Raw genomic sequence first — 72089 nt, 5'->3', positions numbered from 1 at the left:
AACCAATTTTTGTAAGTTTTTAGTAAGTTTTGGATAATGAAATACACAATGTGAGCTAACAATGCTCACTTCTCTCCTTCTCGTGCTTCCTACTCCCTCTCTGGTTGTTGTCACATTGTAGTCAAGTTTGTTGCATTGCAACCTCAAGTAAGAGCTCTACACATTGACATAAACACATCATAGTATTTTGTAGCTTTTGGCATCACCAACCCGCGATCTAATTTCATCTTACACTTCAAAATAAAAAACTAAGCATAGGTGGGGTATTGGGGCATCATTGCTAAGCATTTAGGTGCATTCTGGATCGAAAACGACTAGGTCAAAAATCCACTGCTGCTGTTAATAATCACAATTTTGGCACTTGACCTAAAGTGGGGTTTAAGACCATAGGCATGTGTGCTTAGGTCTTATAAACATGTCCTAAAAGTTTTGCTGCGTTTGGATGTCATTTGATGCTGTAACGGATGTGATTTATTTGCCGATGAGCGATTGGCTTTTGGTGATTTCAATCACTTGAGTGTAGCTTGAGTTAGATGCGAGTTGTTTATTGTTTTTTGAAAGATTGACAACCTCTTGTAGTCTCTATGCACTAGTCGAGTCAGGTTCGTCCCATGGATTGACAATTTAATCATGGTTCTTGCTAAATATGCAATAAGATAGGATAGTGAGGTTAGACACACATCCCACACTCTCTTAAGGAAATCAAAATCTAATGTTGTGATTTGGCTCAAGTCTCAGTCATTTGTGCAAGAAAAGAAATTGCCTTCACCCTAATCACTAGAAAAGCATGAGCTTCAAGGTTTAATGCAGTCCATTAAAAAAAAATCAATTTCAATGAATAATGAATACATATGATTGATTCTCTCATGTAGAAGGTAGGTTAATCATAAATTAAAGAAAGGAGTGAGAGAGAATGTGAGCTCATCAGAGTAGCCAATCAAAACCAGCATAGCTTTGAATTGATTTTGACAAATACTAGCCATGACAATGTTTTGGTTTGGCATAGCCAAACATTGCATCTCCCTTTCCGTTAATCAATAAAAGTTCACCCCTGCCAATCAATAGCTCAACATTAAGTGCATTAAAGAATTCCATCATTGAAATCACGAAGTAATCAAAGATTTGGTTGGGTTTTAGTGTTGGGGGGCATGTTTGTTTCCCCACATAATTCCCATGATCGTTAATTATCACCTTTGAGCTTAAGAAATAATTTCTCTTTCTTCTCTGATCGTATAAAAGAAACCAACACTTTTTTTTTCGTTTTTTTATGTTCCCCTCTATTGGTTCTACGTGTCATAGGCTAGGTGCTCACTGGTTAAAATCGATACCCCATTTCGATTCTTACTAAGACAAGATGAGAACCTCTGCTTAACTTAATTAGTAGTGTCCTCAAAATTTTTAATTAAAAAATCATCAATTTCTTTCACAATTACTGCGAACAGTTGGGCTACTGCAAACCCTTGGACTGATCTACTGATGGCGGGAGTATGTCAGGTGCAAGCCGAGAGTACTGAGGAGGGTGAGAGTACTGGCCGAGGTCAGAGAGGGAGGGATTCTGTAACCAAGCTGCGGGATCAACGAAAAAACTACATGAATATGAAAGCGGGGCCAACCCATGCGTGCGTGCGTGCGTGTGTGTGTGTGTGTGTGTTGGTACTTGAAGCTGCACCATATTCGGCAGGGGCCAGGGCTGACATCGCGCGCGCGCGTGTGTGTGTGTGTGTGTTTGTCTTTGCTTGCAATATGGCATGGTAGGAGCTGCAGGACCAGGGTCAGCAAGAAAACGAGCCAATGTGTGTTTATGGCAACACAAACTATGGAAAAAGGTGCGGGTCCATGCACGTGCGGCCAGAGCAAGGCTCGACAAGGCAAGTGGTTGGCGGTATGCAGCAAAAAACAAGGGCGCCTTGTTCTCACAAGCATTGAAGGCAGGCGGCCCCTGTGGGGCTTGTTTCCACGGTCAACAAGAGAAGGACCTGAAGTATGTGTTTATGAGGTGTTCCTTCAAAGAGCCATAAATGGCACCATGCCAATGCTACATACTTGTCTAGCAATTAATAATGTTCATGCAAAAAATTGAAGTGTCAAACATTAGTGACTTTCTTTGATCAAAAACATGTTCGATGCTTTTAATCATGCACCAAGGCATCCACAATTCGACTTGAATTTGATAATTTTAAACTCTAGCCTATCTTGGTTTCTCATGACATGCCAACATGATGATTTTCATTAGTGCACATGCATGGTGTAAGATTTTGCAAAAATTGATCAATATATCATCCATTAATCAAATAAACCTTCACCACAACTATGCTCAATTAGGCATACCAATCAAACCATGCACATTTGAAAATTGTTAAATATTTTACACATTATCTCGCAAACCTGATTCATTTTGCTTCAATTTGATGCATCTTCTAGAACACATGTATTGGAAATCCAAAAATGCATTAAAAAAATTCAAAATTGAGATGTTGGAAGATGCACACATGATTTTTTATGAATACACTAATTTCCTCATTAACCTAGATTCAATTTGTAATCAAATCTTCCATTGACCATTTTTCTCCTCTCAAATCATTTAAATCCAATCGGACTTGTCATTTTGGTTTGTGAGGCTTCACATGCTTGATTTTGGCATTGGCAAATGCACATATCATTGAAATTCTTACCATTTTCAATCAATTAAACATACACGACAATGGTATTACACAAAATCATCCCCAATTGCATATCAATTGAGTCATCAATGACACCAATATTTTGTTGGTCTACCAATCATCATAATTGGTAATTGCTACCAATTATTCATCCCTTGAATACCGAATGCCATTGAGTAGGCACACACACCCAAATTTATACCTAAATCATATGCACAAAATCCATCAATTTCTCATTGCAATGCTCAAATTGCAAGCTCGATCAAGCATAATTGAATGCATGCATGCTCAATTTCAAACAATTAACAATATTTTGACCCAATCAAGCAATGCACACACTCAAAAATTAAGCACAAAAGATCAAATTTGGCTCAATTGGCGCTTACACCTAATGATTGCACACACTTTTCATGATCATTTCACAATAAAAAATCATTTGGGTGCCCCAATTGACCATCAATCAAGTGGTCTTGGAAAGGCATACCGAATGCCATTGAGTAGGCACACACACCCAAATTTATACCTAAATCATATGCACAAAATCCATCAATTTCTCATTGCAATGCTCAAATTGCAAGCTCGATCAAGCATAATTGAATGCATGCATGCTCAATTTCAAACAATTAACACTATTTTGACCCAATCAAGCAATGCACACACTCAAAAATTAAGCACAAAAGATCAAATTTGGCTCAATTGGCGCTTACACCTAATGATTGCACACACTTTTCATGATCATTTCACAATAAAAAATCATTTGGGTGCCCCAATTGACCATCAATCAAGTGGTCTTGGAAAGGCACACACACTCAATTTTTGCCCATTTTTTTTGCACAATTAGCTTATCCAATTATTGAATTAGCATAGCATACACATCAATTACATGATTGCTTACTCATGTATCATCAATTTTATCAATTTCTATGCATGCACACACTCAAGATTAAGTGCACACACACTTGAAATTTTTGACAAATTTTTCTCCCTCTTTGGTGCACTAGATACAATGATTTTTATGCACACACATGATTTCTTGTTGCAAATCAAGTTTAATCTTGATACACACATCATTCATTAGTCAAAATTGACCATCAATTTCATTCCAAAACAATCAAATTAGGCATTCGTAGTATGTCAATTTATTTACACACCTAATTTTAGCAATAAATTAGCAACACATTGGAATGAAATTAACCACTCAAAAATTGAATGGAGTAGGTCAATGCACTTACAATCGATTGCATCCAAGATAATCCTTGCTCCACGTGATGATTTCATCATGCACACACGTGTGGCTCTTCCAAATCAACCCAAAAATTGACCGTTGTAGGCCAAAATCAAACACTCAAATCATCAAATTAGGCATGGATTAACACAATTAACTTGATAAAAGTGTTGATTCCACCTCTTGCAAATGAATTTAACATACATTATACTTCAATGTTAGCGGTTAGGTTAGCAAAGCTAGTCAAAATTTAGTAAAAATTAGCATGGAACTAGTACAATTAGCATGGAAACGAAGCGAAATTAGCAATGGTTAGTGAGAAGTTAGTGAAATTGGGGGTGGATTGGGAAATTGGGGTATTCATCATCAAATCAAACCAAAATTGAGTTACACACACTCAAAAACCAATGAAAATTGTAGGGAAATTACTCTATTCTAAACATCCTATACTCACTAGCTTAGGTTATTGATCCCCGGCATTAGCAATTAGCTTCAATTTCTTGCACAACATCATCAAATTAAACCAAAATTGAGTTACACACACTCAAAAACCAATGAAATTAGTAGGGAAATTACTCTATTCTAAACATCCTATACTCACTAGCTTAGGTTATTGATCCCTGGTAGCAGCACCAAATGTAGGGAGATGTTGCAGCACAACCGCAACCCACACAAAATCATCAAATCTGTGGATCGGCAACCTGGCTAGGGCATGGAAGCACGAGCATCAGATGAATAGAAATAGAGAATTCAAGGGAATATGTCACCAATGTAAGTAGAGATTAGCCATGGCAAGACTAACTCTAAACATACTCTAATCACTAATCAATCAACTCCTACATACATCAAGTCAACCGAAGTTCGACTTACCATAGGCTAAGAGCTCCAAGCACACTAATGATAAGCACGCACCAATTACATTGGTGTTGGCCTCTCCAATCACCATGTTGGTGTTGGCCTCTCCAATCACCACATGCCAATTATGGCACTTCATCAATAGCTACATACATGAGGTGAATGGTGCTAGAGTTTTATAAAACCTATCCAAACACAAGCACACTATAGGGCACTCCCACTAATTACAAGATTAAGACCCAACTTAATCAACCTAACTAATGATGCTAAATATCGCAAATCGAATGCTCATAGAAGGATAAGAGTGGTTAATAGCAATAAGTACATACCTCTCTCAAATCTAAAATAATGAGGGTGTAATACTACTCCATGACATAATGAAATGTAGGGAAGATAAGACAAATGAGTAAAACAGGAATTAGATTAATCAAGCTTCTCTAATTATAATGGATTAGTCCTAGCCTCTTAAGCATGGGCATTAAGCTCAAGGCTAGACCATCCATAGAGTAAGCACTCAAGAGAGAGAGAGAGAGCTCTCAAAAGTGGATCCTCAAGAGTGGATACTCAAGAATGAAGCCTCCTTGCATAAAGGCTTCCTTTTAAAGGTTTTCACCACAATCCCTTCTACTATGGGTTTAAGCTTGAGCCCTCTAGCTAGAATATACAACTTTGGAACTCCAAGTGAGCCCAAGACTTAAACATAGTGAGTTGGAAATATTATGCACAACCATAGATATATCCCGCTTGTGATGCATATTCGGTGTAGCCTGTGTTAGCCACTGCTAACAGGTGTGTAATACTATAATCAATGGGAACCACATGGATGTTAGTTGCAACAAACATACTTCCAACTTCATATCCTATAAACACATGTCCCCATGTGTCCTTTGGGTACAAAACAACTTGATTTCAGCCACTTGAATAGGGATAAAGTAGGTCTGCAATCTCTAATAGTATCTATCTTGATTATATTTGGTGATTTTAAAGTCCAAATGAATTCAAACCTTGTAGATCATTATAGAAAATGTTTTTTTGGGTTACAAATTTGTTCATTATGTTGAAATACACCCTTGTGAGAGGTCGGACCAATATGGCTCACTAAATTTGAATATAGCCTAAATATTTAATGTTTGCACTTTTGCTTGGTTGATCGGGTTTTGATGATCCAAATGGGATGAGATTTCTTTTACTAGCTTATAAGAGCATAAGAAACAACCACGTGATTCCAAGACATATGAGTATGCATAGATGTTAATAATTACAATTATTAATATTTCTTTCAAATTCACATTTAGCTATTTCCACGCATTTCACAAACAACCTAAAACATTCCTATGTACACAAAAGTATATTTTGAAAAGGTAATGTACCCTTGTATAGTAAATTTTTCTTTAAGGATTTCAACTTCTTGTAAAGGGGTCCTGGATGGAGATTCTTGATCCAAATTTCTCCATGGTGACATAGACTCTCAAATGATACCTTGAGGTAGCCTAAAATTCAGAAAAACCCCACAACTATTTCCAAAGTTAATAAATGTGATTATTATCTTTAATGATTCTTTTATCCTTGTGATTTTGAAGGTTCTCTGATGTTTTTTAGGTTGTGTGGTCACATCTTGCACTTATCTCAATATTCCTATCACCTGTATAAGCTCTATTCCAAACTTAAGCCTTTGAAATCAAGTTTCCATACTTGGGGATGATAGGATGATCCAATCCTAACTCTCGCCATTTCTCAAGCTTTATCATAGTGTGATGCCACTACTAAGCTAGCTTTCCTCTAGTGCTACAATGTTTTGGTAACTTATGGGCCTTAGAGATCTTTAAACATGGTGCAAAAAAGAATACTTTGTGAACATTTAGGCTTAAAGTAGTGGGTTTTCTCCTTCTACAACACACATTAAGTGATCCAACCATATATTCTTGATTTGAAAGATATATGAAGCTATTAGCGGAGTTGGATATCCGTTTAGAGATGATTCTTACGATAGTGCTATAAACATATACCTTATCAAAGTTAATATATTCCACATTTTGGCCCGAGAGACTTGCTATCAACTTGATTATGAACCCATTAACCCATATTGGTAAGATTTGGAGCCCTACATTGCTCCCATATTACTTGCTTTCTATCCTGGATCATGTGTGTGTGTGTGTGTGTGTGAACACACTTCCCAAGATTTTGTGTGGTCATCTTTGCAAGATGAAAGTATCACCTAAAAGTTTCAATGATAGTCACTGTATTTGGTCGAAAAATGTGTAAAAGCTCGTTCTCTCTAGGTGCCAAAAGCTTTCACTCACTCTCTATTTTTCACAAGGTCAAAATAAAAATGAGCTTCCTAAATTCCTAAGTGATAATATGACCTATGATGTCCTAACTCATAAAATTTTCATTGTCACCCATTGATTGTATCAAATATTCTAATACCAAAAAGACCAAAAAATCATTGAATTTGGACATCATTCGGCCCATCTACCTCTTGTTTTAAATCTGGATTATCTTACCTTTCTTGTGCTTTGAAGACAACAATTATGCCACCACCTAAAAGCTCTCTTGGCCATGTTATGCCCTCATCTCTTACTGTTGATGCTCAAGCATCCGTGGAAAATAATACAAAGAGAGGTTTCAATGTTTGTATTGATATTGTATCTCTGGGTGGAGTTAGTCAAAGTGAATATCTCTTCCAAAGTTATTAAGCTCCAAAGGACAAGCCTCGAGGCTCTTCAGAAGGCTTAGTCCTTTGTGAGACATATGTATAAATTTTATTATTTTGTAATCTATTATTTTCGGTTGTATCACCATATGATTCACTTCCTTGTGCCTCTTGGGAAAGATTTATGCAAGGACAAAAGAGATGAAAGTTTCTCTCTACTAGTGACTAACATTTCTCTCCTAAGTTGAGTTAAAGGGTGCCTCTATCGTAGATACTTTTAGCTTCCATCTTGGTCTGAGTTTTTTAAAAATTGAATTTCTCGTTTTTCTTTAGGGAAAAGTGTTATGGGAAAAACACCTACTCTACGGTTCTCAAATATGATTTTGTTGATAAATAGAGAATCCAAGCACACAATCTTTTTTTTTTTTGGTTTGAAGCCTATGTTTTTCAATTTCTTGAGTTGTCTGAGGTAGATGATTTCTTGCACTTAGGGATGTCTTTGTGAAGAGAGGAGTGCACAATGATGGGGGTACTTGCATGCTAATGTGACCACTCTCATACTTAAACATGAATCCTTTCATATAGTTTGGTTCTCTATCCTTGTACAATTCCCAATCTAGTGATTGAGGTGGCTTGATAGTTGGCCTTACTTTATTCTTAATTCCCATTGATGACACCTTACTCCAATTTAGGGAAGCAAGGATGTGAGAAATAGAAGAAGAGAGGGAGGCCTTTGTTGTTCACTATCATGGATCTAAGGGTCTTACACCACAAGCTATGTTAATAATCCAACGCTTATGATGGGAGCTCATATCCTTATTCACTAGACTAAAATCTCAACATACTTAGGATTTACAAACGATGCCTTTTTCCCATGTTTCAGAGGCACATCTACGATCCACAAAATCCTAGATATGATATGAGACTTATCCTTAACTAATATCTAGATTTGTAAAAAGTATTGGACTAATCAAGTCCACCCATATATAGGTGTGTAATATAATCAATGGGAACCGCATGGATGTTATAGTTGCAACAAAAATACTTCCAACTTTATATCCTATACACACATGTTCCCATGTGTCCTTTGGGTATAATACCACTTGATTTCAACCCATAAAAGTTGTTGAGTAGGTATAAAATAGGTCTGCTATCTTTAATAGTGTCTATCTAGATTATAGTTGGCAATTTTAAAGTGCAAATGAATTCAAACATTGTAGATAGACATAATACATCATAGGAAATGTTTTCTTGGTTACAAATCCATTCATCATGTTGAAATACACCCTTGTCATATGTGGGACCAATATGGATCACTAAATTTGAATATAGCCCAAATATTTGATGTTTGCACTTTTGCTTGGTTGATCGGGTTTTTATTATCCAAATGGGATGAGATTTCTTTTACTAGCATGTAAGAGCATAAGAAACAACCATGCGATCCCAAGACATATCAGTATGCATAGATGTTAATAATTGTAATTATTAATACTTCTTGCAAATTCACATTTAGCTATTTCCACGCGTTGCACAGACAACATTAAACATTCCTATGTACACAAAAGTATAATTGGAAAAGATATTGTAGCTTTGTATAGTTAATTGTTCTTAAAGGATTTCAACTTCTTGTAAAGGGGTCATGGATGGAAGTTCTTGATCCAAATTTCTCCATGGTGACATAGACTCTCAAATAATACCTTGAGGTAGCCTAAAATACAATAAAAATCCCACAACTATTTGCAAAGTTAATAAATGTGATTATTATCTATTGATGAAGTTTTGTTTTTCCTTGTAATGTTGAAGGTTCCTTGATGTTTTTTAGATTGTGTGGTACATCTTGGACTTATCTCAATATCCCCATCACATGTATAAGCTCTTTTCCAAACCAAAGCCTTTGAAATCAAGTTTCCATACTTGGTGATGATAGGATGATCCAATCTTGACTGTGGCTTGACTGTGGCCCTTTCCCACGCTTTGTCATAATATGATGCCACTACTAAGCTAGCTTTCCTCTAGTGCTACAATGTTTTGGTAACTTATGGACCTTAGAGATCTTATCAATGGTGCAAAAAAGAATACTTTGTGGACACTTAGGTCTAAACTAGTGGTTTAGTCTCCTTCTACAACACACATTATGTGATCCAACCACATATTCTTGATTTGAAAGACCATAAGCTATTAGTGGAGTTGGATATCCGTTTAGAGCTGATTCTCATGACAGTGCTATATACATTTGCCTCATGGAAATTAATATATTCCACATTCTGGCCCAAGAGACTTGTTGCCCACTTGATTATGAACCCATTAATCCATTTTGGTAAGATTTGGGGCACTACATTGCTCCCATATTACTTGCTTTCTACCCTAGATCCTGTGTGTGTGTACACGTGTGTGTGTGTGTGTGTGTGTGTGTGCGCACACACAAACACGCTTCCCAAGATTTTGTGTGGTCATCTTTATGACATGAAACGATCACCCAAAAGTTTCAATGATAAGTCACAGTATGTGGTGGCAAAACGTGTAAAAGCTTGTTCTCTCTAGGTGCCAAAAGCTTTCACTCACTCTCTTTTTCTCACAAGGTTAAAGTCAAAATAAGCTTCCTAAAGTCCTAAGTGACAATATGACCTATGATGTCCTAACTCATAAAATTTTCATTGTCACCCATTGATCGTATCAAAGATTCTAATAACAAAATGACCAAAAAATCATTGAATTTTGATCGTATCAAAGATTCTAATACCAAAAATACCAAAAAATCATTGAATTTGGACATCATTTGGCCCATCTACCTCTTGTTTTGAATCTGGATTAATTTATCTTTCTTGTGCTTTGAAGACAACAATTATGCCACCACCTTAAAGCTCTCTTGGACATGTTATGCCCTCATCTCATACTGTTGATTCTCAAGCATGCGTGAAAAATCATGCAAAGAGAGGTTTCAATGCTCGTATTGATATTGTATCTTTTGAAGGAGTTAGTCAAAGTGAATATTTCTTCCAAAGCTATTAAGCTCCAAAGCACTAGCCTCAAGGCTCTTAAGAAGGCTTAGTCCTTTGTGAGACATATGTCTAAATTTCATTAATTTTGTAATCTATTATTTTTTTATTGTATTGTCATATGATTCACTTCCTTGTGCCGCTTGGGAAAGCTTTATGCAAGGACAAAAGAGATGAAAGTTTATCTCTACTACTAAGTAATATTTCTCTCAAAAGTTGAGTTAAAGGGTGACCCTATCGTAGATACTTTTAGTTCCCATCTTGCTCTTGCCCCAAAAAGCCTTGCCTCTCTTCCTATCTCTGAAATTTTGAAAACTTGAATTTCTAGTTCATTTTTAGGGAAAAGTGTTATGGGGAAAACACCTACTCTACGGTTCTCAAATATGACTTTATTCATAGATAGAGAATCCAAGCACACAATCTTTTTTGTTGTTTGAAGCCTATGTTTTTCAATTTCTTTAGTTGTTTGAGGTAGATGATTTCTTGCACTTAGGGGATGTCTTTGTGAAGAGAGGAGTGCACAATGATGGGGGTACTTGCATGCTAATGCGATCACTCTCATACTAGAACATGAATCCTTTCATATAGTTTGGTTCTCTATCCTTGTACAATTCCCAATCTAGAGATTGAGGGGGCTTGATAGTTGGCCTTCCTTTATTCTTAATTCCCATTGATGACACCTTACTCCAAGTTAGGGAAGCAAGGATTTGATAAATAGAAGAGAGGGAGGTCTTTGTTCTTCACTATCATGGATTTAAGGGTCCTACACCACAAGCTAGGTTGATAACCCAATGCTTGATGGGAGCTCATATCCTTATTCTCTAGACTAAAATCTCAACATACTTAGGATTTACAAACGATGCCTTTTTCCATTTTAATAGGTAAATTTACGATCCACAAAATCCTAGATATGATATGAGACGTATCCTTAACTAATATAACTAGATTTGTAAAAAGTATTCGACTAATCAAGTCCACCCATACAGAGACATAGTTCCAATTGGAGACTAATCTCCTACTTTCCACATTTCACTAACATTTCTCTTGTTTTAGTTACTATCACATTGTTTACAAATACAATTAAGGTTCTTTCTTTTAATTCCAATCACGATTTTTTTCATATAGCCCTTCAAACATCACCAAAAAAATTCTTTCTCAAACAAGGTTAAAAAAGAAAGATCAAATATCATGATTTGCCAATACATGATTTTCTCTTTGTGATAATAATCACATTCTCGGTCTATTTTGGAATATCCTAGGCTTTCTTTACTAAGATCAACGTATATATAAACAATGCATAAAATGAAAATTTGACTTACCAAGATAGGAGTGTACAACCTACAACTGAGAACATCGTCTTCAACAACAACTTCATTCATTGGTCCCATAGATTGAATTGTTTAAGCTTTAGACACGACACTAAAACTTTGTATTGTCTACCTTGGTGGAACCATCTCATAGGTAGTGCATGAAAGGAAAAAAGGTGTAATACTATAATCAAAAGGAACCGCATGGATGTTAGTTGCAACAAGGAGGTATACAAAAATATGGCTATGGTGCAAAGTTTATGCATCTATATTAGTAGAAACATATCCTACTACATACACAACCATAAGTAGCAAGGAAACTATTTCTCATATTCCACTTTTGAGTGATCAAGAGAGGGAAAATTAGAGAGGAATATTAACAACATGATGGGTGATTAAGGTGAACAAAATCACACAAAAACAATCGATATTATTCTCTAATTATGCGTGCATGCATCCATAATACACCCACATTTATGTATATTTAACTAATCCTTGATATTGTTTATTATACACATGATTTAGATTAGGTAAAAGGAAAATTCACGCTTAACCCCACATTATTGTGAGGATATAGACAACAAAGAGGTTTGACTCAGTGGTTAGCTACTTTGTGGTTAAGCGCTTCCCAATCAAAATAATACCTCTCGAGAAGTTTTGAGTTTTAGCAAACCGTTGTCCCTCATGTATAACCGACGGTGCCAACAAGTCCTGCCTCACTGTGAAGAGTGTGTGAATGAATGCCTGCGTGCTTCACGTGTTGTGCAAGGAAGGAGAGTGCAAAGAAATTAGGTGGGGCTCTCAACGAGGATTTGGATACCTCACTACTCATTTTTCTATATAATTAGAGAATGGGATAAGGTTAATATGGTCAACATGATTGAGACCTGGCCAATTGGTTTGAATCCTAAAAATCTCCCCCTCAAAGACCAATGTGGCCCAAATGGTCTATATGTATGCACATTTGTACAAACATGAAGCAATATTGTGGCTTCAACCTACACCCATCATCTCCATGCAATGTGCAAACTGCTTGGAGGGTAGGCTCTTTATGAGAGCATCTGTAGGGTTGTCATACATATGAAACTTGACTAGCTCAATAGATTTGTTAGCCCAATGCAATCCCAGTCTGGCTATCACAATACAACACCAGAGTCTAGGAAATTTCAAGATCTCCCACTAGGCGAGCTAACTATTTAGTTTCCTTGCTAGCATCACATTTTGCTACATACTCTACCTCTGTGGTGGAAGATGATGTACAAGAGGTAGACCCACACCTTGCAGAGTAGAGTCGCATATGAAATTTAGGAAATATAAATTCCCCCTCCTTGAGACTTATGTGGAATATGCCAACATAGATCACTATGAACCAAATCAAGAGGATTTGATTCATAGGGAGTAGAGTGATCTATGAAAGTCAAGAAATACAATGGCCCCCCGCCCTTGCAATGCTTATGTGGTATAGTCTCAAATAGATCATTCTAATCAAATGAATAGGATTCTTGACCTTTCGATCTAATAGCAAAGTGGTAAGTTACCTTTCGTCAAAGCAAGTTTTTTTGTTTCTTAATCGGTACTGTCTCAAGTGCGTTACGATTGTGATGCAACAATTTTGAGTCGTGTACCTCGCAAAAGAACCGTAAGAAGGGTTAGAATTTATATGAAGTGATACGGATCGTTTAAAATATGTTCATTTTTAGATGTTGTCCCCTTTTTATGTTTGGAAGAAAAAGAAAACATGCAAATCTCCTTGCATGAGGGAGTTTGCACAGTCCTCCCCAATTTTAATAATACGAGGGAACGTGCCATTCCCACAGCAGCGTGCAAAGGTTAGAGCTTTCTTAGTAAGATGGAGCTAGGCATCAAACTTCTATATGAGCACTCCAAGAGTTTTTGCCTAGTGAGAAACCATCAAGACCAAAAAAAGTTCAGAGCTTTCTTAGTAAGATCGAGCTAGGATCAAGCTAGGATCAAACATCTATATGAGCATAGGTAATTGCATCTAGAGAGATGCCCTCGCTTTGCATCTGTTGGAAACAGCCCAGCCCAGGGCTCCATGGCCCTGCCACATTTGGCATAGATGTCGACCAAGGCAATGCCAAGCATTACGTTTCGTAAAAGGGAACCACAATATTTATCAAACCACCGCCAAGCATGACATCGTAATCCCAACATCCCCCAACTAGCAATCACATCGTCGATTCTGATACTGTCAAGATAGGCATATTGGGCATATCTTGCAACCAACATATTGCAAGTGATGACATTCTGGAGAGAAATCCCATCACAACATTTCATGCTTTCGTGACAGTACCACATTTGGCATACATGTCAACCAAAGAATTTCCAAGCATGACATCCTTCACCAAGCGTGGTGGTCAAGTATATTCTCGTTAATACACTCACCCATGTCAACGGCTCGTGTAAGGCCACTGGCCTTCAAGGCACAAGCATATGCATTCAGATTGAATTTGAAGAGATGAATCCATGAAAACGGCATAGAGCTTTCTGGCCTTGCTCCTATCGTGCGTATCCCACAATCAATGCATTCTAAGACTCGACATTTTGGATAGGAAGCTCCTTAAGCACTTTTTGTGCTTTCTGAAGAGCACCACATTTGGCATAAATATCGACCACGCAGGCACGACATCTTTTTTCAACATCAGCATCTTTGTGATTTTTTGTACCCACATGCCTTCAAGATGCATGCATAGGTGATTGCCAGCTGGAGAGATACACTTGCTTTGCATCTGTTGAAAACCGCTTAGAGCTTTTCGGCCCTGCTGTTGTCATGTGTATCCCACTATCAGTGCAATCGAAGAGCGGCATTCCGGACAGGAAGCTCCTAAAGCATTTTTTGTGATTTCTTAAGCACACCACATTTGTCATACATATCGACCAAGATAGTGGCAAGCACGACAGCCTTTTACACGAGCCTCTGACTAACAATATAATTGTGAATTTTTGTACCCATATAGCATCTTGCAAAGAGCCACATGCCTTCAAGATGCATGTATAGGTGATTGCATTTGGACAGAGGCCCCCGCTTCGCATCTGCTAGAGAATTTTGGCCCTGCCGACAGGAAGCTCTTCGAGCACTTGCATAGAGCCACATGCCTTCAAAATGTAAGCATAGCCAAGACCAAAGTACAACTGACTAAATTTGGAGAGATACAGTTGCTTTGCATCCACTGAAAACATCCAAGAGCTTTCGATCCCTACTCTTGTTGCACACATCCCGCAATCAGTGCATTCCAAGAAACGACATTCTGGACAGGAAGCTCCTCAAGCACTTTTTGTTATTTCTCAAAAGCACCACATTTGGCATACATCCAAGATAGTGCCAAGCACAATATCTTTTTACAACATCCTTTGACTAACAATATAATTGTGAATTTTTGTGCCCATATCAACATCTTGCGTAGAGCCACATGCCTTCAAGATGCATGCGTAGGTCATTGCATCTAGAGAGAGGCGCTTTCTCCAGTAGGGCAAATCCTGCAATAATGCATTCTAAGAGTCCACACTCTAGATAGGAAGCTAAAAATAGCCTAGAGATTTGGTCGTGCTCCTGTGGTACATATCTCGCGACCAGTGGATTCCAAGAGATGCCATTCCCATCATTCAATGTATCTGACATGCAACATTACGGGTAAAATGGTCATCAAGAACATGACAAGGTTGTATAGAAGCACTCCAAGAGACTTTGTATGTTGAGAAACCCTCAATTTTCATGTGGTTAAAATAGCCTAGATCTGCCTTGCCACAGCCATGTCAATCAACATGCTCCAAAAGGCGACAATTCATAGAAAAAACTCATCTAGAACTTTTTGTAGTTGTGTGAGGGCACCACATTCAGCATACATATTGATCAATTCACCGTTAAGCAATGGCCGTGACTAGCAATTACATCATGGATTCTCAAACCCATGTGAAGGTCTTGCATAAGGTGACCAGCCTTCAAGGTGCAAGCATGGGTGAACGCAGTTGGAATTGATTTGTGTTATGAGTATTGCTCTTCCCTAGAGTTGTTAGTGAATTTTTTGCCTCTCTATGGAGATGGCCTTTGAAGATGGCCTCATTAAAGGCGTGGTTCAATGTGGACATGGCGTTGTTATGTTTTGAAAGAGCTATGTGCCGTTTGTTGGCATGTTATGATGGATGGAGCAGCGGAGAACAGGGATATGAATGGGATACGGTGCAAGATGCTATGCAGGCTTTGACTCAAACACGCTCCAGAATCATGGAGATGTACCATCGGGATGTAGATGCGATGCAGATGGAGGGTAAAAGAATGAGAAAGGTACTCGAAGGAAAGAAAACAAACATGGAGGACGAACTCCATCGGCAAGAGCAGGTGATGACCAGGTTTTTTGAGAATGTGTCTCTTATGCATGATAAGCTGGCCAAAGAAGCAGCACAAGCAAAAGAAGAGGTGAATACGAATGCATCATGTGGGGATGAAATGAGAGGAGATGATGATCAGTTTTTTGAGGTTGAAATGGAGGAACAGTATTTGGCCCAGAAATTGAATGCAATGTTCCCGAGTGAAGGGGTTATTCTTGATGACGGCGGTAATATGGATGTGGATACTTGTGGTAACTTTTATGCTTCCCGGGATGAGGAATTGATGTCTTGCAAGACATATGTGCTAGGTGAAGATTGCTCGAGTGAGAGCCATGTTGATGAGCGCCCGACGGACCCTGTTCCCCTTCTTTACCCTTGTGTTTGGGGAGTGCAAGAATGCATGGGGACGTTGAATTCGAAGAAGGCTGACACGCCTTGTATAGTGGAATCGAATGAGGAAGTTTTAGAGGAGCGCCAGGTGGGCCCTGACGACTCCCACCCCTCACATGATTGGGGGACGCAAGCGTATGCAGAAATGTGTGATTCAAAAACCAACGACTGGCTGGTGTCTGGTGAGAAAATATCAGGTGTGCTGGAATTGTGGGAAGATATGGCTGAGCAGGATGTAAGGTCAGAGATGGGGGATGCCCTTCTAGGCCATGGAACAGGGTCGCTCTACTTGGAGAGAGGGATACTCCCTGAGTCGGTTGAGAGACTTGAAACTTCGATGAAGAGGTCCAAACCAGGTGTGAGACCAGACGCAAGCAAAGAAGTGGGGATTCGGGTCAAGTCACCTGATCCTAATCAAAGCAATAAGGAGCAATTGGAATTGCTAGGCAAGATGCCTGACATTTATGGTACTCGGGATGAGCAAGAGGCTGAACCCTGTTCAGCCCCAGACTTGATGAAGGAACAACAAGAAACTCGTGAATTTCTTTTATACTGCATGGGGAGTTCAGCTCGAGGTAAAGCGCGACCAGATAGAGTATGTGTGGGATTAACGAACATGGTATTGAGGGCATTGATGCGAGTGGTCGCGAATGGAAGTAAGACAGCGGAGTACAGCTGGGAATGTGGCCAGTCAAGTATGTGTATTGAGGTTGATGAAATATACCAGAATCGAGGTCTTGCGAAGATCCGTTCTGTGGGGTTGATGTGGATGCAACAAGTGTTGGTACGCGCCTATGTAACCAGTAGCAGCTGGTCCTCAGTGGAGACACACATAAGTAAGCCAAGGTGAGCTTTTTGGAGAGACCGTGCTTGCCAGTGGGCGATTGAAAAGTTCTTCAAAGATGTGTGGTTATGCGGGTTTTGGGAAATAGAACCCGGAGGCCCAGGGAGCCTTGTGCCATCGCAATGGAATCGGTTGCGTTGTGGAAGCACGCTTGAAGATGAAGCCGAGATGTGTGGTGCTAAAGAATGGGGGTTGCAGACCTAAATTGGTGGTTATGGTAAGGGGACAAAGCCCCTATTTGAGTCCCGAGTAAAGTACTCGTGGTATGTATCCAGATTGAGTGCTCTTGGGTTTGCGGATGGCACCCAGGGAGGTTATCCCTTTTGGTGAGTAAAACCAGCGAACAGGCAAAGACTGGGACTGAGACAACCTTGTTGAGGATCGATGTATGCAAGGGTGTATTGACGTTTGACAAAGGAAGTCTTGGGGTTGGAACGGTAACCCCTCAAGGACAATTATGTGGGAAGGACAAAGGGCAAGGTAGCCTCGTATGGGACCCAGGAGAAGGTACCCAACGCCGGGATGCTTTTGAATATGGAATGACCCACATGTGCGGAGGTGCAGAGTTAACAACACAGTGGAACACGCTTGGTCGATGCGAGGCTACGCCAAAGGAGTTAGAGCCGTTGGCTGATTTTAGTAGGCTGATTGTGGGAAGACGTATGTTACACCTAATGGATAAGCGGGGGCTGATTCAAATGCATGCCTCAGATGGCCATTGGATTCCCCCACGATGGGGCGGATTACAAGAGGATGAAAGATGGGTAAAGTGTGCTCGATACAAGACCAGGCCTACCAGGAAACAAGGAACACAATTGGATGGTCAGCGATGTACCGGGGACCCAGCGAGCAACTAAGATATGTGGTGAGATATGTGGGCATGAGTGGGACAGCATGTTGGGACAGGAAAAGGATGGCCGATGGATTCCCCCTCGTCAAAGAGGGCTGAGCAACGAGTGGAGCACTACATGAGTGCGCGTGGAAATAACTAGTGTGGTAGAGGGCAGATCACGATGATCAGGCGATGTACAAAAAGGTATGGAAATTTTTTTGGCGATTATTGCGAACCAAGCATGATGTCGCTCAAGGACACACGGGAGGAAGAGATTGCTGATGTAATGCAAGAACCATATTACAAGAGGGCAAGCTCCGGTGAGCACCAACCCGCGTTTCATTCGAGTTGTTTTGTTTGGCGAGTGAATTGGGCTAGATCACGATAGCAAGATGCGAGGCCGATGATGATAATGGGTATGCTTGGTAAGTGATGTTGCACTTGTTTCTGCTCATTCGGTGGTGCTCACTTTGTATCCACTGAAAAAAGCCTAGAGCTTTCTGTCCCTACTCGTGTTGTGTGTATCCCACAATCAGTTGACGTTGCTCCAAACAGTAAGCTCCTCAAGCACATTTTGTGCTTGCTCAAGTATCCCACATTTGGCATACATATCGACAAGGCTCGGGGGATTCACTATGTGTAAAACTACCATATCACGTGCGTTCAAGACATGTTTATATAACCCCTTATCTGTGAATTTTGTTATGAATATAATGTACCCTTTTCTTTTAAAATCTGTAAGTTTTTTTCAAATTTGAAAAAATAATATCCTTTTGTATATGTATTTCTGTAAGTTTCAAGAACTTTAAATACCCTTATGTTGAACTCACGTGATAGGTTACATTTTTATTAAGTGACCTCCCCGGGGACTAAGGTAGTGCCAAGCACGCCATCTCTTTTCAAGGGCATCTTGCATAGAGCCACATTCTTGCAAGCTACACACATAGGTGATAGCGTCTGGAGAAAGGCCCTTCCTTCACACCTGGTGAAAACAACCCACAACTTTCTGGCCCTTCTGGAGAAAGGCCCTTCCTTCACACCTGGTGAAAACAGCCCACAGCTTTCTGGCCCACCAGCCCTTGTTGGGAACCTGCGAACTGCTTGTGGAGAAGATCGAGTTGCTGCTAAGAGCCTTCTCTCTCTCTCTCTCTCTCTCTCTCTCTCTCTCTCTCTCTCTCTCTCTCTCCCTCTCTCTCTCTCTCTCTCTCTCTCTCTCTCTCTCTCTCTCTCTCTCTCTCTCTCTCTCTCTCTCTCTCTCTCTCTCTCTCTCTCAAACAGTGGCCAGAGACAAACCTGCAACAGACAAATCTCCGAGCTGCTTTTGAAAACCTGCGAACTGCTTGTGGAGAAGATCGAATTGTTGCGCTTTTGACGTTGTAGATTTTTTTTAGAGCGCAGTGGTTTTTTTTTCAGAAGAAATCAGCCACGACACGTGGGTTAATGAGAGGGCAGGGATTTGATTTTGGCTCCTACGCTAAAGTGGCCAGAGACAAACCTGCAGACAAATCTCCGAGCTGCTTTTGAAAACCTATGAACTGCTTGTGGAGAAGATCGAATTGTTGCGCTTTTGACGTCGTAGTTTTTTTTAGAGCGCAGTGGTTTTTTTTCAGAAGAAAGCAGCCACGCCACGTGGGTTAACGAGAGGGCAGGGATTTGATTTTGGCTTCTACGCTAACAAAGTAACCAAGGTGAAAAGTGTAGCAAGGTTTTACACTAGCCTATCATATTTAATTTTAGAGTACCCTTATCTATCGGTCTTACCTTAAGTAATGCTTGGTGATATAGTAATAGTAAAGAAATGAGAGTAAGAGTTTACAAAGTAAGGGGGGGGGGGAGAGAGAGAGAGAGAGAGAGAGAGAGAGAGAGAGAGAGAGAGAGAGAGAGAGAGAGAGAGAGAGAGAGAGAGAGAGAGAGGGATAACAAAAAAATCTCACTCCAAAAGCTTAAGAAAATAGAGTGAAAAAGATTTCTCCAAGAGGAAAAGACCTTGCTCCAAACCCTTACTCATGACACACATATCAGATAGCCTACATTGATGTGGTATGAGGCTACAACCACAACACCAATTGCCAATTTGTTAGTCTTGCTCACCCACATTGACTGACAACATACTACAGATTTGTTAGTCTTGCTCACCCACATTGACCGACAACATACTACAGATTCAATGCCTAACATGACCAATATGTTGAGAAGAGCCCATAATAGATGCATGTATAGTCCAATTGTGCATATAACTCCCTCACATCCTCATGGATGCAATTACTACATAATTAATATTCCTTCATTTTATTACTCTTATGGTGTTTCCATCACAAGACATGTATGTTGTTGTCCTTACATCATGGCAGTTATTAAGACCTTGATGATACAAAGTATCAAGCATGCCTGAAACCGGTGTAAGTGCGTGTATGCATCTGCAAAGAAGAATCAAGGACCCTTACCTTCATCAATTGGGTCAGCATGCCAAAAAGATCTTCATACTTGTGACAATCACAACATAGCTAAAATTATGGGAATCGACAACAAGTAAATCATGGAGGCAAGTGAGCCAAAGTGGGGGAGACAGAACACAAGAGAGTTATAAGACAACCACATCATGAAGTTACCAATGAAGGAGATGGCTTTCGCATAGGCAAGGATGACCCAAAGTGGGGTAGAAGTGGCAGATGAAGTCAAAATGATACCTACATTGATGCCAATGTCCTTCAAAATGCTAATTGAGTTGAGGGCTTATTAGGTCAATTTCAGCCTATCTCTAATATGTTGTGAGTAGATGCTGAATTTGTAGCTACCACCGGTGAAGAATTGTACCCACACACCCATAGAAATGGCCATACATGGGTTTTGAAGCACAATAGAAAGCCTTGGTGCAGATTTCCTTCTTCTCTCATTGCCAGGAAGCTTCATTATCATTTTTGTGCTTTGCTCAGTATTTTCCATGAATCCTCTTCTAAAGACATCCATAAAAAGAGGATCATGGAGCCTTTCCTAATCCTTTTAGAGCATCTTCATGCCACCATGCTAAAGAAACTACGCGCCCAATGTATTAGATTTTTGCTCTCTCTAATATAATTTTAATTGAAAAAGAAAAGTGCTACTATCGGGAGAGCAAGGGGAAGGAACAAAATCTTAAGAAAAGTAGATATTTTGCACAAATTTGTCCTTGTCAAGTTGCTAGTTCTTCAAGCTAAGCAAAAATAAGATTGAATAGAGAGGAAGGGCATGACATGAACACTAACGTATACAAAATGCAATGCATGTGAAAATGACCACCATTAAACTCTACTCGAAATAAAAAGCCCAGTTTTCCTCCCTCCCAGACTCCGAGTTACTTTGGGTGTTGTCACTTGTGTTCGACCCCTTGGCACCACAATTATTTTGGATAATTGAGTATTACAATAAATATAAATACTCTCTTTCTTGGACCTTATTATACAAGGATTAGAGCCAATGAACCCCTCTTGCCTTGTCATATTTAGATGCATTTAACAATATGTTTTGAAAGATTAATTTCATTTACATATAACATGGGTTGTGTTTTGCAAGGATCAAAGCTCTGGCCTCAAAAATAAGAGCAGGTCTAGGTTTGCTTGCTCTACATATCAACATGTAGCTTGCTATCACAAGATGGAAATTACAAATGCCTCCTTTAATCTTTGCTTGATACATTTTGCACCCACTAAGTCCTACGTTGTGACTAATCCTTTACACCTTGATATGTGAGTAGAGAAGCCATTGTCTAAGACAAACATTTCACTGCTTTGGCACCACTAACAATCAATTTGTCTATCAAGCTAACTTGACGTGTTAGTCGGGATTGACAATGAAACTCATCTTGTGACTAAATTTGCTTACAAATGGATTGCAAATGTGCTCTCAGGTGACCTCAAGGCAATTGCTTTTGTGATCGACTCTGATCTTCAAGCCCAACTCTAGGGGTCCCAGCTAGCATGCTTACACTAAGATCCGTATCAAGAGTGCTACTAAGCGTAGCCATCTTGTATTCAGAGACTCGGCCCGCCAGGTCCTTATCCATTAGCACATTGCTAGATTTCACGTCCTTGTGAATGATGTGAGCTATGCAATTTTCATGCAAAAATGCAAGACCCCTTGACGCCCCTTTTGCAATCTTCTTTTGTGTCTCCTAATTCAGCATGTCCCTCCCCTGGCTACTTCCATGTAGGACCTCTTCCAAGTTGCCACCGTGCATGTACTCATACACAAGTACGCTCTCTTACACCTCACCAATGGAACCAGATTCGTGTGCTTTATCTTCCCCAGTGTCTCCATTTCTGCCATGAACTCTCTATCTCCTAATTGGAGTATATTTTTTTAATTGCTACGACCATGCCATCCCTCAACTTCGCTTTGTACACCTCTCCAAACCCTCATGTTCCCACTAAATTCTCTGTGCTAAACCCATTTGTTGCTTCAATTAGCTAAGAGAATGTAAGTTTTCATGATGGTCTTTCATACATTGCAATATTGATGCTTAGAGGCTCTCTTTCTCCAATCAAGTTCTAGCTATTGCTTCCATTGAAGAAGATTGCTATAAGGTGTTCAAAAGAGCATTCCCTTTTCTTGTGGTTTCTATTTTTCATAACAATCAATTTAGAGTTAATCAAACACAATTACATCCCAAATCCACAAGAGATCTCCCTTCAAGAAAATCTTTCTGATATCTTAAATTTATAGGCCTTCTAAGTATCTTCATTGCATGTACATATACTAGAGCACACTATTAAAACAAAGGTCTATGCATTGAGTTCCTCTCATGGCACTAGAGGTGCTAAGGTAGACCCACCCATAATGAAGCCTAGCATGATGTGACATACCACTTCCCAAAACCTATTGTTCTTACAAAACTATTTGAGACGTCTATTCACATGACCCTCCCAATTCAAATGGTGGTTTTGCAAAATTTATCTAGGAAACCTTTTATGAATATATAGCTTTCTGCTTTTGAAGCTTTTGTAAGCAATAAAACTACCTTCCAAATGAAGGGTCACCTTTTGAGGTTAGCTTAAGTCTCACTTGTCTTTCTTGAGTGCCACCTTCAAAATAGGCCTTTGGCTGTGTACTAAAATTCTTACATCACATTCTAGATGGTTGTTTGGACGACAAATAATTTTTCTACAGACATATGAGTCCTTTGTAGACAATGGAATACACCAACAATCTTACATGGTCACAACATTGAAGATTTTGTATACATGTGAAAAACTTCCAAAGGAGTGGCTTTTGTGTCAGTTTCACCAAACTCCTGCAAAATGAAAAACCAACAAAACAAGGTGATGTACAATCATGCTCAACTATCAAATAGGCAAAATTGTCTCATTTTGCATCTTCAATAAACATACAAAGTAAGAACGTGCTATTGAATTGAGAGAAATCAGCTATGCTACAACTAGGAAGTACATGTTGTATCAACAACCAACTAAAGAATTGCATGGGCATTGGACTTAATGCAACTATGATCCCATTGTACTTTTCATTATTTCCAACTCTCAGGAGCTGTGAGGCCGAGCATCCTCAACACACTGCTTGCCGCCTATTGAAATATTTATCTGGTTTTCTCCACGCCTAATTTACGATCCAAATCCAAGTCCTACTTTTGATTTATTTGTTCTTTAATTTCCACAACACTGCTATCTATCTCATTGGCCCCCAAGGTGAAATGATAGCTCTTCTCAACAATTGAAATCATGACCTTTGCAAAAGAAACTAAATGATGCATAAATTCGCAGAGTGCTCTAGCTCGCTTGATCATCGGTAGCAACTCCTCCATGACTACCTCAATATGTTTTAAGATGCATGTCACAAGACATGCACATGTGTTCAATTGAGAGCAAGCCCTACTTGCTTCGAGCATGTGTTTTTGACTAGACATGAAAGAGATATAGAAAATATCAAACATGGAATATACATGTATAATCTAAGCTACTGCAACTCTCAATGTAAGCAATAATCAAAACTACGTACTTGTGAGATGCAACATGACCAGCCTAGGCTAAGATGCAACACCAGAAATCTAGTTTTCACCATCACAAAGGCTCAAACTAGACAAAAACATGCAGTAGAAAAAATTCAAAGACACCATGTAACTAGACATGGTCCAAAAGGAAAGAGCTCACAATCGTAAGCAGTCCTAACAAGCTAGCGCCCCTACAATGAGACAAATAAGTTTCTCATAAGCTGCATACTTGTGCTTTGGAGAACATCAAACAACAAGTTTTGTCTCCTGTCACTTGACTTTTCTTCCTGATTCACAGGAGCTCGATGCTATTGACACTAATGCTTGCGGGCCATAAAAAAGGTGTAGATTAAAAGAAAAGGTCCAGAATTTTTGCCTTGAAACTTAGCAAGAATGATACTCCCAAGTGTGATGCTAAGAAGGTCGAAATGGCCAAGGTGCCATATTCTTCAACAATTAGTAGTCTTATGTACGCCATGGTAGCCACGAGATCGCACATTGATTTTGCAGTGGAATTGATTAGCAGATTTATGGAAAATCCTAAACATTGGGAAGCAGTGAAGCACACCTTGAAATATCTGAAAGGTACAAAAGACAAATGTAGCTACTTTGGGAATAGTGATGTGTCTATTGTGGGTTACACGAATGCAGATAATGTAGTTGTGTGGATAGTCAAAGATACATGTCTGGCTATGTTTTCCTATTTTATGAAGCAATCACATCATGCAGATCATGTCTTCAAAACTGTGGTAGTTTCTGATGCTAGCAAGGAAGCTGTGTGGTTAGCTTACCCAATGAGAGATCTTAGTATTACTCAGACTTTAGTGTTGCATTGTGATAGTTAGAGTGCGATTGTGTTAGCAAAGAATGTAATGGAAATGGCCTATGAACTTAGAGAATAACGGAATTAAGAGAATTAAAGTGAGCAACTTTGAGAGCATAGAGGGTGAACTTCATTGGTAGTAGCAACTCAATCATAACACTTAATTAACTACGCATGAGCAATACTTTTGCAAGAGAGAGAGAGAGTTTAGAGAATATGACAACAATTGAGGACCGGATTTATGTGGAGCCGGTCCCCCCCCCAAAAGGCATTTGTATTATAGATTCTCTCATTAAGAGAGACTTGATACAATACAATCTTTGTGTTCCTTGAGATCTTCTCTGGCAGTATGAAGGTGGAAGCTTCATATACCAAGCTTTTGCATAATATCAATAATCAATCTTAGCTTGAAAACAATCAAGAACTTGTGAACATCATTAGTCTTTGTGTTCCCTAAATCATTTGAGTGCATGAAGATGTATATTTTTATGCATCAACTTGTGCCTAAAGCAATAATTAATCTACCTTGCAATACAATTAATCTACTTGCATTAAGTAACTAATCTACTTGCAATAAACCATTAGCCTTCTTGCAATAAGCATAACATGCACTTTGTGGAAAGCATTAACTATCCCAAGCCTCAGTCCCAAGACCTCAAACACCTTCGAAGGTGGAGAGAGCTAGCAGGGAATGAGGGTAGGGAAGAGGAAGAAGGTAATGAAGATGGAGAAGATGGAAAGCTTAAGCATTGAAGCATAGCTCTTGGTTTGATTTGCATTCCATAGCCAAGAGTGTTGGTGTAGGCTCTCAACTTCTCAAGGAGCTTGGAGAAGGAGATGGAGCTCTTGCACCTTGCCTAGCACACAATGAGAGTGTTTGTGAGTGTGTGTGGGTGAGTATACCCCCTAAGCAACCCCCTAGCTTGCTTGGGCCGACCCCCACTTGTAGCTCATGCTTGAAGCTCATTGGACCCCTCCAGGCCTAGCCAATCATAAGAAGGAGGCATTACAAGCAGCAAGGGTAGCCTTGAGACAAGTGTCCCCCTTTTCCCTTTGAGAGAGAGGACTTGATAAATTCAAAATCAATTAATTAAATCTCCTAAATTACCATTGGACCCCTTGGGTGGCCAACCAATGGGCTTTAGGCACACCATGAGGGCAACATGAGGAGGAACTTGACAAGCGTCCGTTTTGCTTTCTTTGTACCATGCATACCTTGTGTGAGTGTGTGGGTGTTCTCTCTCATCCCCCCTCATGTAGGGCTCGCCCCCTCCTTGTAGGGATTGAATCTTTGAATTTTTGACACCTCAACCCCTCATGCATAGGCCCAGTTCCCACCACAAGCTTGGCCCTTAAGCACTTTAAGCTTGGGCTGGGTTCTCACCTCAAGTGCAACCCTAACATCTCAAGCATGTCAAGCATCTCAAGCACCTCAATCATCAAGAACCTCAAGCACCTTAGTCATCAAGCATGACAAGCAGGACAAGCACCTCGAGCTGGATCGGGTTCCCGCGCCTCAAGCTCAGCCCTAGCTTACCTAAGGTCAAAGGACTTTTACACACATTATTGGAGGTCTTCAATGAAGCTAACCCTAAGGTCTTACGCTCCATTGGTTAGCCTTGATCTTTGATAGACCATCTCTCATTTGGGATCCTTTACCATTGGCCCCCTGTTGAGATAGATCTATAAGCACATGTCTATATCTTAACCCTTGTTCCCGTTTATTCTCCCACATTAAGTGATCACTTTAATATGAGAAAATCATTTGGGTTGGTTAGATATTAGTTTTTATGACATTACCTCTCTCTGAAAATCATAGTTGTCCTCGACTATGAGGTAGATATGGTAAAGTCTCAGCCATTAGTCCATTGGTCTTAGCGGGTAGAGGATCCATTTTTACCCTACGACATCATTCAAGAGTGGATGACTAATCCAGTTGGTGCTTGAGAGCCATTGTCTGTCGCAAGCATGTCTGCTCTTTTTAGTCCATATCATACTTCCAAAGTAGAGTGACAAGTTCTACCTGGTGTTTGGGAGACGTAGTCACCACAAACATGATCCTAAGTATGCATACTTCTTAAAATTTGTGCACGAAACATAAAAAGAGTCTTATAAGACAAAAACATGGATCATTTAAAATGCATTTCTTTTACATTTGCTTACTCTTTTGTGTCATTGTAAGAATCATTAACAAGGTTCATATTATTCTTAAGCTATGTTCTTTGCATGCATTTAGCATCTTTGAAAGGATAATTCTTAACTTAAATAAGATACCGTCAGTAATCTTACCATTTCTTAATACCTTGTGTTCGTGTCGAAGGATGAACTTGGGTTGGAGCTCGTTTGCTTCATCCTCGATCTCTGGTGGGTCTTCATTTATAGCCTCTATTGGTGGATCTCCTTAATAAGGCTCGAATAGGCTCTCATGAAAAATGATATATATGAGCCAGTAGTTGAGCAACTTTAATTGTTTATTAAGACCCAAAAAAAATATTTCTTTTTCTTTAAAGGATAAGGCTCTTTTATTCCTAATGGCAGGAGCCTCTTTTGCCTAGCTAATAGATGGATATAGCCTGTTTAATCTTCTAAAAAGATTCGTTTTGATCTCGGCTATACTCCTTTTCAATGAAGATATTCCCAGGTACCTCTTAAGCTACAAGGGACGTTTGGATCTTCCGTCTTTATCCTCGAAAGGTACTTTTCCCTTAGAAGTATGTTCATGTTATTAGAGACATACTGTTGTTAGGGTAAGTACTTCTCTCATTTTGAGCATTGATCTACTTCGAATCACAAGATTTTAGTAGATCAAGGATCATTAGTTTTGTGATTTTCCTTTTGGCCATCCGTTGGAATAGTAGGCCAACATAAGAGGGTTACTCTAGTTTTGATAGAGACTCTATCAGAAATTAGTGGTCATGGTAGGATTTCAATCCGACACAATTAGATGTTGGCAAGCCATGGTCCTTCTATCATACTTCATCTTTTGGTATACCATACATTTTGAAACATACTATTGTATGTTCTTGTTTCTTTGTAAGCCAATACAAGTATGCTTTTATTCCTAAAAGAATAAATTCGAATTCCTCTTTGCCCCGCATATGGGAGGAGCATGGGAAGTGAGGAAGATATAGCCTATTGAGGTATGGAAGATAGCCATCCTCTAACGTGAGTGGTTCTTTTTCTTCCATTTGTAAAGGCTATTATTATATCCCTAAAGCCTGGGTTAGAAGCATATTTAACTATCATAAAACATAGTTCATTGTAAGTTGCTATTGATACCCTATCTACCCTTGGCCATCGGAAAAGTGCATCGGCTATATGTTTGTGCTTGCCAGTGTTAGGAAATAAGATGTAGCTAAATAGACAATTGAGTAGATTACTTAATGGAGAGAGACAGATTTATATACACGAGATTATAGAGTAGAGAGAGAGAGAGAGAGAGAGAGAGAGAGAGAGAGAGAGAGAGAGAGAGAGAGAGAGTACACATGATATACGTGGTTCACCCAATGTGGGCTACGTCCACGGGAAAGCAGCCACTCAATGGCTTTAGTACTTCAAAACAAGAAGTAGTTTACAAAGGGATTATACCCTTAATGGAGCTCCCTCCTTGCTTCACTCTCACCACCTCACACTCACCTTGTTGCATCAACTTCACACTATGAAATGTGTGTAGAAATGGCCTCCTTTTATAGGCCAAAAGGGCTGCCCTCTCTTATGAGAGACAGCCATGTGTAGCCGCCCTTGTGCGAATAAGTCCAAATCGGACCCTCCAATCCGCCCATGTGTGGCCGCCCTTGAGAAGACAAGTCCGCTTTTGAATTCGGCCACCGGCCATTGACTACCGGCCACCGGCCAACCGACCGGTTGTTTTTCGACCACTTTCCGATCGCCGTCCGGCCATAATATTCCGGCGAAAAAGAATATTCCGGCAAAAAAAAAGTCTCGGGGGCCTCCGCCCCCGAGGCCTTTAAAGTTGCCCCTGATTCTTGTCCGTGAAAATTTTGGTTTCCGGTGAGTGATTTTCCTTCACGCACGATGGCTTCTCCTCATAATGGGGGCCTTACATATGTGCGCTTTTACCACAGAAAATTACAAGGGTAAATCAGGCTCCATACTTAACAATCTCCCTCTTGGAGACTGATCTCCAAACCAAACCTATGACTGCTTTCCATTCTGGATTCTTATCCTTGAATGCCGATTGAAGATGAGAAAAAGCTCAACTTCTCCTTGTTGACCACCTTTGTAAACATGTCTGCAGGATTTTCACTTGTATGCACCTTTCCTAGCTTTAGCTGTCCCTCTTCCAAAAGAGTGCGTATGAAGTGATATCTCACCTCAATGTGCTTTGTCCTTGAATGAAAGGCTGAGTTCTTCGCAAGATGGATAGCGCTTTGGCTATCACTGTACAAGACACAATTGTCTTGTTTGAATCCAAGCTCTTCTAAGAATCTGTGAAGCCACAGAATTTCTTTGCTTGCCTCCGTCATTGCTACATACTCTGCTTCCGTGGTAGAAAGTGAAACCACTTTCTGCAGCTTTGAAGCCCAGCTTACTGCTGTGCCTCCAACCGTGAACACATAGCCAGTAGTGATCCTTCGAGTATCTTTGTCACCTGCCATATCTGCATCAGCATACCCTTCTAGAAAAATATCAGTTCCTCCAAAATACAAAGCATTTGTTGTTGTCCCTTTTAGATACCTAAGTATCCACTTCACAGCTTGCCAATGCTCTTTACCTGGGTTGTCCATGAACCTACTCACAACTCCCATTGCATGTGCAATGTCTGGCCTTGTCCAGACCATAGCATACATTAGAGAACCTACCGCTGCAGCATATGGAACTTTAGACATATAGGCTATCTCCTCTTGTGTCTTTGGACACATATCCTTCATTAGTTTAAAATGACCAGCCAAAGGTGTAGAAACTGGTTTTGCATTTTGCATTGCAAACCTTTCTAGTACTTTCTTGATGTAATCTTCTTGAGATAGCTTTATTGTCTTCTTCGTCCTGTCCCTTGATATTTTCATACCAAGTATCCTCTTTGCAGCACCTAAATCTTTCATTGAAAAAGATTTGGACAGCTCCTCTTTTAGGTCTTTGATGTCCTGCCTGTTAGCACTTGCAATCAACATGTCATCAACATACAACATTAGGATGATGAATTTCCCATCTCCCAAATTATTCGTGTAGACGCAGTGATCGGAGTTGCATCTTGTGAATCCATGATCCAACATCCATCGATCAAACTTCAAGTACCATTGTCTTGATGCTTGCTTTAAACCATACAAGCTCTTCTTTAATCTGCAAACCATTTTCTCCTTACCTTTTACTTCATACCCCTTTGGTTGAAGCATGTAGATTTCCTCCTCTAAGTCACCGTGAGGGAATGCCGTATTTACATCCATTTGCTCGAGATTTAGATCATGAGCAGCCACAAGGCTTAAGACAAGCCTAATTGAGTTCATTTTTACAACAGGAGAAAATATTTCATTGAAGTCAATACCTTTCTTTTGAGAAAAACCTTTTACCACAAGCCTAGACTTGTACCTTTTCTTCCCACCTTCTTCTTCCTTCAGCTTGTACACCCATTTGTTTTGAAGTGCTCGCATACCTTTAGGCAACTCAACCAACTCCCATGTTTGGTTGCGATGTAGTGAGTCCATCTCCAGTTGCATGCTCTTCGTCCATTCTTCTTTGGATTTATGTTGCATAGCTTCTTCGTATGATTCCAGCTCTCCAGAATCTGAGATCAAGAGATGGTTGAAGAAAGGAACAAACCTTTCTGGAGGTCTACTTGCTCTTGTAGATCTTCGGGGAATAGGTTGAGTCTCCTCATTTGGTTGACGTTGTTGCACATTGTCACCGTTTGCAGTCCTTGAGTCTTCACCGTCCTCAAGCTCCATGTACTCATCACCTGTTTCTTTTGTTTGTTTTCTTTCCAAGTAATCTTTGTACATATTTTGTTCGTTAAAAATTACATCCCTACTCCTTAAGATTTTACCATCTTCAGGATTCCATAGGCGATACCCAAAGTCTCCTTCTCCATAGCCAATGAAGAAACACTTTTTGGACTTTGCATCTAACTTTGATCTTAGGCTTCTATCTATGTGCATGAAAGCCTCACACCCAAACACTTTGAGAAATGCATAATTCACCGGTTTACCTGTCCATGCCTCTTCTGAAACTCCCCCATCCAATGCCGTTGAGGGTGACCGATTGATTAAGTACACAAACATACTTACAGCTTCCGCCCAAAGCTCAAGCGGTAGGCCTGCATGTAGCCGCATGCTTCATGCTCGTTCCATGATTGTCCTGTTCATCCTTTCCGAAATCCCATTTTGTTGAGGTGTCCTTGGGGTTGTCCTTTGCCTCCGAATGCCATTGCTAGCACAAAATCTTTCAAAAGCTTGGCTGCAATATGCGCCTCCATTGTCGGATCTGAGGCATTTAACCTTGGTACCTATTTCATTCTCCACAAAGGCTTTCCACCTTTGAAATATGGAAAATACATCGGATTTATTCTTCATGACATAAACCCATGTTTTTCTAGTCGCATCGTCTATGAATGTTACATAGTACAATGAGCCACCAAGTGATGGTGTACTTGCAGGACCCCAAACATCAGAATGAACCAACTCAAGTTTTTTATTTTTTCTTTCATTTCCTGATGTTTGAAATTTTACCCTCTTTTGTGTACCATAAACACAATCTTCATAGAACTCTAAGTCCACTTCTTTCAAACCTGGTAGAAGATTCTTTGTTTGAAGGATTTGCATTCCTTTGGCACTCATATGCCCAAGTCGGTAGTGCCACACCGCACTGTCAACTTCTGTAGTTGCTGCACAAGCTGAAGGTTGCGTGCTAACAGTACACAAGTAAAGTGTACCGCCTTTTTCACCCTTGGCAACCACCAAAGATCCCTTTGAGATCTTCCACCGTTTGTTTCCGAATGCAATGTTGTGACCTTCATCGTCCAATTGTCCTGTAGAGATCAAATTTTTGCGAAGCGAAGGAACATGCCTAACATCTTTAAGCTTCCATTCATTTCCGTTAGAAGTTTTGACAGAAACTGTACCTTTGCCGACAATCTCACAAGCTTCATCATCTCCCAAGTATACATACCCAAAATTACCTTTGGTGTAGTCTTGGAAATGTTGCTTGTGTGGTGTCGCATGGAATGAAGCCCCGGAATCTACTATCCAGGAATTAGACACATTGTCTAATGAGAGAATTAGAGCATCTTGCTCTACTTTACCTGCCACATTGGCCTCCGATGTTGGCTTGTTGTCTTGAGACTCTGTCTCCTTCTTCTTCTTGGACCAGCAATCCTTCTTGACGTGGCCCTTCTTGCCGCAGTTCCAACATTCAAGAACTGACTTTGTGCGTGACTTGCTCCGCCTTGAGCGATCACGACCCTTTTGGTTTTTGAATCTCTCCTTAAGCCTTCCTCTTGTTTCCACTGATAGTGCAGCACTTGATGATTCTCCTGTGCTTCTCCTTCGCATTTCCTCGCTTAGGAGAACACCCACAACATCATCAAACTTAAGAGTATTTGTGCCAGAGATAGAATTACTTACAGCCATCACAAGGCTGTCCCAACTATCCGGTAGAGATGATAGTATAAGGAGAGCTCGCACTTCGTCATCGAAATTGATTTTCACTGATCGAAGTTGACTTATGTTTGTGTTAAAGTCATTTAGGTGTTTTGCAACTGAACCATTCTCTGCCATCTTTAGATTTAACAAGCGCTTCATAGGAAATACCTTATTGGATGCCGATGGTTTCTCGTAGAAGTCGTCAAGTGACTTCATCAAGTCCTCCGTGGTCTTCATCTCCGAAACATTGAAGGCCACCGTTGACGCCAAGCTTAACCGGATTGTTCCTAGTGCCTTTCGATCAAGGACAATCCATGCTTCATCTGCCATTGTTGCGGGCTTCTTCGCAAGACCGCCTAGTGGCAAATAGAGGTCCTTCTGGTAGAGATAGTCTTCAATCTGCATCTTCCAATGTTGGTAGTTTTTGCCGTTGAACTTTTCAATCTTGAGCTTCCCTTCCTCCGCCATAACTCCCACTCAATTCAAGGAATCCTTTCCTTGAGATAATTTAGCTACGAGCAAACCTTGCTCTGATACCAGTTGTTAGGAAATAAGACGTAGCTAAATAGACAATTGAGTAGATTACTTAATGGAGAGAGACAGATTTATATACACGAGATTATAGAGTAGAGAGAGAGAGAGAGAGAGAGAGAGAGAGAGAGAGAGAGAGAGTACACACGATATACGTGGTTCACCCAATGTGGGCTACGTCCACGGGAAAGCAGCCACTCAATGGCTTTAGTACTTCAAAACAAGAAGTAGTTTACAAAGGGATTATACCTTTAATGGAGCTCCCTCCTTGCTTCACTCTCACCACCTCACACTCACCTTGTTGCATCAACTTCACACTATGAAATGTGTGTAGAAATGGCCTCCTTTTATAGGCCAAAAGGGCTGCCCTCTCTTATGAGAGACAGCCATGTGTAGCCGCCCTTGTGCGAATAAGTCCAAATCGGACCCTCCAATCCGCCCATGTGTGGCCGCCCTTGAGAAGACAAGTCCGCTTTTGAATTCGGCCACCGGCCACCGGCCATTGACTACCGGCCACCGGCCAACCGACCGGTTGTTTTCCGACCACTTTCCGGCCGCCGTCCGGCCATAATATTCCGGCGAAAAAGAATATTCCGACAAAAAAAAAGTCTCGGGGGCGGGCCTTTAAAGTTGCCCCTGATTCTTGTCCGTGAAAATTTTGGTTTCCGGTAAGTGATTTTCCTTCACGCACGATGGCTTCTCCTCATAATGGGGGCCTTACATATGTGCGCTTTTACCACAGAAAATTACAAGGGTAAATCAGGCTCCATACTTAACAGCCAGCAATGTGAGCAATGTAAATTTAAATTGCAAAAAGAAATTTGCCCACCTCATTTGATTGTCGAAGAGCTTGGTTTGTATCATGGATGGAGTCCGTAAGAAGTACTTCCATGTGTCAACGGCATGTAAAACAGCTCGTAGTTCCTTTTGTATATGTCCAGCATTCGCTCATTGGATTTGAGTCTTTGAATCTTGTATTCTATGGTATTCCCTTCTTAAAGCAAATTTTTGCTTGAAGGCATGTATCCAGGCATTACATTGGACCTCTATAAGCATGAATTTTTTTCCTATGAAGCATCTCTAGTATGCACTCATACCTTTAGAGCTTCTCAACTCATGTAGACTCCTTGGATTAGGCCATCTTTTTATTACTTCTACCTTTTGTGGTTCCATACAAATACCACCTTTAGAGATAATGTGACCTAATTATTGAATCTCTTAAAAAAAAATCCACTTTTCTTTTGGTTAGAGGAAAGCCTAATCTCTTTCAAAACTTCCAGTTCATGCTATTGCCTTTTGAACTCCTCTTGTGGAGCTTATAAAGCTCAATAAGGAGGCTTATTAGGCAGTGAGCTTCGTGGTAAAATCTCCATTGCATGGTCATTGTCCCCTCATTGTGGAGATAGCTCACGGAGGTATCATCAATAAAAACATTTTGGAATCCATTTAGGAATGTAGAAAATTCTAATTTCTCTTTATTCCCGTCTTTTTTTAAAATTGTTATTGGTTGAAACATTGAATTCATTTACAGACTTTCTAACAAAAATCATGTATATGAATATATAGATTTTCATTAACTTGCAAAAAGCATGCATATTTACAAGGGATAGTTAGCTACCCGACTGAAAAACATGTATGTACATATCCCTAGCATAGGAAAAACAAAAGCCTTTTGCTATGAGCATCCTCTTTGGGAGTTTCCAACATAGAAACTCAAGGCGGCTTGTTGCATGCATTTCTTTGGGGACAAGCACGATAGACATGCCCTTGTTGTCCACACTTGTAGCATTTGTTATCCTTACGATAACACTCTAGCTCTGTTGGAGAGAGTCTATTCTTACCTTTGTAGACTCCTTTCTCCTTAGCTTTGTTATCGGTGTTGCTAGAGTTGCCTTTGGAGGAAGTTTGAGCATTATTACTCCCTCTAGGCTCATTTTGATCCTTCACTTCCATGGGTTTAGAGTTTCTCTTAACCCCTTGTTGGAAATTTATTTGAGAGGCGACCATAGTATGGTGTATGACCGCCGATATGGTGTTAGGCCTTTGTGAGTTAATTTAATACTCGGCCATCTGCCTTCCTTGATGATGGCCCTGAGTGTCAGGATATGATCAAGAGTAGAGAAGCCTCTCCTGAATCCTGCCTGCCCAGTTGCACGTATTCCTTCCCTTTCTGCCCATCTACTCAGATGTTGCTCAAGAATGGATGCATACAACCGTGCCAGTGTGTGCCCAATCATAATAGTGCGATCATTCCCAGGCTCCATGGGGTCTCCTGATTTGAAGATAGGTATGATCGTAGATAGGCTCCAAGTGTCCGGTAGGCCCTCACACATGGCACGGTTAAACATAACTGCTAGAAGCTCTGCTAATAGGTCTTTGGCATGCATGAAATGCTCAGCGACTAGGCCATCATGATCATATGCTCTCCTAGTCTTCATCCTGTCAATAGCTTTCTTCACCATCTCAGCGGTGAAAAAGACACATAGGTGTGGGCATGGATCGGGGGGGTTGCGGAGGGGCGGCTGTCCAAGTACTGTGTACAAAGATGATGCGTACTGACCCCAGGTCTTTGTGGAGGAGATAGCGGGGGGGGGGGGACTGCTCGTGAAAGAGCCGCCACGCCTCACGCCAGTCCTGACTCAAGAATAGCTGATATAGATCCTGCTCGAGTCAAGCCAAAAAAGCCCTCTTCTTTCGCCGCACCAGGCGTCGGAAGTCAATCTATGACTGTCTGTGAGTGACGTCCCCCAACACCACCTCCCTCTGAAGTCTGGCGTTGAGAGAGAGAGAGAGAGAGAGAGAGCCTTCCACCTTCTTGGCACACAATGCTCTCCTCTCCATGCAACTGCGAGCGATCGTCCGCCCTCGATAGCCATGGCCTAGCTAGGAGAGAAAATGAGATAATGTTGGTGAGAAATACCTTTGTCGTCCCCTTCTCCTTTCACTTCTCCTGCTTATAACCTCCCCCCTCGGCCGCGGTCTTGCTCCCTACGGCTTTATTTTTATTGCGCACAACGAGGAGATGACACTGAGTGGGATTCGCTGAACGCCCTCTCCTCTTAATAAATTGCCCACTGTCTCCAAAAACCAATCACTGATTTTTCTTAATTCTGGAAATAAATAAATCAAAACAATATTTTTAGCCCAAAAAAAAGCAGCTCTAATGACTTGCCCTTTGGGTAAGCCAAAACAATTCCTACGACGTGGCACAAAAGACAAACTCGACACATTGGAGGGCTGATATACTGAGGTCGAATATGTATGATTGTCACTACTTCTTATGGCGTATTATATTTATTAACGACATGGAATGGTTGACGTGGCACTCCACTATAGTTCTGAAGGAGGAAAGGAGAGAAAGAGAGAGAGAGAGGGTATGATGGGCATAACTTCTGTGATAAAAAGAAATTAGTAGTTAAGCTGGGGAAGTGCGTACAGCTGCAGCGCTAGCTATTCTGCAGGCGTGGGTGAAGATGGACGTCAACGTGAAGCAGATGAAAGAGCTCAGCGCCAGTCCTAAATCCCCCTTTCAATTTGGGCTGATAAAGAGCTTGTCTCGGACCTCCTCATACAGTACTTGCGCATCCAGTTGTACAGATTACGATGAAGATTTGACTAGGTTAGCCGTCACGCCCACTCTCAATGGTAACGTATTCAGCGGAGTAATTAGGACTACTTCTACTTCCTTCCCTGTTGAATCATCCTTGGCAGTAAACTTTACTGCTGATCATGTTAGGAGTACCCACTCGTGCTTAGGCCATGCAATGCAAAAGGCACACGAGATTCAGGTGGCAATGCAAGAGTTGCATGCTCGAGGTCAAGGAATGATGAACAGGGTCTCTCTGCTTAGCATAGCTGTTTCTCCGCTCGCATCTCAGTCATTCAAAGCAAAGAGGCTCCAAGAGCAAATCAACAAAGCGATACAGCCGGCAGTGAGCAGCCTCCATGTATTCGACACAATGAACAAGCTACATGGCAAACTTTCTGTCGGTCCATTGCAAGATGTGGGCAGCTATATGGAGACGATCGCTCAAATGCAACAGCATATGAATTTTATGTACCAATCTGGGCCTGTCGCAATGCAAGCCCTTGGAGAAGGAGTGACTTTTCTGAGGGGGAGTAGACTGGTAGATAGATTTCACATGGAAGAATTGTATCATGTGGTTGAGACTTTAATGGCCCTTATGGCAGGCCAAGAGCATCTGGCCTTGCCTGTTGATATTGTTAAGCAAGCAGTGAAGCACCTTGAAGCTTCTTTTCAGAGGATTCTCAGTGACTATTTGCAGCCTGTGGACTTGCGCCACACCTCCTCTCTGCCTTTTGAAAAGAGCAATGTAACCCGACAGAAGCAAGCCTTGCCTTCTCCTGTACTTCAACTGTTGCAGGGAATAACTCAAACTTTAGCCTTCAATGGCAAACTTGAAGATGGCCTGGAGATCTATCAGGTAGGGAGGGCCTACAAACTACAGAAGAGCTTGCAAATGTTAGATCCAGGCAGCTATTTGTGCTACCAGACAGCAGACTCCATCAATCATGTTGAGTGGGCAAGCTTAGAAGAATATCTTGCCATGTGGACACAGCACATGGACGTGTTTGTAAGGTTTTTACTTGCTCCAGAGTACAACTTGTACAAGCAAATATTCTTTCACGCTTCAATGATCAAATCATCTCATTGGAAGGATGGCTTTGGAAGACTGGCAATGCAGGTGGGCCTGAATTCATTCATTGGATTTGGTGAGGCCTTTACAAAGAGCCACATGGAACCACAAAAGCTCTTTAAGCTGTTGGACATGTTTGATTGCATAGAAACTCTGATGCCAAAGTTTAGAGAAATGTTTTATACAGGGGGTATAGAAGGCAATGAGATCTTTATGAGAGTAAGAAGCCTCAGCAGGGGAGTGATAGAAGGGATAGCACGGGTCTTGAAAGAGATCAAGTACCAGGTTCAGGAAGAAGACAACAATGAGATTTTGGGGAAAAATACTGACATGTCCAAAGGTGGAACAGTGCTTCAGCTTGTTAGCTACGTAGTGAACTACCTCAAATGCATGCTCAGTGATTGGTACAAGCCTTTAGTTTTCAGGGCCCTGAAGGCAGAGCAGATATTAAAGGATGAGTCAGAATGTACAGGTGGCCGGGAATGCGAGGAGGGACAGCTACAGCAACTGTTGCAAGCTGTGGTGCTTGAGGTGATGCAAGCCCTAGACAACCACCTTGCAACAACTGCACAAAGACTAGTAGGAGTGCCTGCATATGCCAGTTTCTTCTTGATGAATAACTATAGCTACATATACACCAGGTGTTTGAAAAGTGAGGTGGAGGGCTTGCTTGGCACTGACTGGCTTCAAAAGCAGCTTGACAAAATGGAGCTTTGTGCAATGCAGTACAAGCAAGAGGCATGGGGGCAGCTGATTGTTCTCATCAGCTGTGAAGGGATAAGCTCATCTTTCAGCAGCTTATTGAGTTCTGGCTCCTCTGCTGGTGGCGAGTTCATTAGACAAAGGGCGAAGGCCTTTCAAGTCTCACTTGACAATGTTGTTGCAAGGCATAGTGCCTGGTTCATACCCAATGAAAAACTAAGAAGGCGCATCTATCATGATGTGCTACACTCTGTTGTACCTGCCTACCGTAATTTCTTGGATAAGTATCGGCACTACTTACTAGCCAGCCATGCACGAAGTCCTTGTGATCAAGCATCTAGGCTAGGGACCACTAATAACACTGTGTCTCAGCTTGATGGTGGACTCATAAAGTACACTCCTGAGAGAGTAGAGTACATGCTTACCAGTATATTTGAAATGCAACTTCAACCTCTTCACTCGGCTGCAACTGCACCATTCAGGCCCAACAACATTCAGCATGCAAACAATATGGGAAAAAAATCAAGTGTGGCTCGTACTGATTTTGACCCCAACAACACATCATCCAAACTGTTCAGGCTGAAACCCTTCCGTAAGGCCCAGCTAGCAGTAGAGTAGAGCCAGCACCTAAGCTCAACCATAGGCACATCATTGAAGATCACCAGTGTGAGTGAAGCTATTTTAACTCCTTAACACAACTGGAGCGAGAAGATTCAAGAGCCACAGAGAGTGGACAATGGACATATTAATGTTTTACTACTATTCTTTTGACATTAATCAAGGGCGCCTTTAATAATACCGTTCCAACCAAGTAGCAGCTGTATATGTAGGTACACACACATCGCTGGAGAATATACAAAGCATTCTCAAATAATGGTGAGCACCAGAATGCTCCTTGTGTAAATACCTGTTTTCTTCTCTGCTTTGCACGAAGTACTTGATTTAATACTGAAGTGAATCGATCAGTTCCTTTTGAATGCCCATGCCCCTCTTCTACCGCTCGCTGCGATGCTCGCCTGTCTGTCCGCTTCAGTATGTTCATGGTCTGAAAGAACCATGCTAACCTAACTATGAAAATTGACAGTTGCTATGCTTTAAATTCAATCGATTGGTGTTTGTTGAAGAGATAACCATAGTTTGAGGTAGTGACCCACCCGTACAGATCAGGCTAGTAAATAGTAAGCGCATGTGGTGAATCACCGAAAATACGAATATACTCTTGCAAAGGTTCAGTGATAACCCAGAGAGAGAGAGAGAGAGAGAGAGAGAGAGAGAAATAGTCACGTGTCACGGCCTGTGGATCCTTATTGGGTGTTCACCGTTTCCCTTAGCGCGAAGGATATTGTTTGTTCTCGCTGTCACTCAGGGGAGGACAGCGACAACAAAACGGGCTGCTGGCTAGTGGAGGTAGCTCAACCAGCTTGGCAGTGCAGCTTGGGGGCTCGCCCACAAACCAGAGGATCCTGGACATGAGCTGGCTGCGCGACTACAGTCATGAAAGTCGTCTGCCCTCGTCTGATACAGGGGAGGGGGTTTAGCCTGCAATGAAGGTAGGTATGTGGCTTTGCCACGGACAGAAAGCTCCCATGCAAGCGTCAAATTACTTTGTACGTACGACTTTGGACGCTTTAGGTAGTAAGAGTGCAAATTAGCAAGAGTGAGAATACTCCTAGATGCTTCAAGTAGTAATTTACTCACCATATAGGAAGTTGAGTAGCTATATGGTAAAAAAATTGCTAGATTGAGCAAGAATGTTCTCAACACTTGCTAGTTTAAGATGTGTTATGAAACTAGCAAGTTCAAGAGTAAGTAATGTTGAAGAGAGAGGTTCCACGGGAGTGGTTGTGATTAGTTGAGCCCATTCTAAATGTTGAAGATAGCATCCCTAATGACCTATGACCACAAATTTATACGATGCTTAAGATATTCCATCAATTTTCTTATAAAAATCCATTAGAGACACTGCAAGCACCTCGCAATAAATTCAAGGTTTTCCATAAAAGCCGCTCGACAACATCAATTTTAAATATTGCCTGTTTACAAAATCAAATTCTCACGGGTTATTAAGTCTAAGCATAGCTTTCATTAAAGATCTCGACACATTAGAGACTGCATACACCACAAGCAAGCATTGACTAATATGTATTTGAAAGATTCTAGACAATGATTTCCATTGTTACCCTAAGTCTTAAGACGATGACATACCATTAGCCAAAGAATGCTAAGGCTTGAGCATCTAAGCTCCAATTTCAGAAACATAGTTGCATCCTTCAAATTTGACAGATCTCTCAAAGTTTTGCTTTGAAAAATAAGGTCTATCATGTCAATCCCTTGCAAGAACCCCAAATGCCCATCACTTACCATAATAACCCACTAGCTCAGCGGTCATAATTGCAATCATACCTATCTGATTTGTCTCCCCTTCCTTCCAAATGGGTTGCAAATATTCCAGGTTCAAGTCTTCAAGTTAAGATCTCCCCATCTCAACAATGATGCTCATCTGTTGATAAGAAACAAGTCGAATACCTTCTTGCCAGCCACAAATGGATCATATTTGAATATACACAAGAAGCCTTTTGTCACAAATGTTGATGAATATATTGCATGCTAAGCAACAAATAACTCTTAACTTCCCATGGCATCACAAAGGCACAAAAGCAAGACATTTATAAACCAAACAATCAGAAACCCTAGAAACAATGTTGCAGACAAACTTGGCCTCCCTTGATCCTAAAATTACCATTAAGAGTCAACGATAACCTCTACAAGAAACATGCATCTGTTGAAAAGGTTTACATCACTTTATAATCAGAGGATGGTGTGCTTTTGTGTGAGGAGCCATTGCCATATCCACCCTCCCCTTGTCGACTTCGTCTGCCGTAACTTTTGCCCACCTGCACCCAAGATCACCTCATTGCCCCCATGCCCGCTTGTGTGCAACAGCAACTGCAACCTTTGCCCTTCTGCTCTGCTACACCATCGACAACATCTGCTACTTGTCCACTATGAGAGATCGTGGTGTTTACTGCGGGCCATTACCGCAAAACAAGAGAGAGGAATTCAAAATGAGGAGAGAGAATCCTTTTGATGCTCAAGTGACACTTTACCGCAAATATTACCGCGTGCATTTCCGCGAATATTGCCGCGCACATTACCGCTAAAGCTAGACCCCCTCCCCCCTCCCTCTCCCGCGGGTTTCCATTTAAATCCAATACAACTCAAAATGTATTTACACACTACAACTCCTACACTCTCCAGAATGCTTGCTCACTTCACTTAATCTCTCTTTCACTCTAAAAATTCTATACATAAATCATTGAACTCACAACAAATTAACCATTACAAATACTATTCATAAGCACATAACGAAACATTTGCAAATTAATCATATACTACACCAAGTGAAAGAATGGAGAGTTTTATTAATTCTCATCTTGTATAAATCTCTACAAGCACTAGGATCCATATTTAGACCCATAGTATTCAAATCAATAAACAAATTTAGAGATTCTTCCTCCTCTCCATCACCTCCTGTAGAATCATCATCGCTTTCTCCCTCTTCCTCCTCCTCAAGATGACTATTTGCAAGGCTTGGCTGACCTTCTTCAACTTCTATTACATCTTCCTCTGCATCTTGTGGTGATGGTATGATGGGATCAATTACTGGCTCAATGTCCGTCTCTGCAAAGATAGTCGATCTACCCCGCGGCGTGACTGGAATGACATACCAAAGTCTTCTTTGATATATACATGGCACATAAAAGACCTGTACGTCACACACAAAGAATAAGCTGATATACATAACTTAAATTTTTAATTTAAGTTAATTGCACATAGCCTAAATTACCTGCTCACAACTACTAGGATACACCAAGTTGTCAGTTTTTCCCCGATGGAATTGGGTGGAATCCACCATAATGAGCCCATTTTCATGTCTTTTGACCTCACCCGCAAACCATCGACACTCAAAGAGGAATTTGTGAAAATATCTGAAATCCACTTTGATTATTCTCTCTATAGTACCACAATATCTGACCTCATCTGTTGTTGTGTCAAAGTTTCCCATCACGCCACAATCATTAGTGGTCCGACGCTCATCTATCTTGCGGGTGCGAAAATGTCGGCCTTCGGACCAAATGGAGTTGAAAATGAGACCCTACAATCACAATGCATAAGAGGTTACATCGCATTTTATTAAGTGATTTGCATACATGCATACATAACATATACACACTCACCTTGCACATACTCCCATTCTTTAGGGCTTATTTGTTCTCCTTGTGCTTTGGCATTGGTCATGGCATTATTGATCCACTCTACTTGAATCAAATCAGGATATTTTGCAAGATCTTTAGGAAAAGGAGGTGCATGTCTACCTCCATGGGACCTCTTCCATGCATCTCTATCCCTTTCTCTAGCTGCGCGGGCTTCCAAGTACATATTGACCCATTTGGTCATGATAGTGGCATTGAGTAAAGAGTAGTTGTTGACTATGGCATGAAACTCTCTATCCATGACCAAGAGTGAGCCTTTTCCACTGGGAATGGTTGAGTGCTTCCTAGGATCCTCTTCTTCACTCCATAGACGAGGCAATGATGGATCCACTGTGATGAGATATTGTGAGACATACACAAATGCCTCTTGCACCACCAAACCTTCTGCCATGCTCGCCCGAAAACATTAAAACCACATATTTTTATTAGTAACTCCATAGCGTATAAATGCTATCTATATTGTATTGATTTTGCATACCTCCGGTTGTGACCTCAATCTAACAAAATCCTTTAAAGTCTTCAAGAATCTCTCCAAGAGGAACATCCATCTAGAGTGAACCACCCCACAAATGGCAATCTCCTCAACAAGGTCAAGCAATAGATGTATTTGGCTAACAAGGATTGTACGTGGGAATGCATCCTCAATAGCACACACTGCCTCTAGTGCTAGTTGATGGGCTACTCCTATGGCTTCTACTTCTATCTCCTTGGAGCTCACAAATCTATAGGGCAAACGTTATATAGTAGATGAAAAAAAATTCCAAAGTTCATGCATGCACAACATGATATAGTAGTTGAAAAAAACCCATTACCTCACAATCTCACCCACTTTGAATATTGCAGCCTTCACCTTAGTGTCCCCATAACCACAAATAGTTATGGGAAGTACAAACTACAAACAATAAAACATCTTAGTGAATGTCAACCTATATATAAGGACACATAGACACCACAAACTAATCTACTCTTACTTGAAGGATTTTATACCAATCATGGGATTTCAATCCATACAATTGAGTGGAGCCACCCTTTTTGGTTTTTGTGAAAGCACCTTTGAGTGACCGCATATATCCCGTTGGAGTTCTGATGGATGCAATAACTTGCTTTGTCCGCTCTTGGTCTGCCTTTGACATTATCCACGGTGATTTTAGAAGAATCATCTTTCCCCACTCCCCCATGTGGGGCGTGGCTGAAGGGGGGAGACGTCTAATGGCTCTTAAATCTTTCCTAGCACCCAATGAATCCTTCTTGCCAATTATGTGATCCCATATAGCTTGTCCAACATTTTTGAATACATACATAGGGTCCAATAAGTGCTGAATTTTCAACAAAGCCCAATAGGGGAGCGACAAGAAGATTGAGTACCTCGACACACCCTTTGGCAACCCATTGGGAGGCGGTGAGGTACCATGATGCTCCTCCCAATGCTTCGCCTAATCAGCCATGTTCCAATGGAACGGCTGCACTCCATTGATAGGGGGAGCATATCTACAATGTGAAGGAGGTAGGAAGCGATGGTTGTTGGGATGGATCACCTTCCCAAGAAGAGGAGGTCTCTCTGTCACAAGGGAAGGGCCACAAGTGGGACATGCACTATGTCCAGATGTTGCCAATCCTGCCAAGAGGTAAACAAACGTTACACATGAGATGATAAACCTAAAGCAAAGAGTACAATTAACATGTGCATACTTACCAGATACCTCTCCAAATCCTGGGTAATCATGCATGGTCCACATGAGGATGCACTTGATGATGGCTTTGCGGTCTCGTGGTGGCCGTGAAATGTCAATGACATCTATGCCTCTCCATAGTTCTTGAAGCTCATCAATAAGAGGCTGCAGATATACATCCATGTTTTTTACCTTGTGCTTTCCTGGAATGAGAAGTGATAGTAAAATGTTTCCCTTTTTTGTTTCCTCCCAAGGCGGAATATTGTAGTTTACAACCACCACCGGCCAAATGCTCCATGAAGTAGAGCGGTGCCCAAATGGATTCACTCCATCACTAGCTAACCCAATCCTCAAGTGACGAGGCCCATCCCTGAACTCTGGCCATGTGTCCTCTATGTGCTTCCACGCTGGTGAGTCAGCTGGCACTCTCATAATATCATCTGTGGAGCGATTTTTTGTATGCCAACTCAAAAGCTCGCTCGTACCCTTCGATCTAAACATGTGTTGGATGCGAGGGATGAGTGGAAAATGCCTCAAAACTTTACGTGGAATTCTGTTGCTCTGCATTCCTTCTTTGAACCTAGGCTCCCCGCACGATGGACATATGTCACAATCAGCATGCTCATTACGAAAGAGCACACAATCGTTCACGCAAGCATGAATGCGATCATAATCCATCCCTAATGCAGTCACCACTTCGCGGGCTTTTCGTCTATTCTCTGGCATGTGATTGCCAGCTGGCAGCATCTTTCCTAGCAACCTATCACAAGAAGAAAGTACATTAGAAGCTAATTTATGCACTCCACAAGCATCCTTCACAATCTATATACATACCTCAAAAGTGCGTCGACACTAGCATTGCTCCATCCAAACATCGCCTGAAGGTTAAAAACTTCGAGAGATGCCCTTAAAATGGAGTAAGAGCATCTATCATATAGTGCGGTGTGTGCCGAATCGAGTAGCTCACTCCTCGTTCTTTCGGAAGCTTCTTCACATGCACACTCTAGTTCATGCTCCTCCTCTCATGCAAAGAAATCCTCAACCACACTACAAGAGGCTATTCATATTAGCGACGCTCACACAGCGACGCTCAAAAAAAAATTTCCCGGCATCGCTATGAGCGTCGCAAATTTACTTGTAAATTTGCGACACTCATAGCGACGCCGACTTGGGCTAAAAAAATAACAGAGAGCGCCCAAAAACTCAGATCTCAGATCTGAGTTTTTCGGCGCCCTCAAGCAAGGAGCAGGTAACGGTCTCCCTCTCTCTCTCTCTCTCTCTCTCTTTCTTCTCCACACACACACACACACACACACACACACACACACACACGAGGAGAGGAAGGAGAGCCAGGTATGCTCCTTCCCTCTCCTCACTCTCATGTTCCCTTCCCCTCTTTCTCTCTCCCTCTCTCTCTCTCTCTCTCTCACACACACACACACACACACACATAGTGTTTTTGAGAGAGAGAGAGAGAGAGAGAGAGAGAGAGAGAGAGAGAGTACAAACATAAACAAAAACGCACACACACATACATAAACAAAGAATGCACACACACATTGAGAGAGGAAAAGAGAGAGAGAGCATGCATAAACAAAAAACGCACACATTGAGAGAGGAAAAGAGAGAGAGAACATGCATAAACAAAAAACGCACACATTGAGAGAGGAAAAGAGAGAGAAAACATGCATAAACAAAAAAACTCACACACATTGAGAGAGAAAGAGAGAGAAACTAATTTAACGTCGTAGGAAACTAATTAAAATTAAAAGACCTAAAGATCTAGCCGACGAGGAGTTGAACTCAAGACCTATTATTCAAGAGTGAAATGGCATAACCAATCTATCATACTTGGCATGGGTGATAGAAAGGTTATACCATTTATCTCTTTTTATTGGCACACACATCCACACACGCGCACACACACAAGAAGAAGAGAGTTATAACGTCCTAGGAAACTATCCTAAAAGACGTTAAAGATTAGGTTAGATGTAGACTTACGTTAAATTAGATTTAGGTTTATTTAAGTTAAATTAGATTAGATTTATGTTTATTTTTAATTAGATTTACGTTTATTTACGCTAGATTTAGATTTATGTTATATTAGATTAGATTTAGGTCTCCATAGACTGCGATGCCTGCATGAAGCGGGTGAAGAAAGCCCTCAATGGAATATAGGGTATTGCTGCCTTCACTCATGGTGGGCTCCGTCGATCCAAAAGTACTGGTGAAATGTCTTCAGAAGATAGGGAAGAAGGTGGATCTTCAGGGCGGCAAGAGTCACTACATCCCCGACACAATGACCATCTAGACAACCTCTAGTCATTCAACAGCAACTTCAAAGTTAGTAACAAGAGTAAGAACGGTCTAAAGGGCCAATTGCTGTCGTCAGATGTGGATGGAGATGAGGCAGCGTCACCGCCGGAAGTTAACTCTCACATCTTTAGTGATGAGAATGCCAACTCTTGCCGAGTTATGTGAAAAATTATGTGTTAAATCAGTTTTAAGGTTCTTATAATCCCTGTTAGTTTAGTTCTTTGTTTTTAATATAACATAATTTACGTTAGATTTAGATTTATGTTATATTAGATTAGACTTAGGTTTATTTAGGTTTACCCACACACACACACACACACAAGAAGAAGAGAGTTTTAATGTCGTAGGAAACTATCCCAAAAGACGTTAAAGATTAGGTTAGATGTAAACTTATGTTAAATTAGATTTAGATTTATTTTTAGTTAGATTTACGTTTATTTAGATTTACGCTTATTTACGTTAGATCGAGTCCACGCAAGAATTACTTACGGTTTAGGGTTTAGAGTTAGACGAACAGTGAAAAGATCTACTGTGAAAAGATGTTAAGATGCTGTGAAGTGCTACAGCTAGAGAAGAGGCAAAGGGGTTTTGTCCACTACATGCAGTATCATGTAGACGTGGGTCTGTAGATTTCTTGTACCCACAAATATAGGTATTGACCAATAAAGACGTGATTATAACCCGGTGGTTCTGATCTCCGTGCACCTCTAGACCGAGGTGTGCGGGGATTGGACATGACTAGAGAATGTGAGGTAAAGAGAGAGAGAGAGAGAGAGAGAGAGAGAGAGAGAGAGAGAGATAAGACGAAGAATGCCAATAGAATATTAAATTTGTTGCTTAGGTTATAAGATTTTTATCCTCATTATGAGTAGTGACGAGGATGTGGGACCGTCCAACCGAAACACCTATCTCTCAACGAGGGTCTTATGTCCTTGTAATCAATGCAAGCATGCTGTGCGATGGACAAGACGTGTTTCTTTGCAGCATGTTCGCGAATTTGGCGAGTTTGATCCATCTATTATAGATCAAGTTGTTGCCAATTATAACTCGTCGGACTCTGACGCTGGCCAACAAGCAGCAATCTTGCAACCCAATAGACGTGTTCGCAGGCGCTTTGGTCAAGCAGCATATGTGAGGCCACAAGATGTAGCCTCTGACAGCTCGGGGGATGATCATGCAGAGCACATTCCCAATGAGGCAATGTTTGAGCCCGAGATTGATGAAATGATCGAGATGATCATGGATTCAGAAAGGCTTATCTATGATGATATGAAAAGTGAAGCCGATACGCCATTGTATAATGGAGCATGTATGTCTAGATTGAAAGCACTCCTGGTTCTTCTCAACATGCAGGCAAAGTTTGGATGGAGTGACACTAGCGTCACAGCGCTTTTCAGGTGATCTATTACAATTAGTTTACTTTAATAAAACTCTAAATGTATAATGATCTGATAGATTTTTACACGACTGTATCGTATTTTTATGTTGTGTAGATTGCTTAAAGAGCACATACTACCAGCTGACAATGTGATGCCAGATTCCTGAGATGAAGCAAGAAAGATTTTGCGAAACTTGGGGATGGATTACAATTCTATCCATGCTTGTCCTAATGACTGCATTCTTTTCAGAGGGGAATACATAGACATGGAGAAGTGTCCGAAATGTGATTCCGAAAGATATCGAGTAGATCTCCACAGGACAAAAATTCCACAAAAGGTTTTGCGACATTTTCCTCTGCTTCCTCGCATCAAGCATTTCTTCGAATGTAAGTCCATGGCCGCCCTAGCATCATGGCATGAGGAGAATAAATGTTCGGATGGTGTGCTACGAATTCCTACCGATTGCACAGCCTGGAAACATATAGATGGAACATGGTCGGATTTTGCTAGGGAAGCTCGAAATTTGCGCTTAGGCCTGGCTATGGATGGCGTAAATCCATTTGGTCAAAGATCAACATCTTACAGTGTATGGCCCGTTGTCATCGTCAACTACAACATTCCCCCGTGGTTGACTACGAAGAAGGGGCACCTATGGCTAAGCTTGATTGTGCCAGGGCGATATAAAGTGGAGAATATGGATGTGTATCTTCGTCCACTATTGGAAGAGCTACAACAATTGTGGATTGGCATAGAGGTGGTGGATATGAGCCGACACACAGGACGACGGAATGCTTTGATCAGAGGCATTCTAATGTGGACCATGCATGACTATCCCGGGCTAACAGAATGCTCAGGTGATCTATTGACACTCCTCACTCAGACACTGTAAATCTTGTTTTTTCCCATAGTTGATCTATTATCATGTGTATACATGCAGGGCTTCAAACAAGCGGATACAGAGCATGTGTCACATGTGGACCTAGACTGAATGCACGTAGGGCGTCCTCACTGAAGAAGAAAATCTACGAAGGTCATCAAGCGTATCTTCCAGAGAATCATGTGTTACGCGACAGTTTTTTGGGAAGAGAGCCACCAAGGATGTCTGCACAAGCATGGTTAGAGCAGAAGGAGATGTGCGATGACGGATTGCCTCCAGGGATGAAGAGACTATCTCTATGGTACGAGTTACCATACTGGCCCCGACTCATGATCAATCACTTGCTCGATCCAATGCACATATTCAAGAATGTGGGTAATCTACTATGGGACCATCTGACCGGCAAGAAAGATACTTTGGGAGCCAGAGTTGACCTTAGAAATGTGGATCGTATGGAGCAATATTGGCCGCAAACAGCGTCTGATGGATCGATAAAACTCCCTAAAGCACCATGGATTTTCACAGGAGCCCAAGAACGCAAAGTAAAAGAGACCATTCGATCTTTGCGGACCCCCACTGGCGTAATGCACTCGCTCCGAACGTGTTTTACTAAAGAAGGAAAGCTTACCGGTTTGAAGTCACACGATTGGCATAAAATGTGTCAGGTACGTTCATAGTGGACTTTAATATCATTGCATAAAATGTGGACTTTAATATCATTGCTGCACATACTTTACAGTTTATTTTACCGGTTGCCATTGAGGGATGTTTGTCTCTCGACATCCGTAACACAATCTACAAACTTGCAAAGTTGGTGCAATGGATCTCACAAAAGAAGATCAACGTAGACTCCATACCATTCGCCAAACTAAATGCTGCGGAGCTTGTGTGCATGTTTGAGAAACATTTTTCTACTACCATGCTAACCATTCAGGTGCATCTTCTTGTTCACATAGTTGATGAGGTGGAAATAGCTGGCACAGTTCATTCCAGATGGATGTTCTTCTTAGAACGTTTCATGAAAACGCTTAAGGGATATGTGCGTCAAAAGGCACGTCCGGAGGGTAGCATGGCAGAAGGTTGGTTGGTATCAAAGTCCCTAGTGTACATTGGAGAGTGGCTAGACGGATTTGATAAAGCCCGGGACACGCTATGGCGAACCATAGATAATGAGCGCATATCTGGGATTGTCATGTGCAATCTCGGTGTTGAGAAGAAGATGACGGAAGATCTAGAGGCTAAAATCAACCGATTTTGCATGCTTCACAATCCAGTGATGCAAAAGTGGATTTCACAATATGAGGATGCAAAGCAAGAGCGACAAAGGGCACGAATCGAGTGGAGACGGGGAAGACGACCATCGATGCACTATCCGACGGTTCTGGAGAGCCTACCAACCTTCATGAGCTTAAGATGGTTGCACAACCAATTGAAAAGCGCACAACAATGCGGTGACGAAGTGACTGAGGAAGAGTGGGAGTACTCTCGGGGTTGCGCGACCAAGGTAAGTTTGCAATGTACGACTAGCTAGTGACTTTATTTCTAAACGTTTGAACGGCCACTCATAATCTTTGTTCGTTGTAGTATAAGTCATACACAGCAGCATGGTGTAAAGGTCGACATTTTAGGGTGGAATGAATCGACAAAAAGCGTTTTACTCAAGATTGTGGAATCATGGCAAAAATTGAACAGTCTAGTCGACGACGTTCCTCTGATGCAGATCCTGTGGTGGCGGAACTCACTTACTTCGGCACGCTACAAGAGATTTTGAGGATCGATTACAGAGGATTTTTTGTCGACTTGTTCGACGTGCAATGGTTCAAGATAATCATGGAGGGTCGCAACGCTACTGTGCGTAGAGGAGAGTCTGGTTTTCTTGAGGTGGATTCTACTAAGAAATGGACTGACCTAAGAGACACTTTCGTACTACCCGAGCATTGTGAACAAGTAAGTATGTAAATAGTTAACATCCCCCTTTTACAAGTTATGTGCTTGAAAGCTCTCATGTAAGTTATGTGGCTCTGGCAGGTAATATTTCATCCTACAAAGTCTACATCAAACTGGTGGTACGTCATAGAGGTAGCCCCTCGTAGTGCAAGGACGTATGAAGGCTACCATGTGCCAATCACAACGGCATCAATGGAGGAGATCAGAGAAGATGCTCAATCAGAAGCCGCTGCGGTGGTGCCAGACGAGCATCAAGATGCTACTACTCTATATGGGGTGCATGCAGAGGAGCTACAAAATGAAACAGAGGATATGTGTTTAAACGGAGAGCTCTATATAGATATAGGAAGTTATGCTGAGTTATGCGAGGATGAGAGAGAGATCTCTTAAAGCCACAAATATTGTATTTGAACAATTTTGCTCCGTGTTGTAAAAGGTCTGGCTCTCTAAGTACCTTCCATGGTGTATAACTCTCTTTTCTACTCGCGCTCACATCTTTTGATTGAAAATTCTGAGTTTTCGACTTGCCTCTTCTATCACTCAATTCATTGCGTCATTGTATTTATATGCGTCATTACGTCATTGTATTTAATGGTCTTTGTGTCATTGTCTACTCTATTCATTCAATATTAAGTTTAAATATTCGTGTGTTTAATGTAGGTATGGATGATGAGGAGTTTCTTTCTTCTTTGTCACCGCAGTAGAGACAGTGGTACGTGGAGCGTCATCGCTCTGGCGCATCATCGCGCGTTCCTACTCCATCCGCATCTCCCTCTCTTTCGGAGCATTCGGCGTGCTCCGAAGCTTCGGCGTCGACGAGACGAGCTTCACACTCGTTTAGACACCGGCGCTCTAGTGGTGGCGGTGGCGGTTGTTGTGGGGATTCCGCCACCGATGCCTCCACACCGCCTCATGTTCGACGAGGCTCTTTACCCTCCCCTTCTTTGCCCGCCCCCACACTAGCCACAGCATCGCCATCTACGCCAGGTTTTGCACGGTTGACTGTTCCTAGCCATTACACACCTCTACCTACTCCGCCAGGAGCCACCCCACTCGACACTCCTCGCTTCGGGGCCCAGATGCCGGTGGAGACACCTGACGTCCGTACCCCCATCGACACGCCGCTAGAGACCCCTGCCGGGACACCCAGGTTCACGCGTCACCGGCCAGAGGGCTTGCCTTACTCCGTCGACTTCAACGGCGGCATCATCATGGATGATGACGGCAAGAAGGTGATCTCGCACATGCGTGGTCTTTGCTCTCAGCTGTTTAGACACTACATACTAAACAAATGGAGTGAAGTACCAAGTGATTTAAAAAACAGAGTCATCAGCATACTTCATGATGAGTTTCCCGTTCCAACACGGGATCAATGCTTCAATAAAGACCTGATGAAGATTTGAATGCGCGAATACTGCAAACACAAGCGTTCCGAAGTGCAAAAAGCAATCAAGCATGGGTGGAACAGGCCAGATTGGCTGGCCAAAGAAGATTGGAAGAATGCAAAGAAAGCAGCGCGCGAGAATCCGATAAGTGGAAGCAACAAAAGGATGCAGCCAGAGCGCGAGTAGAGGCAGGGAGCTCGCACCACTTGGGGAGCGGTGGATGGGCATCATTTGAGGCCGATTTTGTAAGTGTTTTCACATTGCTCTTTATGTTCGATAGTTTAGGGTTTATGAGTTTTTTAATTCTAACATAATGAATTCTTTGTATGTTTTGACAGTGATCGATGACAGGACGTGATCCCACACCGTACGAGCGCGAGTACGCAGGCAGGAAGGGCTTAAATGCCCTGATGGACATTCTCAGTTCTCGCGGCGGCATGGTTAGTATTAGGGTTTACTCTTTTCTATTTTTTGTATTGTTTTATAAATGTCGTTATATGTTTATACTTACTGAAAGCTGTGTTATTGTCTTTTTTTGCAGAATCCGACAGATACGCCGCTTGGACGCGATGAGACGTCTGACTAGATGACGTCAGTTTAGCCGTAGCTAGATATCATTAGTTTAGGGTTTCTCATAGCTTATGTATCATGAGACGGATTTTATACGTCTTTTTGAACCATGTATATTATTACATTTGTCACCGCAGTTCATTTTGCCAATCAATTCTTTATGCCTATGATGTTGTACAATTGTCATTATTATATTTGCCAATCAATTCATTTTGCCTATGATGTGTACAATTGTCAATTTTACGCTTGTCAATTTTGCAAACAATGCGTCTTGTGGGTGACTATTTTGGGTTTATTATCTACCCTTGCACTTTTTTTAAAAAGTGAATCAAGTACAATATGGTTGATGGGTGGCAGGGCATTCAATGCCCTGTCACCAAAAAACATTCCTCTCGGGCGTCGCTATAACCGTCGCTATTTATGGCTCTGTAGCGTCGCTATGAGCGTCGCTATAGAATTCTATGTAAACGTCGCTATAACCGTCGCTATGACCGTCGCTATGAGCGTCTCTATATAGCGACGCTCATAGCGACGCATATAGAGATGCCTATAGCATCGCATATAGCGACGCTCTCATAGCGACGCTATTAGCGACGCCGGGGGTTATAAAAACCCAGTGTATTTCCGTCGCTAACAGCGTCACAAGAGCACACAACCTCTTGTAGTGCCATTCTATGCAAATGGTCGTCTTCTGCATCCACGTAAGGAGATGGGATGTGGTCACTCGGATAAGAGGGAGTAGCAGTACTTGGCTGATTTGATGTGCTTCCTCCCTCTCTAATGGATTCCTGGCGCATGCGCTCTTCCACCCTCCTTTCCCCTCCTCCACCAACCACACGCCAATGAGGGGTGACGTCAATAGCCGCTACAATTCGCGGATCGTTTGTTTCCATCCGTGCACGCTTGTGAGGATCGTCCCATAGTCCATAATCTTCTACATGGCTCAAGCATATCCATCGAAGTCGAGTAATGTCGCATTTGCATCGCACGCATGGGCATGGTAATCGCTCGGCCAACCACCGTGATCTATCCGGTTCAGTGGACGGGCCAAAATCATCCCAAGCAAGCTACATTAATAAATTACATACACTAATTAAAATCAAATTACCAAATAATGTTAATAAAATATCAGTAAAAAGTAAAAATTAAACTTTTAGGTAAAAATGTCATTTTCAAAGTACTAGGAATACTTTCATTTTATATATATTTTATAAAAAACATAGTACCAATAGATTTTGAGGACCAATAGTAATAATGTCAAAACGTGGCCATCTGTGTATATGGCTCGAATTTGCACGGCGATAATAGGTGCGGTAATCAACGCGGTAAGACACGCGATAATGCTCGCGGTAATAGGAGCGGCAAATCAATTTTCAAAATTTTTTATAAATAGGGGCACCCACGTGCCCTGCGAAGTTCAAAGCCCTAAAATTTGAATTTCATCGTCTTCTCCACAGAAGCTGAGAGCGCGAACCTCACAACCTTGAGCTCTACCTCCATCTCTACTCTTCTACTCTCCACCATCTCTACTCTTCCACTCTCCTACCCTCTCCCAACAAGCGCTTCAATTCCATGTAAGTTTTGTTGTTATGTTTTTTGATTTTTTCACACGCATACACACACATGCATACACACACACACGCATACACACATACACATGCATACACACACATGCATACACATGCATACACACACACACACACTAATTACACACACTAATTAGTGCATGTGTTCTTTACACACACTAATTAGTGTGTGCATTATTCTAATGCACACACTAATTAGTGTAAGTAAAGTACACCATAACCTAAATTTGTTAATTAGTGGTTGCTTGCATGTGTTCTTTACACACAATAATTAGTGTGTGCATTATTCTAATGCACACACTAATTAGTGTAAGTAAAGACACACCAAAACCTAAATTTGTTAATTATTAGTTACTTGCAAAATCTAAACTTGTTAGATTTGTCAAATTTGTTAAATTTATTACTTGCATAACCTAATATGTTAAATTTGGGATTGGCCATGCACACACTAATTAGTGTGTGTTAACACACACTAATTAGTGTGTGCATTGGCCAATGTGATTGGTCAATGCACACACTAATTAGTGTGTGCATTGGTCAATGGGATTGGCCAATTCACACACTAATTAGTGTGTGTTAACACACACTAATTTGTGTGTGCATTGGCCAATGTGATTGGTCAATGTACACACTAATTAGTGTGTGCATTGGTCAATGGGATTGGCCAATTCACACACTAATTAGTATGTGTTAAGACACACTAATTTTTGTGTGATTAGTGTGTGCATTGGCCAATGTGATTGTTCAATGCACACACTAATTAGTTTGTGATTAGTGTGTGTATTGGCCAATGTGATTGGTCAATGCACACACTAATTAGTTTGGGATTAGTGTGTGCATTGGTCAATTGGGATTGGCCAATACACACACTATTTAGTGTGTGGTTAGTGTGTGCATTGGTCAATGGGATTGGCCAATTCACACACTAATTAGTATGTGTTAACACACACTAATTTGTGTGTGATTAGTGTGTGCATTGGCCAATGTGATTGGTCAATGCACACACTAATTAGTTTGGGATTAGTGTGTGCATTGGTCAATTGGATTGGCCAATACACACACTATTTAGTGTGTGATTAGTGTGTGCACAAGCCAATTGGATTGGCCAATACACACACTAATTAGTATGTGTTAACACACACTAATTTGTGTGTGATTAGTGTGTGCATTGGCCAATGTGATTGGTCAATGCACACACTAATTAGTTTGGGATTAGTGTGTGCATTGGTCAATTGGATTGGCCAATACACACACTATTTAGTGTGTGATTAGTGTGTGCACAAGCCAATTGGATTGACCAATACACACACTATTTAGTGTGTGAATAGTGTGTGCATTGGTCAATTGGATTGGTCAATACACACACTATTTAGTGTGTGATTAGCGTGTACATTGACCAATGGAATTGGCCAATGCACACACTAATTAGTGTGTGATTAGTCCAATTACACAAGACAATGCACACACTAATTAGTGTGTTTACAAACCAATGCACACACTAATTAGTGTATGTTAACACACACTAATTAGTGTGTGCACAAGCCAATTACACAAGCCAATGCACACACTAATTAGTGTGCACACACACTAATGCACACACTAATTAGTGTATATTAACACACACTAATCTAATGCACACACTAATTAGCGTATGTTAAAACACACTAATTAGTGTGTGCACAAGCCAAATATTACACAAGCCAACACTAAAACACACACTAATTAGTGTGTGCACGAGCCAATTACACAAGCCAACACTAAAACACACACTAATTATATTAAATTAAACAACAATCAACACAAAAACATAAACATACCTCCATGATTAAGTCGTAGGTGACGTATTCGGCTCCAATGGCCGTCCAAGTGATCGCGCAATCGGTCACACTAATCATAAACACAATAATCTCTTATTAGTCAATACACACACTAATATCTTATTAGCACTCAAGGCTTTGCAAGACTCTTTTATAGGTTGTAGACACACATTGGATTCTTTCAACATTGGATACTATAGAGAATCCAATGTTAAAAAATCCAATGTTTGAAAAAAATCAATGTGTAAATTTTTAATCATATATTCGAATTTTATACCCTAGTTTAATCTTTGTCGTAATAAATACAGACCATGTCTTCTTCTTCCACACCACGCTTTCGGAGCATTGAGGATTTCATGGCAGACGGGATGTCATATCCCGACGCTCTCTCTGTTTATCATTCATAGCCGTCGCCTCAGTAGTAGTCATCAGGGTTTGGCTGGTTTCGGGACGCTCTTGGTGGGTCCGCTACTGTACCTGTGACCGATCCAGATGTGGAGAGGGCATTGCGTCTTCGGGTTGAGTGGTTACGTTCGCAGCAGACCCTTACGCAGCGCTATTCACCGACGCAGCTAGCAGCTTTTGGATTATCAGAGGTCTCTACTCCGACTCGTGGCACTCCATACCTGCAGAGTTTTCCAGCTATAGCTCCAGGTTCAACTTTTCCTTCACAGGGTCCAACGCCCCAGGGTGCGACGCCGTTGGGTGCGACGCCACGGGCGTCCACCTATCCATCACCTATCCCACCTTCTGTCCCAGATTCACGTCGGCGCTCTTCTGGCAGTCAGCGTCAGGGCAGCTCACGCGCTAGCGCCGGTCGATCTCGACGAGGGAGCGGAGCTAGTTGTTGTTTTTTGGGGGGGGGGAGTACTACAGATTCTCCTCCACAGTCACCGCTCCCTGCTCCAGCAGAAGATGAGAACCATGACATGCCTTCACCAGATGCTCGCGGGTTATACTACCAGGTTCATAGAGGAGGTATGGTGGATCTCGGGATAGGGCAGGGCAGGAGATTCCGCACACACGTCAACCGATTAATCCACTCCACATATATCAATTGTTTTCTCAAATTTGATCAGCAAGATCCCTACAACCTCACATATATAGAGACAACCATGCACATGCGTTTCCCCAACCCTGAGGGGCAACAATTCTCAAGGCAATGGTTGCAAGAGCATGTCAAAACATTTCTGAAGAACAAAAAATCTAGTGTGAGGAGAGCTGTAAAGAAGACAATGGAGTCTCCAGAGCATAGCTATCGGCCAGGAAATGTCCATGATGTGGAGTGGGAGACCGCTATGGGTGAGAAAGAGGACGAAAGGGCAACGGGTGCGAGGATGTATACGCGTCAAGTTGAGGCCAGATCCCATCAGACTCCTACGCATTATGGTTCGGGAGGAAAAACGGCTTGGAAAGACAAATATGTAAGTAAAAATATTAGTTTTATTGTAAAAAATATAATGTTTTTCATTTAATTAATTGGTTGCTATTTTTTGTCAGTATAACATTACCATGAGTCGCCCGACCAGAGATGTGCAAAGATATAGAGAGAACCATACCGAGTATCAAACTTGGTGTTGGTTGTTTGAAAATCAAATGATCTCTCGAGAGGAGTTCGAAAATGCGTGCAGAAGTCTGCAACATGTAAGTTTAATCTTATTTAAATGATTTTATATCAAATATTAAATAACAAAGTGTTAATTGTTTCTTTTTTATGGTTTTGCAGAGTCAAGGAGTTCCACGCAAAATGCCGCCAACTCCCCCATGAGCATCCTCTATTTTGTATACGCGGGCCCCGTTTGCCCTATCCCACATGACCATACTCTATTTTGTACACGCGGGCTTTTTTTGCCCTTTATGTAAATGCAATACCTATCATTTTTTGGCTCAATACCTCCCCCAATTGTAATTCCACTTATGTAAATGAAATTATCAATCTTTTTTTGGTTCAATGTATTGTCAAATTGTGATATTTTGTTGTAATTAATAATAATTTTGTAAAATAACTAAAATAAATAAAAAAATATATGACCTTTTGGATGGTCCTGCAAAGGACAATCCAAACGGTCATCTGTTTTTTTATAATAAATCCTGCCGCGATAACGCACATGCGGTTATGTTTGCTGGTATGTTTGCAGCAAAATAGGCACGGAAATATAGCCGCAACCATTACCGCGGATGTTACCGCTAGACCATTACCGCAAATGTTTCCGCAGTATTTTCCGCGTACGGGAATTTTTATATTTCAAATTTGTTTGTTTTTTTGCGGTAATGTGAGCGATAATACCGCGCATATGTTATAGTGGTCCTACTGCTTTTCTAGATGCAGATCAAAATTTCTTGCTGCCTTTCCTACCATCTCACCTCAGGCCAGTCAAATCTGCTCCCTACAAAACACCCTCCACCATTGGCCCACTACTGCCCACGACCATGACTAATCTTCCTTCCTTTTTGAGGCCCCATCCCCATAGTCCATTGTGCCGCTCTGCACCACACCATCCCAACCCCCGACATTGGTTTTCCTTGCACACCCACCGGCTCGGGCCGGGCAAGGCCAGCCTTGTTCATTGTTGCTGTTGTTCGCCATGCAGACCTCACTTGTACCAATCCATGCCACTTGCCAACACACTCCAACACCAAAGCCCTGCTTTGTGCTCACCTTCACCTAACCCATACCCAACGCCATCCTCAACCTTACCTTTGCCTCTAGCCCTCAATCCCCCATCCCCGTCGGCTTCCCCTCAACACCTTCCAGGTGCCTCTTGACATCCTTGTTCTTTGCACATTATAAAAGGCTGCTCTGCCCTACTTGCCCTTCAACTTCCTCCTTGTCCACCTACCTAGTGCCATGCATGCTTTCCCCTGCCTTTGTACTACCACGTGCACCCAAACCATCATCTTTAGGCTTATAAAATGATGTAAATGTCATCTGCTTGTGATGTAAACTTCATCTGATGATAACCATGCGCATGCTTCTGTAGGCTTATAAAGTGATGAAAACATCATCTCCCTAGCAAAGTACTCAGTACCAGCAATGATAGTATAACAAGTCCACCTTTTTTCTCTTCCTATATGCACTAAGATTAACCAACACAGCACACACCCATCTGACAAATATCCCCTATCAGCAAATATAGATACAAAGCTTCCTCACTCTCTTGCTGGCGCTGGGAGGTATGGAGGAGTATCCCAAGACCTACAAATTGTGCATAGAAGTCCGCTATGGGTGAAACCTGGGAAGAAAGCCATGACATCTTGGAGGATGTCCACACAAAGATACAAAGATCTGGAGACACATTCAAGTGCCATCAAGACGTACGAGACATGAGAGGGTCCATAGCAAATTAAGTGACTCTCTAAGGATTTCAGTGCTAATTTGCAAAAAGGTAGGTTTGAGCAATGCAACGAGTGTCGGATTCACCAATTCATAGCCCATGGCAACTACACATGGCTTTAGGCCTTCATCTCAACACTTTGGAGTGTTAGCCAATTTGCATAGCATTGAATGACTATTCAATCTCTTCACCAGATCCAGTGGACACTTCATTGCCAACTCATTAGGGCCAAAAACATCTAAAAATGGGATGTTTGTTAATGTGAAGATTAAGAAACAGGCCAATGTGTTTTTGACATGTGTACAAAAGTATGGCATTCTTGTCTCCTCCATCTTGGGATTTTGTGGTTCCAATTTTGCAAAGAATGGCCAAAAGTCTCTGTCACTTGCTCTGAACTACTATGTTTGATGTTTAATGGAGGGTTTTGGCGGTTGGCAGCCCATTTGTTTTCTATTTTATATTATTTAAAACCGACCTAAAAGATATGAAATCTTACTTTTCAGACTTTGAAAATGACACCATCATCATTGAGAGAATGTTATTTTTTTAAACGTCTACTTTTTGACATGGAGTGAGTCCTAGGAGTGAGAGGTTTGAGTCTTCTTAGTGGCAGCAAGCTTCCATGGCGTCCTCTTCTTGTCGCCCTTCTCACAACATAAACATCATGTGAAGTACATAACATTAGAGAGAATGGAGTGTGGAAACCCATGTCTTTCCACGTAAATGACTAGATAACAATGCTCCCTTCATGCAAAGGTGCCCATAGAGTAAAGATGTCCAAGAGAGATGCATTGAAACACCATTGAAAAGGAAGGATTCTTGCTTTCAAAGTAGCAGACAGTGGCTGGCTAGCAAAGGTTCAGCTTGTGTACATGGCCAAAGATATGGTGCTAAACTTGGATGAACATCCAATCTTCACTCTTATTGTAAGAAAAACTAGAAGCTTTTTTTATGGAATGTAACAATTATTTCAACCCTTTTCTCTCATTTTTGTTTTCATTTTAGTTATCTTTCCCTCAATTACTGTGGAATGGCAAGCCGTGGAGAGCTTTAGAGGCACATTCAAAGCTATTCACAAGGGGATAACATATGCTATGTATGTTGACAAGCCACCTTCATTTTACAAAACAATGGATTTGTTTGTGTATTTTACAAAATACAGGGTTCCATCAAGAGAGGGTGCATATGGAGAGCTAAAGGAGTTGCCTCCTCCCACCTTAATCTCATTGGAATGGGAAGTTCCAAATGCATGTACCATTACAAGTTTCAAATCCAAAATCAAAGATGACATCTTGAAAGCAATGACTGCATGCAGAATCTCAAGGAAGATCAAACTCCAATGGTTCTTACCCATCCATATCTTTGTGGCTACTTTCAAATCAATGGATTTGCAAAGAACAAGGACAATGTGGCTTAATCAAAGACTAGCTGCAACAAATCTGAACATTGTTCTTGGAGAGTGTTGGGATACCAAAGAAACTTTTTACATGGGGAACACAATCAGGTGCAGAGTAAGTCCAAATTCTATGTCTATCTCATACCTGCTTTCTCTTCAGTCATTAGTCTTGGGCTATGACTATAGATGATGGAGAAGCAAGCTAGGTAATTGAGTCCCTTTAGATTCTGAAGAGTATTGTCCAGAGTTTGAGTTAGAGGTCAATGTCCATCCATTTACCGAGTCCAGAAAACTTATAGTAACGTCAAATTGGAGATTACGAGATGTGCGAGAATTTCTAGATTTTTAGATGAAACCTCTCTTGACTTTTGATTCAAAGTAGATGGCATTGTTGTGAGCACAAAGTTGGAGACTACAATAGGTTGCCCTACATGCCTTCCCCCAAAAAGAGTGACTTTTGAGCCATTGACAAGAAGGACCTATGATAAAGTCTTAAGCTTGAATGGTTTTACCCCACTGCTGATGTAAGCTTTATCTTGAAAAGTATTATCAAGTTTTTGGATGTCTTGAATTCAGAGTACAAATCAACAAACTTTAATTTGAGAAATGTAGACAAGTTCTTTTTGTTGTATTGAGTTGAAAGTACATGTATAAGTAACTGTATACAAAAGATTCGTCCCAAGTAGGGACTTTCGTATGGACTAAATGATAAAAAATATGTACAATAGTGACTCAGGCATAAAAAGTCACTTATCGTTTTGTAGTGGATTTGGGATCTTGAGAAGCTCTTTGTTTCTTAGTTTTTGGCTCCTCTGAAGCAACTGGGACTTGTGTTGGTGGTGATTTTGGATTAGCATGTTTTTTTGCTTTCTTTGGAGAAATAAATGGAAATTGGAGAGGGGATTGCATCTTAACGCCTGCCTTTTTTTTTCTACAGCAAGCAAGGCTTCCGAAATCTAAATCTAAGTGGTGAATGGAAAGGGGATCCCTTTGACACCCTCTTTGTAGGGCTCTTCTTCTTTGTGGGGCTCTTCTCGGGAATCTCCTCCTCCTTTGTAGAGTTGTAGGGCTCTTCTTCTTCTTTGTGGGGCTCTTCTTCTTTGTAGGGCTCTTCTTCTTTGTGGGTCTCTTCTCAGGAACCTCCTCCTCCTCCTTTGTAGAGTTCTTCTCTGGCACTTCATCCTTGGCAGGGCTCACTACCTCCTGCTGCTGTTCATCCTTTGTAGGACTCTTGTCTAGCTCTTCTTCCTTTGTAGGATTCTTTTCCTTGGCAGGAGTCTTCAACTATATAGGCCCCTTGCACTTTTTGGGTGGTAGAGGTGAGTCAGGCTCATTTTGAAATATTGCTTTCTCCAAAAGCAAGGAAAAAGACTTCTCCCTGACCCACCTAACCCAAGACTCTGGATATTCATGTAACTGCAGCAACATTAAAAAAAAAAGTTTGAGCATGAGCAAATACATAAGCATAATAGTCAAATATAGATATCTATGCACACTTACATTGAGTAAGGTCATCCTAAACTTTGTCTCTAGAAACCTCCATGCATTAGCAATGACTCTCCATCTGCAAGTTGTTGCGTTTGGTTGGATAGGAATATTTTGATTGAATAACTTTAGATCTTTTAGCTTGTCATCACCGTAACTTGTAGTCAAGTGAGTGTGGATAAGCTTGGCTGCATTGCAAGCATAAAGAAGAAATTCAACAAATGGCTTAAACTCATGAAAAATTATGGTTACTCAAAAAAGACTATGCTTACAGTTTGCATTTCCCATGTAGACCTGGTAGTGAATTCATAAATTTAATTTCTTTGTCCATAAGATAACTCCAATGGTCCCTGTGAGTAAAATATTCATGAGCCTTGCAAGAGATAGTTTACATATAATTCAATGAAGTAGCAAGGAATAGTGACTTACACTTCGTGATATGGATAAGATATAAAATTTCATCTCAACATCTCTAAATCCCTGAAGAAGCTCTTTATTTTTCCCTGTTTACAAGCAATGTGTCACCAATGGATCAAGTACAAATACTTGCAAGGCCACTGATTCAGGGAAATCCCTCATGATACACCTAAGGCAAGCGAAAAGCACTGTATCTGATATCTCAAGTTTGTAGTCCATAAGCATGGATGTGTCCTGAAGGAATATGTCAAGGTAGAACTCATCATCATCATACATGGTGACATTTTCCACAATTGTGCCTGTAACCTTCTTCTCATAACATGTGGTGTTGGCCACAATCAATTTTTCTGCTTGCTCTGTAAGGATTGCATCCTCTAAAAAATTTTCTTGCTCAGTGATATTCTCCTTTCTTGCTTTAACCTCCTTGGCCTTCCTTGTGGGATACATGTGTGTCACATCTTCAATAACAACAGTAGACTTTTTCTCCCTAGTAGGAGGATGTTGAGAATGTGATAAGCCCTCATGTCATCATTAGGGATTGGCTCAAGCAACTTATTAGACTTGTACCTAAGCCTAGAAACAAGCACATAATCCTTGCTCATTAGAGTGACTTTGTGAGCAAATGCTTTTGCAATGTAAGCATCATTCATGAAATCAATTAAGAAGTCCTCAGTGGCCTCTTGAATAGGGCTTGAGATTTCCATCTCACTGTTGTGAAAACATTAGTTCTCATCCTTGTAGTTAACCTGTCTGAGATCTCCCTTACAAAGTCTCATGAAAGGAAACCTTGGGATTGGCAAACATGTGCTTTTTTGTGCATTTCTAATCTCTTTAAGGGATTTTACTCAATAGTTCAACTTCTTCCTTAGATTGGCTCTGGGTTGTTTGCTGGGAAGTTATTTTCTTTTGGGAGCACTTTGAGGTTTTTCAAGATGTTTCCCTTTTGGAGGACCTTGAGGTTTCTTCTTAGGCTTCTTCTCTGGATCTTCTTGTGTCTCTGGCTCTTCTTCTCTCTCTGGTACTGCTTGCTCCTTACTAGGGTAGAAAACCACAACAGTCTATTTTGTTCTAGCCATCAAAATAAGGTGAACACATGCAAGACTGCAAGACTAATGTGCCTTGTGGGTTGGTTTCTTGAAAACTTCAGGATGAGTTCGAGTTAGAGATGCAACCAAAAAACGCGAGGGCAAGGCTTGAAGAAATCCGAAGGAAGCTAGGTCGCTCCATATGGTCGACCGACTTGTGGGTTGCTTGTGAATTTGAGATGCTACCAAACAGCACGAGGGCAAGGCTTGATGAAATCCAAAGGCAACCAGGTTGCTCCGTATGGTCGATCGACTTGTGGGTTGATTGTGAGGTTGAGATGCTACCAAACAGCGCAAGGGCAAGGCTTGGTGGAATTAGAAGGAAGACAAGATGCTCCATATGATCAAGCAACTTTTGAGATAGTCGGGTGGCTTTTGAGATAACCAAAGGGCACAAATAAGCATTAAACAAGAAAATGAAAGGTCAAAAGTCGCTCTATGTGGTCCTAAAAGGACTAGAAGCAATGAGAAAGGATGTGGGAAAAAAATGAGTCAACCTTGGAAAAAAATTAAAATGGTCGGTGCCTCCCTTTATATAGAGGTGACCCAAATATGATTCTTAGGTGCCATGTGTCGACTTGTGGTTGGTCCACGTGGCCCAACGGTTATATCTGTACGGTCAACCCTATATAAAGGGAAGAGACCTCCTCTCAAATTCTTTTGTGAGATTATCGGAAAATTTTGCCAACTTTCACCGCTTCTCTACAACCAAACAGAGCGATTTGAAGCTTCTGTGAATTGTCTAACACCCTTATCGCGCCATTCGGTATGGCCTAGAGACCTTGTACGATCTTCTTCAAACCATTTTCAACCAAACAGAGCAAATAGAGGCCCTCCTTCACGTTTCTAGCTCAGTTATTGCGCCGTTCGGTATTCAATCTTCTACATTGGAATCTCTTTCCGAGCGTCCTCAACCTCTTTTACCACTTGGAGTGCTGTTTGGCTTATTCTTTCCATACGTTTCCACACATTCCTTATACATTTTTATAATTCTCACCTTCCTCTTCCCTTCAAGCCTCCAATCTTATAAAATTATATCCATTCTCATTCATATATCTTATACCCTCAGGAACGGCTTTCTGGAAAAGAGGTTGGCTGAGTGGAGTTAGTTGATGAAAGTTCCATTGAGTTGCTTCTTAGTGCAATTGTTGAAAATGGGGGTGACATTGGTGTATACAATGAAGCAGTTAATATATTTAATCCTAAGTTTGACCTTACAAATGTGGTAGAGAGGCTTAAGGACGATTTATAAGAGGATTTGCTGGAGTTTGAAGGAAGAACCCAAGGAAAGTCCTATGTACAAGAGGGCAAAGAATATTTGTGTGCCACAGATTTCATAGATAAATTAGTTGACAAGGGAAAGGTCACAAGGAAACTGGGAACTCTCAAGAAAAAGTCTTCTTCTCCTTCTTTGACTCCTTTATATTGTCTATCCATATCAAGCCTTGTAATCTTGTCCCAAAGGCACTTTCTTTCATCCTTTTCTTGTGGCCCAAATTTGAAGGGTAGGGGAAAGACCAAGCAGAAGATGAAGATACAGACAAAGAGCAAGCAATTGGCAATGGTTCCATAGTCTCAAAACTTGAGACAACTGAAATATTAGAAGAGAAAATTGATTTAAAAGTTGAGGAAGAGGAAAGTGCCAATCTTGATGTTGCTCAGTTCAGGGCTAGCACTATAATGATGAGCCCACAGAGGAGGTTGAACTTTATGAGACCTCTCTCACTATACCAAACCTTCCCTTCTACCATATCAATGATAAAGATTTATCCCTATCGATCATATCTAGACCCTACTTAACATTAGAGAGGACTACTATCTTGCAACTATATAAGAAGCTTCAGAGGTGGCAAAAGACTTTATTGACATAGAGGGAGAGTCAAAGGACGAGTTTTTGGCCCTTGATTTGTAGATCTCTAACCAGGTTTACTTCCTGCTCCTGATGCACTAGCTTTGTGCTTGAAAAAAGAGTAGAGGAAGAAAAACCAACCCTCAAAGAGGACAAACTGGTTGAGCTTGGTGTAGACAATTTTGGCAAGGATTCTAAGTTAAAGGAGAGGGATGAGGATGCTGACATAGGTGAAAGATCTGGCTCATGTAATCTTCTACAAGAAAGAGTCCTCAAGGAGGATGAAATGCAAAATGTATATCCCACTCAAATTAGGTCACTTTTTAACAAAACTTTGATGTTGGCACATGGAAAATAACCTTTTTTTTTTTTGCAGATAGAACTTCTTGATGAGGAAAATTATCTTGGGAGAGCATGTGGTTCCAGACGAAATGGAGTTGAGGGGAACAGAAAGGATGCCTCACGTATGCACTATTTGCCAACATTGGACAAGGCTACTTTCTGTGCCTTCCACGCAAAATATTCAGAAGACCCTGACTTGGCAATTTTTACTCTTAATGTGCCGTCAAATATCATGGGGTCCACTCATCTTCCATTCAATGCTACTAGAGTTTTGCTTCTGGAGAGATCCGCCGCACTCAGAATATTTGGGTATGCTGTAGGCTTCAATGCCTCAAGAGCGGGATACTTCCTTTGCTACTCTAGTTATGCAGCTGCAGCTAAGGAGACAAATGTCAAACTCATTAGGGGTTACAAAAGAAGAAAATTCTCAGATATAGGGGTGACATGCCTAGTGATGTTAAAAGAATAAAAAATTGATAAGAGGGATCGACAAGTTTTTGGTTGAAACATATTTTGTAACTTTTGATCAATAGTAATTGAGGTACAAACATATTGTAGCAGCCATGACATCTACTCAACCAAAGTTATTGTGGATCATAAGTCTCCATCTTGTGTCTCTACGGTTGTGTTTCTATGGTTTTCTGCTCTAATCCTTTGTAATAACCTCCAATAAAACCAACTGAATAATTCTTTTAATGCATTGCTTCTAGTGGATCCCCCTCCCTTTCTTGTACATCTGAAAAATGAAGTCCTTGCTTGATAGTGAGACTTCTCCATTCCCTGTGTGTTCCAAGTAGCCAAAGGTCCTTGTCTTGCAAAATATGGTCCATGCAGGTAGAGAATATGCTGTATGACAACAAAAATGTTAGAAGTATTCAAAAAAATATCTAACTTTTTGGGATATCAAATATTTATTTAGCACTCACTAAATAATAAGTGATATCTTTCACTGCCCACGCATCTGTGATACTATTTATTAAAAGCTTGATTGTCTTTTTGAAGTCATTTGCATATGTTTCTGTGTTACTTGTTATCTTAGCACCTTCAAGAAATCATCCAGTTTCTTCCATACTTCCATTTGCTTGTTTGTCATATCTGGTCTGCTTTTGACATTTGTAGTAATGATGCAGAGATCTTTCCAGCAATTCCACAAGGCATTTACTTTTTTACTGTCATGGTTGCTAAAAAATCTTCTAGCTTTTGATCCTCCCATTGAAACATCTTGCAAGACATCACCTGTCCCATGAGAAAGGTTTCGATCTTTTCTGAGATGCACTTGACCACCATGGAAACCCATCTAAGAGAGTAAAGCTTCACATTTGTTGATACACTCATCTGCAAGTTTGGTGGGTTTGATAGCGTACGCATAATTGAGATGAAGTCAAAACAACTTATCCAAAATTCTGATCTCTTCATGTATTGTACATATATGTACATTTTTTAAGTCAATTGCAAGAATGGAATCCCAAATCATATGAGAGGAGGGATAGTTAGAAACAATCACATGATTCCTAGATGCTTCCAATCTCACGTTCCAAAATCCATCCACTTGTTCCCATGCTTGCCATGCAATACAAACAAGGGTACTTTGTGTTCGGACCACCGCATATACCAAACATGCTCTTCAATGCTTTGAGATTTGCACTCATGTGCCATTCCACTTTGTAAACACCCATGCCATCTATCTATATCTGTTCACCTGTATTCTGGCTTTCTATCATAGAGGGATGTGGGTTTGTGAAAAGAGCCATTTTAGTGTCTCATGACTCTCTATAGGGACTTGAGCCGATCCAATCCACCATAGTTCCATTTCAGATTGAGTTTTGTAATATGGAGATGTCACCCTACCCATGGTGTAATCCAAAGCTCTATTCATTAAAGCAATAGAGACTCTTTCCATCTTTTGGCTTTTTTGGATTTGTGCCTCATCAAGTTTTAGTACAAATTTAGGCTTTCCTTCACATTCATCTTCCTTTATTTTGTAATATTTGACCATAGCAGATTGGACTTTTTGGACATCCATCCATATATTATTAAATACATTGTACTCAAAAAAAGGATTTGTTTTTCTATTTCTCATATGGAGTTGTTCCTTCAATGTGATAATATTCTCCAACAAAAACATTAGGTATCTAACTATTTAAGTAAACTCTTCATTTGCCAACATTATGCGCTCTAGGCTACCCAAAAGCTCTAACCATATAATATTTAAGGACTTGGAACCAAGTTTTGGAAATGGCTCTATATCCCCTTCTACTTACCCCCACGCTGTCACAAACTTCCTGCATTTGAGAAGGCTGGACCAACAAGTCCATATCTTTCAAAAGGACTCGAAAATTCTTTTTCTTTTGAGTTTGATTTTCAGGAAGCTTAATAATTCTCAAAACATATGACCTATTCATTATCTCATTCAGAAAACTCACCCTTTCTTGAAATTTAACATGTCAAACCCTAAGAGTTCAGAAACAAGTTCTCAAGCAATTTTCAACCTTTTTTTTCTTTGACCGGATCTTTTTGTTAGGTCAACCACATCTCTCATTTTTTTGACTCATGCACTTAAACCTACAGGAGTCTTTTTAAGGGTCTGTAATTGCTTGTTCTCTTCTGTCAATGAAGCTAGTTTTTTTTTTTTTTTTTAATGTTCACTAATCTTTGTTTCTTTCAAAGACAAGGTATTTTGCATATTATGAATATACTGTGCATAGTTATTATGTATCCCGGATATACTAGAGCAATATCCAAGTAGATCACCAACACCATCTCCAAAAAATCTGATCAAAGCCATGGGGAGTGTGAAAAGATGGATACCTTCTAGTACTGGGATCCACAGGATACAACCTCCCATATCTCCACAGATCAATATATTTCTTTCCCTCTTTGTGCAGTCTTTGAGCTTCATGTCCATCCGAAAGAGGTCTTTGATAGATGCTCCTTATCGTCGGATACTCTTGGTTGAGCTTAATGTTTATGTGGAACTTGTGATTAGACGGGAGATGTGTCTCACTCATTTTGAGCCTGTAAAAAGCTCAGTGCAAAAGGTTTGATGGAATAAGAAATAGAGAATGTTGAATCTTTTGACAGGTGCAATGGCAGAAGGCGCTTAAGCTTGTGAGAGGTCACGTGATAATAGTCTAACAAAATACTATGAGAGAAAGAAGAGGGAAAGGGGGGGAAGAAAAAAAGGGGAAGCGACTTGAATGAAGATCAACAACCTCGGATAAACAAAGAAGGAATAAAGTGAAAACAACATCCTATGTTTCCATCATTAAGATATGTACCAAGATATGCTTTAAATGGAATTCCCCTTCTTTAATATCACAAACATCCAATTTTGGAGCCGTTTTGACCGTCAAAGGTTCCACGAATTAGTAAGTTAACCAATTCCTTACACAACCCTTTTTGAGACGTTTTTTGCCCTAATGTGTTGGATTTGTATACAAGCATGAAATTTGTCCATACCTCACCAAAATCCCATACGATAACTAGTTACCAGAAGAATAACCCAAACATGAACTCAAAGCGAAATAGGCATGAATCAAATTAGCACCTTGCTATGGTACTCTTAACTACTAGGCTTCAAGGAACTTAACAAGTGAGGAAATACCTAGTAACATGTGAAATGTGTTTGCACAAAAAATCCCAGGTTCACTGCAAAAAACAAAAAACAAATCTGTGAGATCCAAGGGAGCATGAAAGGACATCACCAGTATATTGCAACAAAATTGTGCATGATGTGGCATAACACAATATTTAAAAAGATAAGGATAGACTTGATTAGCCAGACACTCTCTGTAGATTGAAACCATTACCTACATACATTGCTAGCACTTGCAAGACCGGATCGAGTTGAGAGATGTGATAATATGAGAATCAAACATGGAAATGGAGTCACTTGTGTAACATTTAATGGCCTAATATCTTATGTGTAGCGGAAATTAGCATGAACATAGATGGAATTTCATTAGAACAGGAAGAGGAGGCAACGCAATGAAATTATTGGAGGCTTTCAAGGGACAAGTTAAAGAGTTTAAAGTGTGTGCACAAAGAAAGCAGGTGAAAAAGGTCCTCATACGACATGCTTTCCAGCATGCAGACTTAAGATTGCAAAGATCTCCTCCAAGTTTTCCACGGCATCTACCCAATTGTAAGTTATTTTGAGCATCTCACTTAGTGCATGATTATATTCGAAGGTTAAGTGGTGGATATCATCTTTGGTATGTTTCAGATATTTATCCATCAAATAGGACGGATTGGCAACTAGTTGAGAGCATAGTTGGGATTTTTTATGCTTTCCATGCATTTATTGGTGAGCAAATGTACCGAGGAAGACAACACAAGGAACTTGCAAATAATGGAATATTCTTTTATGATATGTCATATTTGGAACCAAGAACTTCCTTTGGTTGGGGTCATGTAACTCCTTTTCCACTTCCATCCTTTGTCAGCAAGGATTGGTCTTTGCCAGCTTCGCAAACTAGTGAAAGGTTTAGGAATAGGTTGTTTGAGGATATACAAAAGTCCCTCAAGTATTCAATTGCCACAAAAGTAGTTTGGCTCGCACTATCTATGCCTCTTGAAGTGTTTCTAGACTTCTTCTTCGATGGGCAAATAAGAACTACCACAACAAAGTTCATTTGCAAGTTTGAGAGCTGTTTGGACTTTTTAGGTGATAATTGGGATAGGAAATAGTCACAGGGTAAAATCTGTATTTTGCAAAAGAAGTCCATAATTTGCAAGTTTATTAAAAGCTCTCAAAATTTCATAGTGTCATTTTACTATTTTAGATATCATCTTCTGAGTGAGCATCTTATTCCACTCGACCAAGATACAGATTCTAGACCTAAGAACAAACCTTTCTCAATGGAGCTCTACTTTTGAGACAACCTACTTACTATGATGGAGACAATGTCAAGCACAACTCTTGCACAGCTCAAGGTAGATCTTACATGTGAAGAATTTCCACTTTTTCTGGGATTGTATGCATTCAGTCTCAACAATAGAAAGGTGCTTACTAAATGGATGAATTTTGATTGTCTTTAATACATTGAGACATAGAATCTAACTAACTCTTTCTTCTTCTCAGATTCCAAGACGCAAGGAGAAAACAACATTGTGCAAGGAGTCCCTCTCAAAAACACTTCACTTAATTGCTTCCACCAGAAGCTAGGTCACATACATTGTGTAGCAATAAGCTTTGATGCCATGCAAACCATGATGTACTCTTCAAAAGGCTAATACAAAGATGTTTTGTGCCACTCAAACAATGTTTAAAAAATGTACACTTTTCATCGTCTCAAAACTTTAACAAATTGTGTTGTTTCTGTCAAGATGTATACAAAGAGAGGTAGTTATTGTTCCCTTCCCCTGCTACTGCTCTCTTGTCCTCTCCCCCGGTTGGTGCCACTGGTCCCCTGCCCTCTCCCCCGATTCCTGCCACTACTCCCCTGCCCTCTTCCCCGGTTGTTGCTTCTTCTCCCTCGGGGGACGCTGGTCTCGGGTATCCTTTCGTGTCATTCAAAATCATGGGCCTCTTCCATGGCTTCCCATGCATCTTGCACATGTGAAGCTTCCCTCTGTTCTTGCTCTTGTCGTTGACGTGTAGCCCATTCCTCTACTTCTGTGACGTTTGCATAATATTGATCGATTTCTTTTTGCATATTTCGAACCTCGCCTTGGGTCTGTTGGTAGTGTTGCGGCATTTCATCAATGCAAGAATGTTTGAACAACTTAGCTCTTACGCTTTCCTCTCTTGAATGTTCTGTTTACCGAGATTATAATATGTTGGATGGCCATTACAAAAAAAAAAAACACATCGTTGGGGATGTAGTTATGTACTTGAAGTTCCTGTAGAAGCATGATAATAAGAAAGCAAGTAAAGATGTTGCTTCTTTTAATACAAACGTTGCAGCAAACAAACAATGAAACAACACAATCACATACGTTTGGTACATCCAGAATTTGACT

At 40.9% G+C, this 72089-nt stretch overlaps 1 protein-coding gene and 1 pseudogene across 1 annotated transcript; both read left to right on the top strand.

Annotated features, from left to right (window-relative positions):
- Window positions 1-15749: 15749 nt before the first annotated feature.
- Window positions 15750-18538, top strand: LOC147433541 (uncharacterized; annotated as a pseudogene).
- Window positions 18539-36445: 17907 nt separating this feature from the next.
- Window positions 36446-39399, top strand: LOC147433540 (exocyst complex component EXO70I-like). Its single transcript, XM_086489741.1, has one exon. It carries the CDS (start codon window positions 36509-36511, stop codon window positions 39011-39013), a length of 2505 nt encoding a protein of 834 aa, XP_086345867.1. The 5' UTR covers window positions 36446-36508; the 3' UTR covers window positions 39014-39399.
- The last annotated feature ends 32690 nt before the right edge of the window (window positions 39400-72089 follow it).

Source organism: Adiantum capillus-veneris, chromosome 19 (genome assembly GCF_014529385.1).
Source record: "Adiantum capillus-veneris isolate H3 chromosome 19, ASM1452938v2, whole genome shotgun sequence".
NCBI lineage: Eukaryota > Viridiplantae > Streptophyta > Polypodiopsida > Polypodiales > Pteridaceae > Adiantum > Adiantum capillus-veneris.
The sequence above is the reverse complement of the archived record's forward strand: the minus strand, read 5'-3'. Positions and strand labels throughout refer to the sequence as shown.

What these genes read in the sequence shown, in the direction of transcription:
- LOC147433540 (XM_086489741.1), top strand. Translation starts at nt 36,509, where the DNA reads ATGGACGTCAACGTGAAGCAGATGAAAGAGCTCAGCGCCAGTCCTAAA.